Here is a 71,870-nt window from a genome sequence, read left to right on the forward strand (position 1 = left end):
TAGTCTGACATGATTTGCCTTCAGTAAAGCCATGCTGATTTGGGTCCAATAAGTTATTGTTTTTTAGGTGCTGATTTATCCTTTTTAAAACTAGTTTTAAAAAGTAATGTTAAAGCCAAAAAGCCAGAGCTCATAGTAGAACACATTTCTAAAAACTCTGGAGATTTAACAGGCCAAAGTTGATCTAGAGTGGCTAATGCATTTTACAACTTGATTTTTGCATCGTCTAATGCAGCGTTTCCCAACCAGTGTGCCACGGCACACTAGTGTGCCGCGAGACACGGTCAGGTGTGCCGCGAAGCTCCAGCTGTGCAGGGCGCTGCCGCCCGATGCCGCTGTTTTTGGCGCTCTCCTGCTGGGCCCCAAAGAAGGAAGGTGGGAAAAAGGAGAGCTTCATTCTTCACGCCTCCTTTTTCCTGCCTTCCTTCTTTGGGGCCCAGCGCGTTTTTTTAACCCTGCCCAGGAGCCAATCACCTACCTTTTGCAAAAGCCTACCTTTGGCAATTGGCTCCTGGGCAGGGTTCAAAAACTGAAAGACGCAGCTAAGTGCGCCATGGCTAAGTGCGCGTGGGGGGAATTTCCCTGGCGGTGGCAGCAGCGGCACCAGGAGTAGCCGCCTCACAGCTGACCACCTTGCCCCTGCTACCACCAGCAACCCTCCCTCCCTCCGGGCCCCAAATCTCACACCCTGCCGCCGCCAGAGAAGCTGCAGCCGGGCGGAGCGCACCGTATAAAACATGAAGAAAAAGTCCCGCGGAAAGGCGGGGTGGGGGGTGCCGCCTCACAGCTGACCTTTTCTTCTTGTTTTACGGTGCGCTCCGCCCGGCTGCAGCTTCCCTGGCGGCAGCAGGGTGTGAGAAAATGGCTCCGGCAGCAGGTAAAAGTTGGCCGGGCTACTGGGAGACGGAGCATGGCCAGGCGCCACCTGGGAGGGCGAGGGGGTTGATGGCTGCTGCCTCTTAGCTGCAGAGCTGGGCGGAGGCGAAGACAACGGCGCTCTCCGGCTCGAGCACTCTTTTTATCTCTGTTGCCGGCAAGTCATCTCCCACCTCGAAGGGGGAGGCGGCTGCAGTCCCACGATGCCCTCCCACAGGAGCAACAATAAATACCAGGGTGGACTATGTTTCAAGCCCCCCTTTCACCCCTTGTCAGCTCCTCTGCAATTCTGCCCCTTCTTGGCTGAATCCCCAGCATTTGCTCCGATGGTTTTAAACACTGAGTCTGTGCTTAGGGCTGGTTGGTTCCCCTCTGAAGAAGCCCCGGTTAGGTTGCAGATCTTCCTGCTGCGTTTCGTTCTTGGAGAGCCGCTGGAATGAAGTTGTGATGTGTTTCAACGGTGTGGTGAAAGAAAGAGAGAGAGAGAAAAAGGAGGGGAGAGAGAATGAGAGAGAAAGAAAGCAAGAGAAAAAGATAGGGAAAGAAAGCAAGAGTGAGAGAAAGAGGGGGGAAGGAGGGAGAGGGAAAGAGCAAAAAAGAGGAAGAAAGAAAGGGATGGAGAGAAAGAAGGGAAGGAAGGAAGAGAGAGAAAGAGGGAGGGAGAAATAGAGCGAAATGGAGGAATAGATTTGTTTTTGTCCAAACTTTTCTTTAGCCGCCCCCCCCCCCCCCCCCCGTTCAGTGTTCCCCAGGAATTTGAAAATATGAATAATGTGCTGCGGCTCAAAAAAGGTTGGGAAACACTGGTCTAATGCACATACTATTCTGTGGAGAAACACCAGCAAAACAAACAAAAGTACTGATGGAAGAGAATATTTGTAGCTCAGGGTTGAAATGTGATGTCCTTGGTGCTCTCTGAGCTTGGTTGTTTTCTTTCAGATGTTTCATTACCAAACATAGTAACATCATCAGTGAACTTGATGGAAAAAGTCAAGATGGTCTTAATCTCAGTATCCCTGCTTGAGAGATACTGGCTGCTCAGATAATGGGTATTTCTGATGAGCAGAAACAAAAGAAGTTTGATGGTCATCGAGTCAGAAGCAGGAAGACATCACCTGTCCGTCCCAAATCGCCAATTCGGACACCCCCCCCCCCCCCCCCCCGCTCTTCCGCCTGGCGAATTTGTTGTTTGATCCTAATTCCTCCGGGTGGAAATAGCTCCAACTTGAGAAACGGAGTTTCTTTTAAAAACTCGCTACGCCTTCTGGGCCAATGAACAGGCGGAGCATCGGCGTCTCCGCCCCCTCCAACACCGGCCCTTTTGGACAGAAAGGGGCCGAAGCTGGAGGGGGCGGAGACGCCGATGCTTCGCCTGTTCATTTTTTTCTTTTGAGACTCTCCCAGCTTGTGCCGCAAGGGGGCAGCACCTTACCGCGCAGCTCCAAATCTGCAAACTTCCTAAGAGTTTTTTCTTAGGAAGGGAAAGATGTAAAAGTCTTTGAAAAAGAGTTGCGAGCCGAGCGCGAGGTATCCATAGTGTCGTCGTCCCCCCACCACATGTTTAGCTGGAAAATGCCGATCTACAAAGATTGTCATCCAAACCATCCATATGACAGAAAGGTAGACAATAAGTTATAGAGATTTTCTATACTGTGAGAGAAACCTGAAGAAACATTGAAACCTGAAGAAGGAAAGGTAACGCACCTGCAATTTCTCATCATTATTAAACAATTAAAAAACAATGTAGAAAGTCAGCGCCCACCCTCCAAGGCTGAGAGGCCCCAAAATGGAACAGAGACTAAACTTGAGCTTAAACGAAATGGGAGTTTCTCTGACTCAGATCAACCAAACCTACATGGAGTTGGCGCTGAAAAGGGGGAGCATTTTCTTTGCTTGTGTAAGCAGCAAGGGTTCCTCTTAGGGGAAGAGCTTTGTTTTCCCTGTAGCCTTCTCTGCATTTCTTGCAAATGGGAGAAGAAGAATGTGCACATGTCTCCAAACTCTTTCCTGGTATTACAACTCTGTAGGAGGTTCAGAAAGAAGCAGGAAAGGCATGGAAGACCTAAGTGAAACAGCAAGTGGCTGTCTTCACTTATTTTATTTATTTTATTTTGTTTAAAGCTTTATGGAGACAAGGCATCTTCAAGGCAGCTGCACAGGAAATGTGACTCATCCAAGAAGAGCTAGAAGGAGGAAGGGAGGGTCATGTTTGAAAACTAAAGTTCTTTTTAAAAGGGGAACGGAGGCCAAGGCTTTATCTCTCTATGAATTTAGGATCAATGTAGCTTTCAACCTCCCTTACTTCACCACAGAACGGTAAGCCTCACATTGAAAACCTTAAACATGGGAAGGTTGGATTTTGAGGTACATACAGTATTTGCATGATAGACTTGTGTTGGAGGAACCAGTGCTTTGTCCAAACATGCAGACTTTAGAGCTATGGGTAATTTCTGCAGGGGGGGGGGATGTGTCCTGGAAAGGAAGAGGCCCTTCAGTCGAGTTTAAACTGGGGTTGGAGAAGGCAGGTCCTTGATCTCCACCATCGGCCTATAAACACATGAAGTTCTGCTTGGCTCAAGGCCTGGCTCCTCATACAGGAATTCTACTTGATGCTGGGATGAAAGAACTTTAGAGGCCCTTTCCGTTTCTGGCTTGTGACCTTCTAAGGCATTGTTTCTGGGAAGGGTTTTAATTCATTGATTCGGCCAGTTCCTGTGATTTCATATAGACAAACTCTCCTGGCTTTTCAGCTGTCTAAAGTCCTGGTGCAGTCTTTGCTGTAACTACAGTCCCTCCCCTCCCCTCCTCCCTTCCTCTTTTTTCCCTTTCTTTTCCTTTCTTCCCCCTCCCCACTCCTCCACCTTTCCTCTCCTCTCCTCTAACTTTCTAACTTACAACTTGGCTTAGCAAGTTAACTTATTCAAAGTTATGATGGACACCATCCCCCAAAATGTATTCACAACATCACAATTTTGATGTTCTGATGCTTCCTTTATATGGCTACATGACCGCATTTATGGGTGTTGCAGTGTCACAGTGTCATGTGACCACAATTTGCAAAGATAGTTGTAAAATTGGGTCTGTCACATGGTGATTTGGTTTACAACTATGACAGTGATGGCGAACTGGTGGCACATGGAGCCATATCTGCTGGCATGAGAGCTGTTGTCCTAGCTCAGTTCCAACACGAATTTGTGTGCCAGCCGGCTGATTTTTAGCTCGCACAAAGGCTCTGGGAAGCCAATTTTGGTTTCTAGAGAGCCTCCGGGGGGATGCGGGAGGGCATTTTTACCCTCCACTGGCTCCACGAAAGCCTTTGAAGCCTTGGGTGGGTGAAACATGAGCCTACTGGGCCCACCAGAAGATGGGAAAGAGGCATTTTCTGGCTTCCAGAAGGCCTCTGGGGGGCAGGGAAAGCTGTTTTTACCCTCCCCAGGCATTGAATTATCGGTGTAGGCATTTGCACATGTACAATAGTGCATCCCCACACTCTTTCGGCATCTGAGGGAAAAAAGGGTTGCCATCACTGAACTATGACAACTCATGATGGTAACGGGCAGGTTTTATTTAGTTGTAAGCAAAGAACTTACTTGTACTGAAGTGATGAAGAATATCTTCTGCCTTTTAGGATCAACCATCAACAGTAAAGAAACAGTAGTCAGGAAATACAAGCAAGAAGAGGGTTGGAATAACACGTAACAGGTGGAGAAAAAGAAAAAGTGAAGCCACTCTTTACAGCAGGTATAAAAGTAAACTTATCCCTTCACCTGCTTAGCAATGCAGCATCGGATTTAGCCTGTATGTTTTCACTACAGAGTGGTAAGTCTAAATACGATATTGTTTAATATAGATCAATTGTTTTTCAGGGTAGATGCTTGCATGAGATACTCGTGAACGGGCACATGCAGACACTTCTATTTATCAGAGGCATCCAGATTGTTCATGTAGCAAAGCCAGCAGTAGTGGGATGCTACCGGTCTGGTCCGGTGTGGGTGCACTGCTACCAGCCTGCTCGGAACATCACTGGCCTGGTGCCGGTCCCTGGGGGCCGCCATGTTTACCCGAATTTTTTTGAATTTTTTAATTTTATTTTGGGGTGATTATTTTTTCTTCTTCTGATGGTTTTGTGGCTCCCGGTGGTTTCTTTCTGTGGGAAACGGGTCCAAATGGCTCTTTGAGTGGTTACGTTTGCTGACCCCTGCCCTAGCCAAACCACTAAGCACAATCTATGACATATATTTTAGAACCAGCTCTTTGTGTGACCTATGGCCATTAGCCACAGTCATTCCTATCTTCAAAAAGGGAGATCTCAACCTAGTCCAGAATTACAGACCAATCTCAATTGTATCACCTGCAAAGTCAAGGAATCAATCATCAGCCAACCCATTACCTTCCACTTAGTAACAAACAGCCTACTCTCTAACAAACAGTTTGGTTTCAGGAAAAGATTGTCTTGTAATCTACAACTCTTACATGGCAGAAATATTTGGACTACACAACTCAAGCAGGGTAAAGCAATAGACACAATTTACATACCGTGTTTCCCCTATAATAAGACATGTCCTGATAATAAGCCCAACAGGGTTTTTCAGGACATCCATTGAAATAATAAGCCCCCTTCCCCAAATAAGCTCCCTTCCCCAATTATGTATAAGCATCCTCTGCCTGATCTGCCACTCCCCAGATTGTGCCCAAATATCTTAGCAGAGTCTGGCATCTTGCCGCTTCCGTTACTCACACGGTCTTTGCAGGGATACTCCTTGAAATGTAAAGAAAAACTTGTGAATGTGAGCAGTTAACAACTTCTTTGTTAATTAAGATATTTCAGCAACCGGTTCTGTTCCTGGTTGCTGGGTGGGAATGGCCATGGTGGGAGTGGCCTAGTCAGCCTCCTGTACTATGGCCGGGGGAAGGCATTTCTCCCCCTCCCCAGGCTCCAGAGGCCATTTGGAGGGTTCCCGGAGGCTCCTCTGGAGGCTTCTGGGGGACCATTTTTCAGCCTCCCCGAGTCCTGCACTTACCTGGGATCCAAGATGGGCTGCTTGGAGATTCCTAGGAGGGGCAGGGTAGGGTGGGTGAGCAGGATGGGATTTACTGGTTTGCCAAACCAGACATAAAATTAGTTACAGGTTCACCCAAATCAGTGCAAACTGGTAGCAGCCCACCCCTGAGTCTATCACTCCAGCTCCTCCTCTATAGATCCCATCTGTCACTTCAAGAAGCCTAACCCTAAATGGGATTATAAAATGAAAGAACACCTTCTACATTTCTATGACTTGCCTCTTGAAAATCTAGAAGAAACCATTTTCAGGGTTTTACACCTTCTGAATAGTGTGGCTCCAAACAGGACAGGAATATGTTACTTCAAGGAAAATGTTTCTGTTCATTATGTGCAAGCCAAGAGGAAAGCTCTGGGTTCATATCATTGGAAAACACAGAGGGAAACCTGAATGATAAGCTTCTTAGTTATATCTTGCTATCTCAAATCAGGATGAATGCTGTCTATGTTTTAGGCTATAACATTCCTAGAATGTATGAAATATATAACATATGGAAACCAGTATGAATGAAACCATAAATAAGCTGCTGTGCCTTTGTGAAGGGACAAGCTTGTTTAACTTTAATAGTGTTCCCTTCAGACCTCATTTTTCATATTAGTCTAATTCTCTAATTTTAATTTTAGATCACATATAATCCATCATGGATAACATTGTGAAAGAAGATCTTTACAGTGCATTGCAGGAACTAAATAAGAAACAATTTAAAGGGTTTAAATGGAGGCTCAATTTTATTGATTATAATGGAAAGCCAAACATTCCTAGATCTTCGCTGGACAAAGCTGATGAACAAGATGTTGTGGAGCTCCTGACTCAATATTATGCGGAAGATGCTCTAGAGGTATGCATTGAAGTCCTTAAAAAACGCAACATAAATGATGTTGCAAAAAAACTTGAAGAAACTCAACAGAAAGGTAAGAAAACCCAATTTATTACAGAAACATGATCTCCACTTAAAATCACGTGGCAATAAAGACCCATTGTGATTTGTTTTCCATTGACTCTTCTTCAACCAATTTGTTGTTGACTAGGATTGACCATCGCTCCTTGGGATTTCATAGTTTGGCTTTCTTTGAAGTTTGGGACTGGAAACAATGGAAGCATCTGCACTATCACTCAACTTAGCATTTTCCTATCACTGTTAAAATAAACTAATAAGATATATTCAAGCCAAAGAAATTAGTCCATTGATCTAAATTTAAGGCAGATCCTTAACAGTGGGATTTAATTCATCCTTTTTTTTCTAGCATGCTTCCTGACATGATACAGTATTAAGGTGTATTACAGGTGGGGATGCTATTGCTGCTACTAGGGAAGAGCAGAGCATGAAGTGCTGGGTGGAGCCAGAAAATAAAGAAAGGCCGCAACTGGAAAGAAATTGAGAACTGACTTTGGGGAAGGACTATTAAATTGTTTTGCAAAATCAAAACCAGAAGCACGCACAGGTGACTGATTCAGCTGGATTCATAAACTTCTTTATAAACATAATAATATATTTATAATACCAGAAGTTGAATTCTTCTTCAATCAGTTACAGGCAACAGAGAACAGTTAGTTTCATTTCAGCAGAGTTCAGAGTGGAAGAGTACAGTGTGTGGACTGTAGCCAAACCCAGCCTTAAGCTTAAGCTTTTAGTTTCAAGTCTCTGCACAGACTCAGAAGTGTTTAGCTCTCATTGGTTGACTTAGTTGCTATGCCTTTTCATTGGGTGACCTTATTAACACTGGCTCTCCCAGTCATGAATATTTTAACAAGGACAGCCTCCAAATATCTAAAATTTCTTTGCAAATTTCTACACCAGGAATCCTAAATTGGACAGCCAAGAAGTGTCCCAGAACCAGTCTTAATCCCAATAAGAAACCCCATTTTTGCCTTGTAGGGCAGCTTTAGTTTGCCTGACATTCCAATGGGTGGCATTAGACTAGTCTATGTAGAAATAACAGCATTCATGTAAGAGGGCACAATTCCCTCCTCCTTAAAGTGCTGCTGAAGATATAGGGAGCTGCAATTCCCTCAGATTTCTTAGGATAGAGAGGACTGAAAAGATTGAATTACTGACAAGGCATCATCAAAACCCAATTTACATTTATCTGAAATACAGTGAAAAGTTTGGTCAGCTTTAAAACTCTAATGCCTGGAAAAAAAACATACACACAACGGAAACCCCCCCCCCCCAATAACAACAAAATAATTATTATCCAGTTTGGGAGCTTGATGATGTGATGAAAATGGTATACAAATTTCCTCGAATTTAAGACTAAATGGTAGAGAATTGTAATGCAGGATACATATCACAAAGTCCTCACCATTGGGAGTACAAGGATTTCTACCTCCACCATCCACATATGGAAAAGAAACTAGAGTAGAAATATAGAAGGGTGAGTACTGCAGAAGAAATTAGGGAATCTTGTTGGCATAGCCATTGAGTACTTAGGACCTCATCATGCTTTCCTAGGAGATCAGGGAAAGCTCAAGTGTCAGCTCTACCTGTACATTAATAGGAGGCAGCAGAGGCAAACAAAAATTTCTCCTTCCTGACAAAGGAAGCTTTGCTGTATAAAAAGTACAAAATTCGTGACATTTCCTTATTGGTAACTTTATTTCTAACCCTATAATAGGGGTGGGGACTCCTGGGAAAGGCAGGTTAGGGTTAGGCCCATTTTTTGCCCTCCCCAGTGTTCTGTCTGGGTGCCCCCAGACTTCAACACCAACTGGAAAAAACAGCCAGACACGCTGGTAAAAGCAAAGGCACTTTATAGTTTGAAAAATAAACACAGAGAAAAAACTGTTCTTCCCAAAAGGCAGGCTATGAGGCTTCACAGCAGAGTCCTGACGGCCAGACAATACAGCAGACTTCTTGCTGGCACACACACCACTGTAGAGAATAAGACCCACGCCTTTCCCCCAAAGGTTTCAGCCTTCAAGGCCACAAGCCAGAATCAGAGACGCCAAAGATCACAGCCAGGTCCCAGGACTCCCAAAGATAATACTCCACAATACAGGAAGGGTGAGTCTGCCTTTTCAGCCTTTCTGGGGAGAACCACACCCAAACCCAGCTGTTGCCTATTTAGGGCTGGAAATACCTGGCTAATTGTCCCCTTCATTGTGCTGCTCTTCTCTGCCTGAGATCGATGATGGCTTGTGCATTTTCATCTAAGGACTCCAGGCTGCTTGCTGGGGAGAGCTCCACCCCGGGGGACTCAGGCTGTTCTCCCTCTCCCTCGGCCTGATATTCCTCCTCCCCGTCTGCCTGGGCCTCCTCCTCCTCCTCCTGCTCCTCATCCTCCCCCTCTGAGCATGGAGCCGGCAGAGGGTCAGCCGTTCCCTGAGGAGCCTCAGACGGAATCACAACACCCAGGGTCCAGAGACTTTCCTTCAGCCTATGGGAGGATGAAAATGGCCTTTCTGGGCTCCAGAGGCCCTCTGGAAACTGGAAACGGACCCTTATCTGGCCTTCTGGAACTTCCAGGATGCCTGGTTTTTGCCCTTCTGGGCTCTGGAGGCATTTGTTGAGCCTCCGGGAGGGTGAAAATTGCCTCCCTGAGTTCTAGAGGCACTCTGAAGGCCAGAATCAGGCCTGTATCCAGCCTTCCAGAACTTCAAAACAGGCCGCATGGGGATTCCTGTTGTGATGTCCTGTTGTGATGCATGCAGGGATGAGGGCATGCAGGGATGAGATCTGACAATTCGTTGAACCAGCCATAAAATTAACAACTGGTTCGCTCTGATAGCAACCCACCCCTGGCCTTAGATGCAGTAGTGGGTTGCAAATCCCGTTGCGACCATTTTGCTATTGGGTGCACGTGCAGAGACATCTGGGCAGGTGGGCACAGCCTCCCACCACCACAGCTACTGGTTTGCCCATTTTGGGGCAAACCAGTAACAACCCACCACTGTTTAGATGGTATTGATTACATTCCTGGATAGTTTCAGTTTGATCATAATATCCTTTTGGCTTAGTGTCCTAGAAGTGGCATGAGTGGAAAGTAGAATGATTAAATGACAGTTTTCCTTCTTCTAAGAAACCCAGAAGTAGGAGAGAGGGCAAGGGCACAATTAGCTCTCTTCCCTTTCCCAATTGTGAGCCACTTAAGACTGCCCTTAAAAGAAAAAAAATGGAAAGAGGAAAATAAATGTGTAAAAAGGCATAGGAATTATTAGATTTTTAAAAACCCAATATACATTATAAATTTAGACATTCATAGTAGTTATGAATCCATGTATTTACCTATTTTTTTTAATGCTCTATGACTTACCAATTTTTATAATGTGCATTTCACCAATTCTAGTCCATCTTCAATTGCAGATGTGGATGTTCACCCACTGCCAAATTCAACAGGTAAGGCAGGAATCATTCAACGGGTCACTGAATTATGTGTAAAATTAATTTAGCATGAGCAGTTTCCTCTCTTCTCCTTCCCCCAGCTATGCAAACTATTGTGAATCTTCCATATAGTACCATTTTATATATAAAAGAGCAATTTATCATATCATATAAAAGAGCAATTTTCTGCATATATGATATTGAGCTTGATGTAATAGTGATAGGAGTTATTTATTAATTACTATATTCTGAAGGCAGTGTCGATTTAAGTAACTAAAATACAATATATAAAAATATTCCAATAGGGCCTAAGAGAGAGAAATTATGCTGAATGAAATTGCTTCAAATTTAGTATTATCAGTACATGTACATATTTCTATAATCCAGAATTTGGGGGATACAAACCTTATATTTTAATAATAACTGCATCTTTTTCAAATATATTTTGAAAAGAATGTGTTGAAATAGATAGTCTGAATTGAAGAACCCCATAGAAATTTACAGAAGAATATATTTAAATTGTGACAAATCCATCATCTTGTGTGTGTGTGTGTGTGTGTGTAGTTGTGTGTGTGTGTTTCTCTCTCGGTGAATAAAAACAATCCACACTAAAAATGAAGTATGCTAGCAATTACACTAATTCTGAGAGGGTTTACCATATTGCAATAGGCTAATGTTTAAACATATCCATTTCTCAAAGTCCAAAGGAAGAACTTTATATAACCTGTTAGTATTTATCACAATCATTTGAGAAATATGTGGAATAAAAAGAGTTTACAAATGATAAATATTCAATACCATATTGATTAACAAGTGTTTGCCTATTTACATCAATTCTGACAAATCAACTAACAAAGAATCCTACAACTTCCCTCATCACATTAATCTGGAGGGTGAGTAAGTGGGTGGCTTCAAGGAGAAGATAAACATACAAAACACTTAATCTATGTGTCTTGTGTATGCCTTATTTTCCACACTTCTAATTTAATTCATTCTTCCTTTAGATTACAGAAACCACATTAAAAAGAAATTTGAAACAATGAAAGATCCTAATGCTGTTCCTGGTGAATATGTATCCCTCAACCAGAGATACTCAAAGTTAATCATCATAGATTATCATCCATCTAAAGAGGAGAGAGAACATGAAATTCTGGCGATGGGAAGGAAACATCTTGAAATCATCAGCAAAAGAGCTGAGCCTTCAACCAGCATTGAAACATTATTTAACCCTGATAAATATGGATTAATCCCACAAGTTGTTGTGTTACAGGGAGCTGCAGGAATTGGAAAAACCATAATGGCCCAAAAAATTATATTTGATTGGTCTTCTCAACTACTTTATCAGGACAAATTTAATTATGTTTTCTATATTTGCTGTAGAAAGATGAATGTCCATGCAGAGTCCCATAAGACTAGCATTGCAGAAATAATTTCAGAAGAATGGCTCAAGTGTCACGAAGTGAAAAATGTCATTCGAAACATACTGAAGAATGAAGAGAAGCTTCTGTTCATAATTGATGGGTTTGATGAATTCAGGTATTCCTTTAATCTGTCTGAAAACTACTTTTGCATTGATCCCTGGAAGAAGGAGCCAGTGAGAATTCTTTTGAGCAGTTTGTTTCAAAAAAAGATTCTTCCTAAATGCTCTCTTATAATCACAACAAGACCAATTGCTTTGGAGAAACTCCATCAATGTTTAGAGCGCCCACGTAATGTTGAAATATTGGGGTTTTCCACAAAGGAGAGAGAAGAATATTTCTACAAGTTTTTTGAAAATGAAGACCAAGCAACTCAAGCTCTCAAATTTGTTAAACAAAATGATACCCTTTTCACCATGTGTGTCATTCCCCTTGTGAGCTGGATCATTTGCACAGTGATGAAACAGGAGCTGGAGAGAGGCAAGGATCTTCAGAAGACACCATACACCCTCACTGCAATCTACATACTGTACTTCTCCAGTTTGTTAAAGTTTCACCATAAAGAATACAAACAGCATGTCGAATCAAATGTGAAAGGTTTATGCTCTTTAGCTGCAGAAGGAGTTTGGGAACAGAAAACATTGTTTATGGAAGAAGAAGTTAAGAAGCACACTTTAAATCAGGGAGACTCCCTCCCACTTTTTCTGAATCAGAGTATCTTCAAAAGAGACATTGATTGTATTCAAACCTTCAGCTTCATTCACTTGAGCTTCCAGGAGTTTTTTGCTGCATTGTTTTATGTCCTAGAAGAAGGAGATGAGCAGCATTCTGAAAATTGGAATAAAAACTTGCAGACACTGTTAGAAACACATAGGTCTTTTAGGCCTGACTTTGTAGTGGGATTTCACTTCCTCTTTGGTTTTTTAAATGAAGAAAAAAGAATGAGCGAGTTGAGAAAAGAATTTGGATGGAAAATTTCTCCTAAGAATAAAAAATTCTTGTTAAACTGGGTGAAAAATAATATTCCAAAAAGGAGACATAATTTTCAATTGCAAAAAGAAATGTTTAGTTATTTATATGAGACACGAGATGACAATTTTATAAAAAATGCAATATGTAGTATCATTGAAATAGATTATCAGAGCAACTCAGATATGGAATTGATGATCCTGGCCTATTGTATACAACACTGCCAGAATTTAAAATACCTCTTTGCCAACGGTTCTGCATTTGTAGATCATGCAGAGAGAGAATTATTTCTTCCAGAAGATAAGTAAGTATTTTTGAAAACCTGTTGTTTCCATTCCCGCTTTAATCCAGGCCATTTCAGGCTTTTCTGCCAGAGAAGCCTTTCGGTGGTGCTTAAGGAGGCATTGGCAGTCCAGAACGAACGAAGCATTTTCTTTTCCCTGGGTGCTTGAAGAGGGAATAAACCTCTTCTCACGCTGAGAGAAAAGAAACACTCCCTTCACTCTGGGCAGCCCAGAGTGAATGGAGCGTTTTCCTTTCTCTGGCACTTGGAGAGGGAATAAACCACTTCATTGTGGTGACTCCCTCGCCCTGCCTCCCATACACCCTGCGCGAGGTTGCATCCTGGAATGTCTGGGCGCAGAAAGGTAAAAGGAGGTGCTTCACCCCGGCTAGATCAACTTGGCTTCAGCCAAAGTAAGGAGTCACCACAGTGAAGGAAAGGCGCTGGCTACAAAGCGAGCGAGTGAGAGGAGAGGGGAGCTCTTCAGCATGGGAAGGAAGAAGAAGCAGGTAGCAGCCGCCGCTGCCGCCTTTCGGTCAAAGGAGCAGGAGGTTCCCCCCTCTCACCTACCTGGGTTTCTCTCTCTGGTGCAGTGTATGGGAGGTGTGTGCTCCTCCTTGCCGCTTCAGAATCCCTCTTTTTAAAAAAAGTTTTGGTTTTTTTTGATTCCCCTCACCTCACCTTCTTCCTTTGGCAGCGACTGTCCTCCTCATCTTCTTCTTCCTCTTCCTCCCACCCAAATTCTGAACTTTTATTTCTTTCCTAATTGTTTTGCACGCATTATCTGCTTTTACATTGGTTCATATGGGAAAATTGCTTCTACTTACAAACTTTTATACTTAAGAACCTGGTCATGGAATGAATTAAGTTCTTAAGTAGAGGTACCACTGTATTTGCAAGTAAGGTGCACATGAGGTGGACCCAGATCAAAGCATGCAACAGATTTTATACCCTTTTTCTTGTACTCAACACTGTCCGGGTTTCTCGCTGGCTGGATACTAACAAATTTACAACCTATTCAGGGTGCTTGTCAACAAAATCTCCCTAGCTATTGCTCAAAAAGCTCCACACTGTTTTCTTTCTAGACTTTTCTGAACTATATTGTTATCTGTGAGAACAATAAAAAGTTTGTTAACTATTTTATAATTAAACATTATTTTAGATGCAATACTTCATATTTCACATTTGTAAGTAAGGCAATCACATGGGAGCTTCACTTAATGGCTATCACAACTTTTGACTAATGGACAGGTTCAACATGACTGTTGGTCAAGGACTACTTGTAAACATTTCATTTACAAAATTGTCTTTTTTCTACTACTGCAATATGAATGCATTTATTTGTGATTACTTTTCAAATGAACTGGAATGCCAATTATATTTGCAAAATAGAGAAACTGGAAACACTGAAGTGAAAGACTGAAGAACAAAAATATATTTCTCATTTAGGGAAAAGAGTTTGGATGAAAGATATATGGAAGACTTCTTTAAAGAACTGACAAAACTGAGAAACCTAAGTATCCTCTGGTAAGAAACTACTGGAATTTCATTCTAGATGTTGTTAAAGAAACCACTACATAATAATAGCAGTTTGCATGTTAACCTAAATACTGTTACAGAAGTCTCTCATCAGTTTCTCATGGTCATCAATAGAAGAAGCTTTACTAGGGGTTCCTGAAGCCTAGGCTGGAATTGAGTTACAACGGACATTGAGGGACAAGGAAGCAGAGTTAGGAAACTTAAGGAAACGTGCATTATTTTATTTATTCATTTATTTGTTTGTTTTTTTGTTTTGTCCAATACACAATAATACACAATGAAGGTTATAGAGGATATAGTAGAGAAGAAGTGCAACATATAGGAGAGACTATAGGGCAGGGGACGGAAAGCACTCTAGTGCGCTTACTGACCTCTTAGGAATCTGGAGAGATCAACTGTGGATAGTCTAAGGGTAAAATGTTGGGGGTTAGGGGATGATACTACAGAGTCCGGTAATGAGTTCCACGCTTCGACAACCCGATTACTAAAGTCATATTTTTTTCAGTCAAGTTTGGAGCAGTTAATATTAAGATTGAATTTGTTGTGTGCTCTTGTGTTGTTGTGGTTGAAGCTGAAGTAGTCTTTTACAGCATACGATCTTGTGGGCAATACTTAGATCATGTTTAAGGCGTCGTAGTTCTAAGCTTTCAAGACTCAGGATTGTAAGTCTAGTTTCGTAGGTTATTCTGTTTCGAGTGGAGGAGTGAAGGGCTCTTCTTGTGAAGTATCTTTGAACATTTTCAAGAGTGTTAATGTCTGAGATGCGATATGAGTTCCAAACAGATGAGCTGTATTCTAGGATGGGTCTGGTGAAAGTTTTGTAAGTTCTGATAAGTAGTGTGAGATTTCCAGAGCAGAAGCTAAGTAGGATTAGATTAGCAACTCTTGAGGCCTTCTTAGCGATGTTGTTGCAGTGGGCTTTGGCACTTAGATCTTTAGTTATTAGTATTCTGAGGTCCTTGACCAAGTGGGGATTATCTGTGATAATTTGTTTATTAAGTTTGTATTTGAAGTTCTGATTCTTTTTCCTGATGTGTAGGACAGAGCATTTGCTGGTTGAGATTTGGAGTTGCCATGTGTTGGACCAGTCAGAAACTGAGTCTAGGTCTTTTTGTAGAGTAGTTGTGTTATCAGTGGTGTTGAAGAGTTTTACATTGTCTACAAAAAGAACACAGTTGTTTGTGATTTTAATGGGAATTCCTTGATTAGAGGGAGGGTATTATGTCAGGGCCTCATCTGAAGTGAGAAAAAGAGAGGGACAGGACATGCTCTCCCATCTGTTTTTGTGGTTTTATAACAGGAGGTCTTGTTATGTGTGGGGTATTGAAGGTTAACCAAGAGGTACTGTACCCTGTTGGGTGGGTTGAATTGATAGCTGAATCAACGGAAGTGATAAGTGGGCAATTGATAGTCCTCTTGTGTATGCTTTTGTGGTGTCCCATATGTTTTGGATGGTTGTTGACTCATTATGGCTATTTTGAAAAAAAATATTTCTAGTTCCTTTTTTCATCATACAGATGAAGTCTTTTTCCTTAATCATTAATCGTTTCATTGACCATCTTTTACATACGGGACTGTCTCGCTCCTTCCATTTTAACTGCAGTGGACTATGGTCGGCCCATGTATTACATAGAATTTCAGCTTCTAAGAGCTGGGATTGGAAGTCGGGATTGGCCCAAGCCATATCAATCCTTGAGTAGGGCTTTTGCGACTAGGAGAAAAAAGGATAAGATTTGTTGTTAGGGTGTTGGCAGCACAAAACATCCTTCAGTTGAAATTCATTCACCATTGCATTAAATGACTCTGGTAAGAGTTTTCTAGATTTTTTGGCCCTTATAGTCAAGCTTTCTATCTGCAATAGAATTAAAATCTCCAATAAATAGTAATTTTACCCTTTTTGTATCTAATAAAAGTGTATGCAGCCTTGCAAAAAATGGTAATCGGTTTGCATTTGGGACATAGCTGTTTACAATGATTGCAGGTTTGAGTCTTATGGTTATTTGAATTATAAGAAATCTACCTTCCTCATAACTGTATATTAGTTTGGGATTTACCCCCCACCCTTTTTAACTGAGGCTGTGCTGACAAAACATGAACCCAGGTCTGAACATTGTAAGAGATTGATCTGTTTTTTTAAAAAAAATAATTGATTTTTTTAAAAAAAGATATTTGTCATATATACATTGTTAAACAGGTCATAATCCATATCTATTACATTTTAAGTTTGCCATTTGTTACACTTTGTTTTACATTAGGCTATGTACATCCACATATATGAAACAAACATAAATGTTCCTGATTCTATAGAGGATAGTAATTAATCATAAATGGTTGTTTCATTTATCCCTATACTACCGTGTTTCCCCGATAGTAAGACACCCCTGATTGTAAGACGTATCGGCGGTTTCAGGGGGGTCGGCTAATATAAGCCGTACCCCGAAAGTAAGACATATGTCTTACTTTCGGGGAAACACGGGGGTACAGTAGAACCTCGACATACGTCCCCCCTGCCGTCGTCCCCCCCGCCGCCTGCAAGCGCTCTGCCAGGCGGCTCTCCCCGCTCCGCGCCTCCTTTATCTCTGGGTCTGCGGAGGGAGGGAGGGTTCCGGCCTTCCGAAGCGGCGCTGGGCGAAAGGGGGCGGGCGGGCAGCGGCGGAAGGTGAGAGGTGCCTCTTCGATATGCCGGAGAGCCGGAGAAGGGGGCATCCGGACCCCCACCCCACCCCCAGCAGAAGCCAAGGGGGGGGGGGTCCTTTCAAGCGGCGCTGGGCGAAAGAGGGCGGGCGGCCAGCAGCAGAAGGCGACAGGTGCCTCCTTCTCCGGCTCTCCGGCAGATCGAGCACGTGAAGAGGCACCTCTCACCTTCAACCGCTGCTGGCCGCCCTCTTTCGCCCAGCGTCACTTCGGAAGCCGCCGAACGCCATCAGGGGGGCGCTTGGTGACCGCCTCTCCACTCGCCAAGTGCCACTCGCCAATCGCCCCCCTGACAGCGTTCGGCGGCTTCCGAAGCGACGCTGGGCGAAAAAGGGCGGCCAGCAGCGGCGGAAGGTGAGAGGTGTCTCTTCGTGCGCTCGATCTGCCGGAGAGCCGGAGAAGGAGGCACCTCTCACCTTCTGCTGCTGGCCGCCCGCCCTCTTGCCCAGCGCCGCTTGAAAGGACCCCCCCCTTTCCACCCCTTGTCGCCCGAGACAAGGGGCAACGAGGCAGGGGAAGAGGCGGTGGCTTCCGAGAACATGTTGCTGTTATTTCGTTGACAGAAAGCCTGCAGCGAGGCACATCGGAGCAGTAAATGGAATTACTACTCGGGATACAATCTTGCGCCCGGAGCGCCTCTTTAGCCCCAAAGCTGTTTCCCTGCAAGTGAACGGATGTGCACCATCCCCGGAAGTGAGCCAGTTTATGCCCTGGAAACCAGCTACTCTTCCAGCCAAGGCACCTTTTGAACTGGGGGAGACCCCACCACCTGGCAATGCACAATGGCCCTCCTTGTTCTCCCTTCTCCCCCACCCCACCCCAAGGTTGGGCTTCTCCACGCACTTCTGTTCAGCCCCAACTGCGAGCGAACCACCTTCCCTCTTTCCCCAACGGAGCGGCGTTGCAAAAAAACCCCAAACACATCTTATCTCTCCCCTTCCCCCAACCCCGGCCTCTTTCACACAACCCGACCTCTTTCTTTCTCCTTCACGGCCGGTTGCAAAGAAAAGAAAAGCGCAAAAAAAAAAAGAGAGTCCCGAGCCGGAAGAGTCACATTACCTGTGTGGCAACCGAGGGTCTGGCAACCGAGCGCGGACGTCGGCCACCTGTCCCGCTCCCCCGAGTTCGCACCCTGTTCTCGGCTTGGCAGCCTGCACGACTTCCCCAACAAAGGAGAAACCTGCAAGTGAGCGGATGGTGCACATCCGCTCACTTGCAGGGAAACAGCTTTGGGGCTAAAGAGGCGCTCCGGGCGCAAGATTGTATCCCGAGTAGTAATTCCATTTACTGCTCCGATGTGCGTCGCTGCAGGCTTTCTGTCAACGAAATAACAGCAACATGTTCTCAGAAGCCACCGCCTTTTTCCCTGCCTCGCTGCCCCTTGTCTCGGGCGACAAGGGGTGGAAAGGAGGGGGGTCCTTTCAAGCGGCGCTGGGTGAAAGAGGGCGGGCGGCCAGCAGCAGCAGAAGGTGAGAGGTGCCTCCTTCTCCGGCTCTCCAGCAGATCGAGCGCGCGAAGAGGCACCTCTCACCTTCCGCCGCTGCTGGCCGCCCTCTTTCGCCCAGCGTCGCTTCGGAAGCCGCCGAACGCCATCAGGGGGGCGCTTGGCGAGCAGCACTTGGCGAGCAGAGAGGCGGTCGCCAAGCGCCCCCCTGACGGCGTTCGGTGGCTTCCGAAGCGAAGCTGGGCGAAAGAGGGCGGCCAGCAGCGGCGGAAGGTGAGAGGTGCCTCTTTGCATGCTCGATCTGCCGGAGAGCCGGAGAAGGAGGCACCTCTCGCCTTCTGCTGCTGGCCGCCTGCCCTCTTTCGCCCAGCGCCGCTTGAAAGGACCCCCCCCCTTGGCTTCTGCTGGGGGTGGGGGGTCCGGACGTCCCCTTCTCCGGCTCTCCGGCATATCGAAGATGCACCTCTCACCTTCCGCCGCTGCTGGCCACCCTCTTTCGCCCAGCGTCGCTTCGGAAGCCGCCGAATGCCATCAGGGGGGTGCTTGGCGAGCGGAGAGGAGGTCGCCAAGCGCCCCCCTGACGGCGTTCGGCAGCTTCTGAAGCGACGCTGGGCGAAAGAGGGCGGCCAGCAGGAGGCGGTGGCGCCGGTGGCTTGGCTGCAAGCGGCCAGCGAGGCCGACCGGCTCCGAGGTGAGCGGCCGGAGCTGCGCCCTCCTTCGCCCGCCTCCTTTCCAATGTAAGATATACCCCGAAAGTAAGACGTAGTGGGGGTTTTGGGGGTAAAAAGAAAGTAAGACACTGTCTTACTTTCGGGGAAACACGGTATTATGAAATGCTAGTTTTTACCTATATATACACTGATGCTCTGTATTGTTAAATTTTGTTTTTATTCCAGATCCATTCATGCCATTTGTGCCATGTGTCTTTGGTTTCTTTACTTTTTATTCCTTTGATTGCGTTCGTCATTTCGTCCATTTCTGCGCATCTATAGATTTTTTCCATTATTACATTTTCGGGTGGGGTCTGATCTTTTTTCCACATTTGTGCAATTGAAATTCTTCCCGCAGTGATTATATGTGTCATAAGAGGAAGCGTTTGTTTTGGGTATTGTCTTTTCCAGATTTCTAGAAGCAAAATGGAGCTCCACCTCAGAGCACCCAATTTGCACTGAAAGATGTTGAAAGAAAATGCAGGGTGTCCTGCATAAGCCACGCCCACAGGGTGGTAGTAAAATTTTTGGCAGCCCTTCACTGCATAGAAGCATACCTTCTGGTGTGAGTTCTATCTCCTCCTTTATAATTTTTGTAAGCCATCTAAGAGTATTTTTCCATAATTTTTGAATTTTGGGGCAGGACCACCACAAAAAAGTGCCTGTCTGTTTCTTACATTTCCAACAGGTATCATTTAATTTCATGTAAATCTTTGTAAGTCTTGATGGGGGCATGTGCCATCTGTAAAAAAGTTTATGATAGTTTTCTTTATATGCGGCTGACAGTGTGATTTTACAAATAATACTCCATGATTTCTCCCAGTCTGCTAAGTGTATGTTATGTTGGACGTTTTTAGCCCACGCGATCATAGGATCTTTGACTATATCTTCCAATCTGATTGATCTTTTTTGATGTGGGTTTCTTGTAGACAAATAATGACTGGATTACACTTAATGAGTATGTAAAATATTTTTTCCATTAATCCATTAATGTTCATTGATATTAACTTTATTTCTTCTGTTGACTTTATCTTAGAATGATTTCCTTTAGTTTTCTTTCTTTGCCCCTGTTTTAGATCTTGTTGTCGTGCCTTGTCCTCCATCATCCTGGAATTGTTTAATCTCTTGAATCTGACCTATCTCTGTTTGGGAGGGGAGTTCTTCTGAACCTAATTCATCATGACTTATTCCTTCTTTCTCCATTCCCTCCTTTGGATCTAGATCTTCTATCTTTGATGTGGAGATTGAAGAATTCTATGACCCCCCTGTACTGAGTTGATCCTATGTTCTTTTTCAAGAAACGTGATGAGGAGTCCCTCCGGTATTAACCATCGAAAGGTTATTCTGTGCTTATAAAAAGGAAGCCCTTTTCTCCCTTACCCATCTGGTTATTTGCTTCAGGACAATTATTTCTTTCTCTATATATGTTACTGTGTTCTCCCTTGCCAAATTATATACTTCGCCCCTCAATGCACATGTACCTCCCTCGCAAATTAATGATTATGGACATTTCCCTCAGTGCTCTCTGAGGGGTTGAGTTTGTTATGCCCACAATAATCTCTGCCATGATTTCAGAAAGGCTTTCTTCTTTGTTTTCTGGAATGTTTTGATTTCTCTACTTCTAGATTGATAACAGCTTCTTCGAGATCTCTATTAATATTTGTAGTTCTATTTTCTGAGGTATGAAGTCTCACTTCGATCTTATCGGTCTTCCCTTCTATTTCTTTAATTGTGCCTCTTTGTTGACACCTGGTTGTAAGTACCATTACATGAAATTTTAGGGACAGGCTGGGGATAGTTGCTGCCCAGCATGTGTGACTTGCATTTCATTCTTTGACTGTGGTGGAGCTCCCAATCTAAGAGTAGGCCAGGTCTTGGGATGAGATCTAGTGTTACTCCAGATTTCAGGACCTCTGTGACAACCATTATCTTATTATTGACCTCACTTGTATTGACAAACCATATGTTAGACAGGATTGCATAGGACAGTTATCCATCATCACTGAGGGATCATTGTATTTACTGTTTCTTTAAAACAGTGCTTCTCAAATATTGCGTTGGGCCAAAGGGGTCCGTGACCCGATGGAACATGAGGGGTTTTTTGCTATAAGAGGTACGGTTTTTTGCACTGAACAATAGCATACAGCACAGAGCAGGAAATATGAGGTGCAGATAACAACCCTTTAACAGGGATGAAAAGAAAGGAGAAGAGGGAGACAGAGACAATGAAACAAATGTAAGTCTTCCGATATAATCATCAATCTGTCTTTTATTTTCAATTTCCTATTCCTTTTTCTTTTTACTGTAAATCACAGTAAATCAATCTGTTTTTTCTCTTCAGTTCTCTTTTCATCTTTGTAATCTCCTTGTTCTTTTTCTTCATCTTCGTTTCCCACCAGTGTTAATTCTAAGTGTCCTTATGTTTCAGGTCCTTTTCTGTTTTCTTTTCACATCTAAATTCCAAAATACAATTTTTAAAATCTTCATAAATGTATTTTAACATCCTGGCTAGTTTTTTATAAACATACATCTCCATATTGTCAATTCACAAATTGACTATTCATAATTCACAAATTTTTATTTCATCACAAATCTATATAGTCCTTCAAGTCCATATAGTCTCTAGCAATGTTCCCTCTAATTTTTTTTCGGTGTGGGCGGAAAAGTATAGTGTCTGAGTGACAGTCCCTTTGGGATTGGGCGGCATAGAAGTATAAATAAATAAATAAATAGATAAATAGATAAATAAATAAATAAATCTTTTCTTTTTTATTAAAAGAAATTAATAATTTTAAAAAACCAAAATCCATTACTATTAAAACTAAAACAACCAGCAAAACTATTAATAAAAACAGGTGAGGGCTGGTTTTTTCTCTCTGTTATTATTTAAGTGCTTTTACCATATGCTTTAAATCAAGAGTCACTTCTCTCTCTGTTTCTCTCTCTTTCCTGTCATTCTCTGCCTCAATCATTTTCTCATTTCTCTTTTTTTGTCCTGTTTTTTCTATCATTTCTCTCTCTCTTGCTTCCACTCTTCTCTCTCTCTCTTTCTTCCTCTCTCACTCTCTTCCTTCCTCTCTCATTTCTTTCTTTCTTTCTTTCTTTCTCTCTCTTTCTTTATCTTGCTTTCTTCCTCTCTCCCACTCTCTTCCTTCCTTCCTCTCTCATCTCTTTCTTTCTTTCTTTCCTTCTCTCTTTATCTCTCCCCCTCTTGCTCTCTCTCTTTTTCTCACTTTCCCTCTCTTGTTTACTTTCTCTCACTCGTTCCCTCTCTCGTTCTCTCTTGCTATCTCTTTCTCTCCCCCCTCTTTCTCTCTCTTTCTCTTTCTCACTTTCTCTCTATCTTGGTCTGTCGCTCTCACTCTCGTTCTCCGGAGGCTGGCAAAAGTGATTTACAATGTCGGGCGAGTGGGCCGGTGCGCGCTCTGCCCATCTCCCTGCCAGCCGGCCTGGAACATTCAAAATAAGAAAACCCTTTGATCTTACTTTGAATGTTCCGGGCGAGCGGGCAGGCGGGCAGGGAGATGGGGAAAGCGCGCACCGGCCTGCGCGCCCGCCAGCCTCCGGAGAATGCCTGCCCCGCCTCTCTTGCAGCGGAGGAGAAAGAGAGGCAGATCGGGCAGGCGGGCGGCAGCCGGCGCGCGCTCTGTCCATCTCCCTGCCAGCCGGGCCCAGAACATTCAAAATAAGAAAACCCTTCGCTCTTAATTTGAATGTTTCGGGCGGGCGGGCGGGCGGGCAGGCAGGCAGGGAGATGGGGAGAGCGCGCACCAGCCCGCGTGCCCGCCAGCCTCCGGAGAACGCCTGCCCCGCCTCTCTTGCAGCGGAGGAGAAAGAGCGGCGGGGCGGGCGGGGGGCAGCCAGCCGCGGCTCCCTTCTACTGCCTGCGCCTCCCCGCCCATCCCCCCAAGCGCGCGACCGAGGAAAAGGGTGCGCGTGGGGGTATTTTGGAGCGCGCGCAGCTTACAGGGAATGGTGGTCTCTAGGTATTTCAATCCAGTCCAATTCAAAATCATCTTCTATCACCAAATATTACACCATCAAATACAATAACAGTTTACAAACTGCTTTTAAATTCTTTTAAACTCCTAGATATCTTCTTCTAGTCAAGGTCAGTCTCCAGTTGTTAGCATAAACATGCTTTCATAAACTGCTGTTGTATTTTCTTTTAACCAGCATTTGACATTGTCAATTCCCAATATAACAAAACAGCTCTATTTTTTTAAAAAAATATCTGTATTTTAAATCCACTTAACACTTATAAAATGTTTTCTTCACATTTTTATTTATCCCACTCACTTTAACTTCCACCAGGTCATTTATAAGAACATTCTCAAAGTTTAATCCTGCTCCTTTAAATCTCTCTATGATCTTTCTAATTGCTAGATAGCCACTTGCTCCATTTTGAAATCCTTTAAGTTTTAATTTTCTTCTTTTAATCATTAAATCTGCCAAACACTCACCAACTTTAGCACTTCTTTTATATATATATATATATATATAAAGTTTATTAAATATTTACAATAAAATCACACAATTACAATACATATAGTACAACACAACGTACACAAAATTTAAATAGAGAGAGGAAAAAGAGTAAGAGAAGAAAAAGGTGTGAAATTAAGAAAAATAAAAATAAAGCACTCTGCTTTATCAATTACATTTTGATATTGTTATTTACATTTAAACTACTCTAAGAGTAGTACATTTAGTGTGCAGCTTAAGTCTAGTCCTTTTATTACTTTGTTATACATCAATTGCATATATACATTTCCAATTCTTCATAACATTTTATCATTCATATATCTATCCTTCAATGGTATAATGGTGCTATAGTGTCTTAAAGTGTATAAATTGTAATTGAATTTGTTACTTTTGAATTTGGTATTGAGGTTCCTAATTTTAATTTAGATAAGTTATAATTTAGTTCTAATTTATTATTTTTTGGGGGGCAACCCAGATATACCACCTGTCCCAGCTTTTATGGAAGTCTTCCATGTCCCTATCTTGTAACTCATAGGTCAGCTTTGTCATTTCAACCACCTGGTAGATTTTATTCATCACACTGCAGATTGTGGGAGGGAGCTCCTCTTTCCATGATTGGGCATACATAATTCTAGCCGCTGTTGTGATATGTAATATTAGATGTCTGTCATGTTTTGAGAAGTGTTGTCTGAATATTCCTAATAAGAAGAGTTCTGGTCTTATTTTTATTTCCTTTTTTTACAATTTCTTCAATCATATTTTGGATTTCCCCCCAAAATTGTCTGACTACTGGGCATGTCCACCACATATGATAGTAAGTGCCTGGTTTTTCCCGGCACTTCCAACAGATGGGGGACAATTTTGGGTACATTTTAGATAGACGGGCTGGGGGAAGATGCCATCTGTAGAACATCTTGTATATATTCTCTTTGTATGGAATTGAAAGTGTTATTTTATAATTATTTGCCCAAATTTTTTCCCATTCTATCATGTTACCTTTAACTTCCTCCTTGGCAAGTTCTTGGTAAAGCAAATATTTATAGATTTTAGAAATTTGTTTATAATCTACGCCCAATAGTATTTTATCAAATGTGCCCATTTTCTGGAATCCTTGCCTTTCCCTGTCCTCTTTGTATTTGGATCTAATTTGGTAATATTGAATCCAGTCCAATTTGATCCCTTTGTCCTGGAGGTCCGATTTAGAAATTAGTGTATCATTTTCATTTAATAATTGATCATATGTTATCTTATTCTTTAGGATCATTGTCTTGGGATATGTAATGGCCTCATTCGGTGAGAGCCATCTTGGTGTTTGCAAGTATTGGGACTTTTGCACTGATTGCCACATTTCTATTAGACTTTTTCTCACAAAATGCTGTTCGAAGTGTGTAAGTAATTTACCCTTTTTCCCAATTAAATATGAGTGCCAACCAAATTCCAGGTTATAGCCTTCCAAGGCTAGTATTCTTTTATCCCTTAAGGTGATCCATTCTCTTATCCAATTTAATGATGCAGCTTTATAATATAGCTTCCAGTCCGGCACTCCCATCCCTCCTCTGCTCCTGTGGTCCTGTAGGTGTTTGTATTTTAGCCTGGCTTTCTTTTTGCTCCAAATAAATTGATGGGTGAACTTCTTTAGTGAATCGAAAAATTTCCTGGGTAATTTTATGGGTATTGTCTGATAGAGAAAAAGAATCTTAGTGATTATATTCATTTTTATCACTGCGATTTTTCCAAGAAATGAAAGTTGGAGATTGGCCCATTTATCCAAATTTGTTTTTGTCATTTGTAGAAATTTTTCATAATTGTCTTTGTATATGGTACTACATTTGGCTGTGAGAATTATTCCCAAATATCTTACCTTTGGAGCAATTTGGATTTCCAGTTCATTTTCTAGTTCTAGTCTTTGATTTAAAGTCATATTTTTAACTATTATCTTAGTTTTATTTTTTTTTATTTTTAACCCTGCCACTGCTCCAAAGTCATCTATTTCTTTTAATAAATATTTGCCTGATATCAGTGGGTCTTCCAGAATGAATACCATATCATCCGCATAAGCTTGTAACTTAAATTCCTCATTTTTGGTTTTTAATCCTTTTATTTTCGAGTTGTTTCGTATCTTAATCAGTAATGCTTCTAATGCTGTTATAAAAATCAATGGTGCCAGCGGGCATCCTTGCCTTACACCTTTTCTAATTTGTATTTCCTCAGTCATTTCTTTATTAATTATTATTTTAGCTTTTTGCTGCGAGTATAATGTATTAATTAAACCCACTAATTGATCTCCAAAATTCATTTTTTGTATCTGCAGTATGAAATATCTCCAGTTAATTTTATCGAACGCTTTTTCCGCATCCACAAAGACCAATGCAGCTTGTCTTCCAATCTGTACATCGTAATATTCAGTTACATTCAGTATCGTTCTAGTATTATTTTTGATTTGTCTGTACGGGAGAAAACCGCTTTGGTCAGTGTGGATAATTTGATTTAAGATTGGTTTTAATCTTTCAGAAATAATTGCCGCTAAAATTTTGTAGTCAGTGTGGAGGAGGGTAATTGGCCTGTAGTTTTGGATTAGGGATTTTTCAGATTCACTTTTAGGAATTAAAGTAATGTATGCGTGCTTCCAGGACTCTGGTATATTCCCGCCCGATAGGATATCATTAAATAGTTCTAACATATATGTCTCTAATATTCCTTGTAAAGTCTTGTATAACTCAAAAGGTATCCCATCCGGTCCGGGAGATTTATTGTTTTTTTTGTTTACCAAGAATTTGCCTAAGTTCAGTTATCGTAATTTTGTCATTTAATTTTGTTTTTTGATCTTCGGAAATTTTTGGTAATTCTATTTGTTCTAGGTAGTCATTAATTTTACTTTCCTCCACCTGTTCTTGGTTGTATAGATTGGAATAGAATTGTTCAGCTATAATTTTTTTTTTTATTCCTGTGTTTGTCTTTCCCCCTGCGAGTCAATTAAACCTTCAATATATCTATCTGATTGTTGAGAGGCTAGTTTCCACGCTAGCCATCTCCCAGGCTTGTTGGCATTTTCGAAAAAGTTTTGTTTTTGGCTTCTAATTTTTTGTGCCAGTTCCTCCTGATTATATAAGTTCACCTTGTGTTTTGTCAAATTCAGTTCTTTTAGTGTTTTTGGGTCAGATGGATTTTTATGAAGTTCTTCTTCTAAAGTGGTAATTTTTTGAGTCAGTTTTTGCATTTCACTTTTCTTTTGCTTATTCTTACCCGCTACGTATACTATCGATAAGCCTCTGATATAGGCCTTCGTAGTGTCCCATAAGTTGGCTTTATTTGTTTCGCCATTATCGTTTATTTCTAGGAAATATTTTAATTCCTTTTCCATTTTTAGTGTATATTCCTTTTCCTTAATAATGGATTGGTTTAATGACCACCTTTTCCTAATAGATCTTTCTTGCTCCGTCCATTTTAGCCAAATTGGATTGTGGTCCGCCCAAGTGTTAGGGAGGATCTCTGATTCTGTAATATTTTGAGTGAATTCTTGGTTGGCCCACGCCATGTCTATTCTTGACCACGACTTATGTGGGTATGAAAAATATGTATAGTATCTATTATTTGGGTGTAAAGATCTCCACGTGTCTTTCAATAAGAATTCTTCTACCATATGTTTGAAGGTATGTGGAAGAGTTTTTCTAGCTTTTTTCTTGTTACTGCTTTTGTAATCTTTTTTTCTATCCGCTATCGAGTTGTAATCTCCAACTATTACAAATTTTTTTGAGTCAATGTCTAATAGAATTTTGTGTATTTTAGCATAGAATTCAGCCTGTTTTTTATTTGGAGCGTATATTGAGATTATTACTGTGGGGGTGTTTCCTTTGTTTATTTGTATTGCCAAGATCCTTCCTTCTTCATCAGAGTATAGTAATTTGGGATTTAATCATGGTTTGACATAAATTACAGTTCCGCATTTCTTAACTGGGGCTAGGGAAGCAAAAAGTTTACCTAGTTTTGGACATTCTAAGACTGAGTGCTGATCTTTCTTGATGTGTACTTCCTGGAGACAGGTTATATCTGGGTTGCTTTTAGCCAATTTGTGCCATATTTTATTCCTTTTCTGTAAAGCATTTATACCATTGATGTTTATGGATATTAGTGATAGTTCTTCATCTGTAGTTATTTTCTTAGTTCCACTCTCTACCTCCTGCTCTAGACCTTGTAGTTGCCCCTTCTTTGCCATTGTTTGGTCGTTTATATCTGATCTCCGGTTCTTGTATATTTTCATCCGATATTGATTCCTCTCTATTCTCCGCCTCCTTTCTCCCTCTCCCCCCTAGTTCTTGTAATTCAATTGTCTTAATATTTTGCACTTCTTCACCCCTCTCCAGCACACCTTAGATTTGTCACCCAGATAATCCACAATCTTGTCAATCAATCAGTTCGATTGTGGCCATCCCAGCTAATGATGAAAGGGTTGTCTTTCTCAGCTGCTGGCTGAGAAGTTGATGCCAGCTCCCTGGGGGGGAGGTAGGTTTCCAAGCCCTTCTGGACCACTGACTGGTGCCTCTCTTTGGATCTGGCCTGGTTCTAGTCAGTTCCAGGTCTCCAAACAGCTGGGATTTGGGGCTTCCCATGGAGTGGAGGGAACTCCATACCACTGCAATGTTGGCCATAGCCCTTTTCCTTTGTGAGAATATATGTTAAGGTTTAAATTAACTTCTTATTTTAAAAGGAAATTAGATTTAGAATTTCATTCTAATTGGAATACATTTTAGATTACAACTGCACACATGAAATGTGCCAAATCCAAGATTTGCATTCTACAACTTATTTTTTTACTTTAACATGATCTATATATTATTTATAGGGTAATTTTAATGTAGTGTACATACCTAACCATATGATACTTTAGATTTGTGGATTAAATGCCATAATTATTGCTTTTGTTTTAATTGCTTTTAATAATTATTATCTATACCATCTATTTTTATATCTGCTATTACTAATGAGACGGCATAATTCGAATTCTTCTGCATTTGCAGCTTAAGTAGATGGTCCTTCACAGAGTCCTGCAGCAGGCATCTTACTGAAGTCTTCAGGAAAAATCAGAGATTGAAACATTTACAGTTGTTTCTCAAGGAATCAGATGAGAGAGCAATGGAACTGCTGTGTAATGGGCTCCAACATCAAGACTGTAAAGTGGAAATACTAGGGTGAGTGATCAGTATTATTTTTACAGTTTGGTATGTGTTACTTTCTCTTGAATTCTGGAAAAGTATTCATAGAAAAAAAATTACAGTTGTGACGTTTAACCATATTCTCTTCTCTTCTGTTTTCTAAGATACAATTCTATCTGTGATTATAAGCAGAATGGTATAAAGACAGTTTTCTGGGGGGATGTGAGATACTTTCTCATCTGTTAACTGCCGAGAATCTAGCAAGTGGTGTAATTTTTGAGGGAGAAAGTCAGTTCCTAGGAATGAGTTCAGAAGTTTATAAATGTTCATTCAGCAACGTGCAGATATGACAGTAATTACACTGATTTAAAAATTTGCAGCTGTATGTAGATTTATAGGTCTATAATGTTTGGTCATTCTTTGAGAATTCTCATATACTTTAATTTTGTTTACACATTTTGATAAGATTTTGTCTGAAATTTATTGCAAACTTTTTGTTATTTAGGTGGCTTATGTCATATTGTCATCACTTCTTGAACGTTCAATTTTTCACTAACTTCCTTTAATACAGTAAAGATCCCTGAAAATTTCTTCTCCTTGGGATTTTGGGAATTTGCTTTAATATAAATATTGATTTGCAAGGTAATTGCTAATCTACATTAAAGATTTTAATTTCCATCTAGGAAGACTTGCCTTCCTATATGTAACATTTTGATTATTGTTATCATTGAATACTTTGCATTTACTAAACTTCCAGTGAAGCACTGGCAACTTCTCTCTGAACAAAAAGAGGACTCAGAATCATCTCCAAGCACTCCAAAGAATAGCTCCCCATGAGGAGATTTAGAGCCCTGGGTGATAAAAGTTTGCCTACCTGTGCAAAAGTTATTGTCAGTCCTGTTTGGGCAAATTTCCTTTCTTAATCATTTATGTAAATTGCTTGTTAACTTATTTCTGCATGTTAGGATCCTTCAGAATTCAGAACTTTGATTACACTGGGTGATTCTCCTTCATTCCTCACCAAAAGAAATTTTGTTATTTAGAATATATGAAGATTTTGAAATTAAATACAAGAAATCTTCCTGTGGAAAATGTTGTTGATTGGGGAAAATGGTAAAATGGAACTTTGAAGGTTGGACACCAGAGGTAACTAAAAAAAATTTTAAATTATAATTAAAGGAGAAGGGACAGAGTAGAGGAAAATAGTCTGGAAAAAATCAAGGATATTTGGGAATAATGTACTCAATTACTCTTAAGATTGTCCACTATCATAAATCTGGATTTAAAAGAGTTTATGTAAGAGGAAGAAGAAGCTTTACTGGATAAAACTGTAATTGTGGTTTATTTTATTTTATTTATTTTGTCCAATACACACTGAAGAGAATAAACATGTAGTCTGCGGAGAGGGGCGGCATACAAATCCAAATAATAATAGTAATAATAATAATAATAATAATAATAATAATAATAATAATAATAATATATCAAGGAAAGGATAGAAGAAAAGATATAAAAATAAAAGACGTCAATGAAGAATAGAGGAAAAGATATATGGATGGAAGAAAAGATATATGAGATATAGGAGAGACAATTGGACAACAATGATATGGAAAAATATGTTACCCTAGATACACAAATGAAATCAGCTCTTTATTAACTAATACACAAATAGCAAAACAAAAGAATAACAGATGGGTTTTTATTTTTATTTTTGGTTTAAAGAAGTTAAAGTTTTGAAGGGTTTTCTGAAAGAAATAAAGAGCAAATGAAACAAAATCAAGCTCTATAAGACTATTTAAAAATATTAAAGGTCAAAGGAAAGGGAAGAAGTGTAAAGTTGTTTTCTTTGGTGAAGTTGAAAACATTTATGTTGGTGTTCCTTAACACGTAATGCATTTTTGCTGAACAGAGACATGAAAAAATTTATTATAGATAAGAGAATGGGGAAGAAGAGATCTTTTGTTGTACATTCAGAGAAAGTGAAAAAATATTGTGTAAAAATTAAAGAAAAAGGAGCTCTGGTGGCAAAGTGGTTAGAATGCAATACTTGAGGCAAACTCTGCCCACAGCCTGGAGCTAATTATACAAATTATAAGTCTGCAGAGAGGGGTGGCATACGAATCTAATAAATAATAATTATCATATTATCAAGAAAAGTATCTTCCATTGAAAATTCCCAAAAATAGTAGCATTTTTCCCTAATCTGTATATCTTCCACTGTCGTTCTTAGTTAATTAACTACATTACCGGTATAATTTGATACAAATTTGGACTTGTTATATTGACCGCAAGCACAGTGCTATAAACTTGATTGCTGCACATGCTGAAAAGAATTTTTTTTAAAAAATCAGAAAAAAAATTTAAAAGAGAGACGAAGAAGCCAATAAACAGGTGGTGACAGCATGCACAGTGCTGGAAACATGGCTTATGCACATACTCAGAAGAAAAAAATAAATTAAAAAAAACCAACCGAACCATTCCGTGATGTCATCATGACTTCCCCAGTGGGTCACTACCCGTTTGTGTGAACTGATCCGAACCAGGAGGAACCCACCCCTGATGGGAGGGACAGTTCAGTTGCAAACACATACTGTATTTTTCGGAATATAAAATGCACCAGAGTATAAGATGCACCTTAGTTTTTTTGGGGGGGGGAATAGGGGGGGAAATCTGCCTACCAGATATTCATCTGGCTACATCCTTAGTCTTGTCAGCTTCAGCACAATATTTTATCCCCTGTTTAGGGCTTAAAAAACCATTCAGAGAAAGTAACAAAAAGAACATAAGAACAGCCATGCTGAATCAGGCCAAAGCTCACCGAGTCCAGCATTCTGTGTCACACAGTGGCCCACAAATTGTACATGGGGAATTTCAGCAGAAAGAGAAGGCAAAACCCTCCCTTTCCCTTGACCCCCCAACAAATGATACCCAAGGGAATCCTGCCTGCCTCAACCAACATAGGGGCGGCACTTGGACATCTGTTTCAATAACAATGAAAAAGCTGGTAAGAGCTGGGGACATTGTCAGCACTTCATTAGGGCTGAAAAAAAAACTTAGAAAAAAGCTACATTCAGAGTATAACACACACCAAAATTTTCGGCCTCTTTTAGGGAGGAAAAAGAAGCATCTTATATCTGAAAAATACAGTAATCATATTTCCTTCAAATTCCTATGAAATGCTTTCGATGTTTGCTTTGAAAAACAATATAAATATTTTGGACTCTCCTCTGCAGGCTTGGTGGAGAGATCACCAAAGAATCCACCATGAGGCATCTAACAGAAGTATTCAGGGAAAACCAAACATTGAGGGAGTTATTCTTGTCCTTCAAGAACCAAGATGAGAGAGCAATGAAAGTTCTGTGTGAGGGGCTAAAACATCCACAATGTACAATAGAGATGCTAGAGTAAGTTATTCTTTTTCATTTCAGTTGACTGGCATAATGGTCCTTTGATGGGCAATATTCTGGAAAAGTATCATGGCAGAGAAAGTGCATTTGGTAACACATAACCACATTTCCTGTAAAATGTTCTCCATGCTTGTTTTTCAAGAAATATTTCTATTTTGTTGGACTCTTCTCTGCAGGCTTGGTGGAGAGACCACAGAGGAATCCACCATGAGGCCTCTTACAGAGGTGTTCAGGGAAAACCAGAGTCTGAGAAACTTATACTTTTCTTTCAAAAACTGAGATGACAGAGTAATGGAAGTTCTCAGTGATGGCCTCAAACATCCACAATGTTCAATAGAGATGCTAGAGCAGTGATGGTGAACCTATGGCATGGGTGCCATAGGTACCACATGGAGCCATATCTGCTGGCACGTGAGCCATTGCCCTAGCTCAGCTCCAAAATGCATGTTTGTGATGGCCACTTGATTTTTGGCCAGAGGCTCTGGGAGGGCATTTTTGGCTTCCAGAGAGCCTCCAGGGGGGTGGTAGAGGGTGTTTTTACCCTCCCCCAGCATCATGGAAGGCTTTGGAGCTTGGGGAGGATGGAACACGAGACTACTGGGGCCATCAGAAGTTGAGAAACAGGCTGTTTCTGGCCTCCAGAGGGCCTCCAGGAGGTGGGGGAAGTGATTTCACCCTCCCCAGGCATTGAATTATGGGTGTGGGCACTTGTGCACGCATGATAGGGCACACACATACACTTTCGGCACCTGAGGAAAAAAAGGTTGCCCATCACTGTGCTAGAGGAAGTGATACTTTTTCATTTTTGCTTCGTTGCTATAATGGTCCTATTTGACTGTTAAAATTTGAGAAAAGTATCATGGGAGGAAGGGTTGGGTCATAACTTACCTTACTGCTGGTTCACTTCCTCCAGCACCGCATGGGCACTCATGCGTGGTGCCAAAAACAATCAAAATTAAACATTAAAAAAGCCAAAAACAAGATAGCAACCACATGCACAGTGTCAGAAACTCGAATTCTGCACATCCTCAGAAGAAGAAAAAAATTAAAAATAAAAGTTTTTTAAAAATCCAAAAAAAAGAGAGAGAAGACAACAAGATGGCTAATTCCAAAAAATATTTTTTTTTAAAAGATGGTGGCGTCCAAGGATGGGCATTGACCAAACTGGTTCATTGATGTCATTCTGACATCACCAGCAGGTCAATACTGGTTCAGGCGAATCAGTCCAAACCGGGACAGTTCAGTTGCAAACACATAATCATATTTTCTTCAAATTCCTATGAGTGGCCTCACACATCCACAATGTACAATAGAGATGCTATAGTAAGTGATGCTTTTTCATTTCTGTTTCAATGCCATAATGGTCCTTTTTAACTGTTTAAATTTTGGAAAAGTACCATGGGAAGGAAAATTCAGTTGCAAACACATACCATATTTTAGGTGTATAAGACACACTTTTTTACCTCAAAAAACTGTGTCAAAAACTGTGTGTGTCTTATCCACCAAATGTTGCCTGGGGGAGAGTTGGGTGAAGGTCAGCAGCAGCAGCAGCAGCAGCCTTCCCGTAGTCCTGCGGCAGCAACTTTTCATGTAGTTTGGCAGCTGGCTGCCACTGTGGACGCCAAAACATGAGAAAGCTGCGGAGAAAGAGCTGCTGCTGGTGCCGCTGCCAAACTGTGCGAGAAGCCACCACTGCTGGACTATGGAAAGGCTGCTGCCACTGACTGCCACCACCGAAGCATGTGAGAAGCCACCACTGCCGCTCTAGGGAAGGCTGCTGCCACTGCCGCTGACTTCTGAGAGAGGCCGGCTTCTCTCAGCGGTCAGCAATGGCTGTAGTGGCTTTCCTGTAGTTCAACGGCAGTGGATGATCTTAAAAGAGAGTTGAGAAACATCCACAAACTGGAGGACGAGAAAAGATAATCCTTCCTCATTTTCACCAGAAGGGATTCTGATTCTCTTTTAACTGCCCTTTCCCACCCAGCAGAGCTTTGAGGGACTGCTAGGTTAAGAGTCAATTCACCAAACTGAGTGAATCAAGCCGCACTCCCATACTCCAGAAAATACATGCTTGGATGGGGCGAGAGGGGAAGGGGAAAGGAATTGCCTTTCCATTCATTCTGCGCTGAAGGGACCGGAGCGATGTCTCCACTTTCCCCCCCTTCTACATGCTGCTGCTGGCTGGTCCCCAGAGAGATAGAGGCAGAGAGACAAGAGATAAAGAGAGAGGGGAGAAGTGAGAGGGGGAGGGAATGTGAGAGAGAGAAAAGGAGAAAGAGAAAAATGAGAAAATGATGGAGGGAAAGAACAAGGGAGAGGAAGAACAAACAAATGAGAGAGAGAAGGGGAGAGAAGGAAAAAGAGGGAGAGGGAAGAGAAAAACAGAAATGAAAGTGAGAAAGTGAGAGAAAAATGAGAGAAAAAAGGGGAGAAAAAGAGAGAAATGAGAAAATAATGGAGGCAGAGAATGAGAGGAAAGAGAGAGAAACAAAAGAGAGAGAAAATGTAATGTCAGAATGTAAATCATAATGTAAAAAACACCCAAAGAAGAAGAGAGAGAGAAAAACCATCCCTCACCTGTTTTTTGAAACAGTTCAAGAATGAACACACACACACACACACACACACACACAAAGGGGGGGAGGAGACAGGGATGGAAAAAAAGAGGGGGGAAGTGAGAGGGGGAGGGAATGAGAGAGAGAAAGGGAGAAAGAAATGAGAAAATGATGAAGGGAAAGAATGAGGTAGAGGAAATAAAGGCAAAAGAGAGAAAGGAGAGAGACATGAGAGAAAGATTGAGAGAGGGAGAAGAGAGACAAATGAGAGGGAGAAGGGGAGAGAAAGAAAAAGGGAGAGGGAGAGGAAAGAAAGAGAAAAACAGAAATGAAAGTGAGAGAAATGAGAGGAAAAGGGGGAGAGAGAAATAAATGAGAGAGAAAAGGGAGAGACAGAGGGAGAGCTATACAGAAATGAGAGAGGCCTGGAGGGAGAGAATGAGAGAGAGAGAAAAGAGAGAGAGAGAAGTGGAGAAAAAGAAAGAAAAGGGAAAGAGAGGGAGCAAAAGAGAGAAGTGGAGAGGAAGGAGGGGGGATGGAAAGAAGGAAGGGAGGGAGGGAGACATTCCCCACAGAAAACACTGGGTGTCAAAAACCCACCCACTCGTGGCTGGAGAGGTTACTATTACTATCACTATTTAATACTACACCATTTGGTTCAGAAAACTTTTTCCCTTGTTTTCCTCCTCTAAAATCTAGGTGTGTCTTACACACTGGTGTGTCTTGTACTGCAAAAAATACAGTAATCATATTTCCTTCAAATTTCTACAAAATGCCTTCCATATTTCCTTTGAAAAACAATTTAAATATTTTGGACTCTCCTCTGCAGGCTTGGTGGAGAGATCGACAATGAATATACCATGAGGCCTCTTACAGAAGTATTCAGGGAAAACCAGAGATTGAGAAACTTATGCTTGTCCTTTGAGAACCCAGATGAAAGAGCAATGGAAATTCTGTGTGAGGGCCTGAAACATCCACAAAGTACAATAGAGTTGCTAGAGTAAGTGATACTTTTTCATTTTTGTTTCATTGGCATAACGGTCCCTTTTGACTGTTAAAGTATTATGGGAGGGGCAGTTCAGTTGCAAACATATAATCACATTTCCTTCAGTTCCTATAAAACAAACTGTCCCTCCCATCAGAGGTGGGTTCCTCCCATTTGCTTCCATGCTTGCTTTGAAAAACAATTTAAATTTTTTGGTCTGTTTTCTGCAGGCTTGATGGAGAGATCGCATCAGGGGTGGGTTCTAACTTATCTTGCTGCTGGTTTGTTTCGTCTCGGGGGAAAAGTTGAAAACAAGATGGTGACCACATGTGTGGTGCTGGAAAACCAGCTTCCGAACATGCTCAGAAGAAAAAATAAATAAAATAAAATTTAAAAATAAAAACATAAAAAACCATGACGGCGCCCACAGACTGGCACTGACCTAACCGGTTCCATGATGTCATTATTACATCACCAGCAGGTCACTACTGGTTCTGGTGAACCAATCCAAATGGGAAAAACCCACCTCTGATGGGAGGGACAGTTCAATTGCAAACATATAATCATATTTCCTTTAATTCCTATGAAATGCCTTCCATGTTTGCTTTGAAAAATAGTATAATTTTTCAACTGTTTCCTGCAGTCTTGATGGAGAGATCACCAAGGAATCCACCATGAGGCATCTAACAGAAGTATTCAGGGAAAACCAAACATTGAGAGTGTTAGGCTTGTCCTTCAAGAACCAAGATGAGAGAACAATGGAAATTCTGTGGGAGGGACTGAAACATCCACAATGTACGATAGAGATGCTACAGTAAGTGATGCTTTTTCATTTTTGCTTCATTGGCATAACGGTCCATTCTGACTGTTAAACTATCATGGGAGGAACAGTTCAATTGCAAACAAATAATTATATTTCCTTCAATTCCTATGAAATCCTTTCCATATTTCCTTTGAAAAACAATTTATTTTTTAAAAAAATTCTCTGCAGGCTTTATAGAGAGAATGCCAAAGAATCCACCATGAAGCATCTAACAGAAGTCTTAACGGAAAACCAGAGATTGACAGATTTATTCTTGTACCCCGATCACCCAGATGAGAGAGCAATGGAAGTTCTGTGTGAGGGGCTTAAACATCCACAATGTATAATAGAAACGTTAGTGTAAGTGATTCTTTTTCATTTCAGTTCGACTGGCGTCATAGTCCTTTGATGGGCAATATTCTGGAAAAGTATCATGGGAGGAGCTGTTCAGTTGCAAACACATAATCATATTTCCTTCAGTTGCAGTAACATGCTCTCCGTGCTTGTTTTTCAAGAAATATTTCCACTTTGTTGGACTCTTCTCTGCAGGCTTGGTGGAGACATGGCCAAGGAATCCAACATGAGGCCTCTTACAGAGGTGTTAAGAGAAAACCAGAGATTGCAATACTTATGCTTGTCCTTCTATTGCCCAGATGAAAGAGCAATGGAAATTCTTTGTGAGGGCCTGAAACATCCACAATGTACCATAGAGACGCTAGAGTAAGTGATGCTTTTTCATTTTTGTTTCATTGCCCTAACAGTCCTTTTTTGACTGTTAAAGTATCATAGGAGGGACAGTTCAGTTGCAAACATATAATCATATTTCCTTCAATTCCTATGAAATGCTTTCTATGCTTGCTTTGAAAAAAAAATTCATTTTTTTTTTACTGTTCTCTGCAGGCTTGATGGAGAGATCGCATTGAGGGTGGGTTCTAATTTATCTTGCTCCTCCCATGCCATATGGGCACATAGGTTCAGTGACAAAAAAGCCGGGGGGGGGGTTGCAGCCAAAAACAAGATGGTGACCACATGCACAGTGCTGGAAACCCAACTTCCACTCATACTCAGAAGAAGAAAATAAAAAAAATTAAAAAATATAATGCCCACAGACTGGCATTGACCTAACCAGTTATATGATGTGTGACATCACCACCAGGTCACTACCGGTTCCGGTGAACTGGTCCAAATGGGAGGAACCCACCTCTGATGAGAGGGACAGCTCAATTGCAAACGAATAATCATATTTCCTTCAATTCCTATGAAATGCCTTCCATGTTTGCTTTGAAAAAGAGTTTAATTTTTTTCAACTGTTTTCTGCAGTCTTGAAGGAGAGATCACTAAGGAATCCACCATGAGGCATCTAACAGAAGTATTCAGGGAAAACCAGAGATTGAGAGAGTTCGTCTTGACCGACAAGAACCCAGATGAGAGAGCCATGGAAATTCTGTGTGAAGGGTTGAAACATTCACAATGTACAATAGAAATGCTAGAGTAAGTGATTCTTTTTCATTTTTGTTTCATTGGCATAATGATCCCTTCTGACTGTTAAAGTATCATGGGAGGGACAGTTCAGTTGCAAACAAATAATAATACTTCCTTCAATTCCTATGAAATCCCTTTCACGTTCGTTTTAAAAAACAATTTAAATTTTTTCAACTGTTCTCTGCAGGCTTAATGGAGAGATCGCCAAGGAATCCATCATGAGGTCTCTTACAGAGGTATTCAGGGAAAACCAGAAATTGAGAAACATATGCTTGTGTGTCAAGAACCCAGATGAGGGAGCATTGGAAATTCTGTACGAGGGGCTGAAACATCCACAATGTTCAATAGAGATGCTAAAGTAAGTGGTGCTTTTTCACTTGTTTTTCATTGCCATAATGGTCCTTTTTGATTGTTAAAATTCCGGAAAAGTATCATGGGAGGCACAGTTCAGTGACAAACACATAACAATATTTCCTTCAATTCCTATGAAATGCCTTCCATGTTTGCTTTGAAAAACAATTTAAATTTTTTCGACCATTCTCTACAAGCTTGGTGGAGAGATCGAGATGGAATCCACCATGAAGCCTCTTCCAGGGAAAACCAGAGATTAGGAAACTTATGTTTGTTCTTCAAGAACCCACATCAGGGGTGGGTTCCTCCCGGTTTGCACTGGTTCACCTGAACCTGTAGCGACCAGCTGGTGACGTCATGATGATGTTAGTGAAACAGACCAGTCGTTGCTGGTCTATTGGCACCATCATATTTTTTGGGTGGTTTTTTTTGCATTTTTGTAGTTTTTTCTTTTGTGCATGCGCAGAAGCAGGTTTTCGGCACTGTGCACCTGTCTCCATTTTGTGTTCAACTTTTTTCCCATGAGGCACGGTCACACATCATGGGAAGACATGAAGTGACAATGAGGTAAGTTAGAAACGAATTCTGCATTTATTGCCATCCTGCACAGTCCGAACAGTGAGAGAGGAAAGAGGGCGAGTGTCTTCCACCCCTCTCCATTGACTCTCAAATGTTTCAGATCTAAATTGACCATCCCAGATAAAGCATCCTGCAGTCTCATCTACAAGACAGAATAGAGAGAGAAAGAAAGTAAATGAAAGGGAGGGGAGAGAGAGAATGAAAGAGAGAAAGAGAGAAAAAGAAAGAATAAAAGAGAGGTGGAAAGAGTGATCGGCTTCTGCAGGGCTTTTGGGTGACTGCTGCCCACAGCTGCCTCTGGTCCCCTGGATGCACCACTTTCTTCCTTTTCTTGCCACTGCTGCTCTACTGCTTACTGGATCAGTACATTTCAGACTCTATGTGTGTGTGTGTGAGAGAGAGAGAGAGAGAGAACAGATGCTGCACTGGGACTGATTTATTTATTTATTAGATTTGTATGCCTTATGGGAGCAACAGCCCTCTCCTGTCCTTCAGTGGGAAAAAAGGAGGGGGACTTCACAAACAAAAGGGAATTTTCTCTTTTTGGTAACAGAACCAAAGCTAAAAAAAACCTGGTGGGGAGAAAAAAGGGGAGGTTAGGAATGAGGGAAGGAAATTTTTTTCACTGTTTTAACTCTGTAACAACACCTTTCCCAGCTACTGCTTTCTCAGCTCAGCAGCAAAACTTTTCATTTTTTCAAGGTTAGTCCCTTTCTTCCGGGAGAGGGAAGATTTGGGGGGGGGGAGAGAAAGAAGGTGGCATGGGATGGTGGGGGGTGGTAGGATCATCTTCATCTCAGCCGGTTGCTGCTTCCTTGAGTCCCCTCAACTTTTCAGTCCTAGAAAGCGGCTGAGAAATGCCCTTCTGTTTTGGAGCCATGCACCATTTTTTTGTCCTTGCCTCCTTCCCATTTTAATTTGTTTTTTCCCCTCCCACCTTGAAATGAACTTCAAGAAAAAGGAAGCGAGGGGGTGGAAGGGGGTAAGAAGGATGCAGGAGTGGAAAGGGAATGGATTGGGAATGAAGAAGGCTTCCTGGCTCAGGGAAGGTTTGGAGAATCCAGAGCGTGCCTTTTCCCTTCACTCTTGGGGTGCTTTTATTTCCAAAGTCCCCACCCCTATTCTCTTTTCCTAAAAATGGAGCTCTTGATCCGAAGCAAGTGGTGTGAAATGAAAGTGAGATTTAAAGAAAACAAAGTTGAGCTTGTTTGTATGGAAAACAGTTTTTCCCAGATTCTCAACATGACACTCCTCACATAGAGATTTTTAAGTGATAGTTTTATTAAAATTTACTATAGCATAAAATATAATTTTTAAAAGATTTTTTGAAGGGAAGGGAGAAATACAAGATGAAGAAAACAGAGAGAAAGAAAGAGAGAAAAAGTGTTGACTTCTGATTTTTGCCAACCTAGTAGAATACTAATGCAATGAAAACCTCTCTCTAATTAAAACCTCTCTCCATGGAACCAGACCCTGGTGCCCCAAAGTTTGGGTTCAGTTGGTCACATCTGGCAACAGCTAGCACACGGAGCCATATCGGAGGGCACATGAGACTTTGCCCTGTATCAGCTCCAGCACGCATGCGCACTGGCCAGATAATTTTTGGCCTTCAGAAAGGCTGTTTCGCCTTCCGGTCTCTTCAGGGAAGTGAAGCCCCAGAGGCAAAAAAAAATCCCCTAATGGACAAACCGGAAGTTTGGAAAATGTACTTCCGGTTTGCTGTTGTGCTGTTTTTTTCCACTCCGGAGGGGACAGGGAAGCTTCCCTGGAGTGCAAAAAACTTGTTCTGATCCTCATATAAAAAGATTACAACTTTTTCCTAACTCGCTGCCTACCCAGCCTACAAGCTGGCCAGATGGACAGCCAGCATCCCTCCCTCTCGAGCTCAACGCGGTCTCTGGGATCCAGGACCATAACCTCCCTGGTCCCAAGAAAGAGGGGTGGCAGTCTTGGCAGCTAAGACCCTTTTCTGCATTCACATCAGACATGTAAACAAAGCCTAACACGGAAATCCCCATCGGTACATTGTGCCGATCAAAGGGGCTTCTCCAAATCAACTTTCTCTTGAATGAAAAACACAGCTGGGGAAGAGGTTCCCAGGTGGGGGGGTAGCACAAAGGAAGTGAAGACCCTCTCCCCCCTCTCTTTCTGATTTTCTCTTCCCCCCTCTCTCTTCCTCCCTCCCTCCACTTCTCTCTCCTTCTCTTCCTTGTTAAGCTCGCCTCCACCTAGCCTACAAACTAGCCTCCCTCTCAAGCTCGGCACACTCCAAGTAATCAGCGCAGGGCTGTCCAGCCAAGGAGAAAAGCAACTACTTAGTCTGCAGAATGGGAGATGGGGGGAGAAGAGAGGCAGGGAGTGCATGGAAGAGGTTCTGAGGTGTAGGGGGCACGAAGGAAGAGAAGATCCTCTTCCCCCTTTTCTGATTTTCTTTTAATCATATTGACCTGTTCATTATGTTGACCTGTTGTCTTTTGCCAACGTATCCACTACTCCCATCAGCTTCCGGGCAAATACTGAACAAGGATGACCTTGAAAATCTCTACATCTCTATATCCCTCATGTAACATCCCCTCCCAAGTTCCCACAGCAAGAATACATTCTAAAGCATAAAGTGTGGCAGGCCAAAGTCTCCAAGTTAACAATGGCTTTAGCCTGACATAGTGTATGGTACCTCTACCATACAAATCCAGATAAAACTTTTTGCCATTGTTTAAATCTTAACTTCATTTTATACTTTAACATAATTGTTCTGAAATACCATTAGCATACAATTCATGTTAGTCATGGTAGTACTCATACTCAATTTGAAAACCAGTCTTTCCCATGTCCATTTTGATTCTCCATTCTCATATTTTTTTTGTTATTTCAATTTATGTATTAATTTTCCATCCAACAAATTCACAAAATGTTTCAGTTTTTCCATTAATACATTTATTCCCTCCAAGGGAGTTTCAGCTGTTAAAACCAAATTGTTTATAAATTCCCTTAATTTATTAAGTAATATAATTAGTTTCACCCCAGTTATTCTCTCACCTTGTTTTATATCTTTAGTAGAACCTCTAAAGCCAAAATAAACAAAAGTGATAAAATGGACAACCTTGTTTTGTCCCATTTTGAATTTTACAAGATTAAGTCATTTCATCATTATTTATGTTGTTGGTAATGTATATATTTAGGAATTTAGGAATTTCTAGAAGGTGCTTTAAAGAATCCTATGGAAGGTAAATTGCAAGTGTTCTCAGGATAAACAAGCCTTTAAGTGGGTTATATTTATATTGTGGCTCCATTAGTGAGATCGGGGAGAAGCTGCAATGTGAAAACTAAAACGTTCAGAGTATAAATTAAATAAGCTATGGTAAACATCAGTTTATACATTTATATTTGTTTTGAATATTATTCCTCTGATTGTTTAGGTTTTCCTTTTTTGCTATGGGGGTTTTAAATAAAGTTTTAATATTTGATTCCTGCTCTTTTGAACCTACAGTTCTTAATGAGAATCTATTTACTTACTTTGTGGTTTTTATTTTCTTGTTTAACAAAAGCCTGTTACGGGCTTTTTTCTTGTTCTTATTTTAAAAAGTAGCATTGAGATGATTAAAACTTTGTTAGATGTAGCAATAGAAGTGATAATACCAAAATTACCGTGATAATAATTAAAATCTTAGATCCAGCAAAAAAAATTGTGATATTCTGTCTCTGAGTTCTTCTGACCTCTTACTCAGCGTTTTTTGAATATTTTTCTTGTAGTCTTTTGGAATGACAGTAAACCTATATCTTAAATAACCCAAATGACAAATAAGAATGGCAAAAAAAGAGGCAGCAAAAGGGAAATGACTCTCATTCAGTAACTTTCCATCACACTGACTGCTAGCAAGATTATTTTTAGAGGCTGGTATTCTGTTCTTATAGAAATCTTTAAGATCCATATTTCAGAGACAGCACAATGAGTACTCACACGTACACTATAGCAAGGTGAAAGAATTATAGGAAGCATCTAAGACGCTTTGCCACTGCATTGGATCACTCTGCTGTGGCTTTGACCTTTTATTTCTGGTAAAAGGAAAACCCAACAAATTCTTGTCAATTTTGCTCCAATATAGTTCAAATTGATAAGTGATCATTATTTCCATTAATACAAAAGAGATTATTAGATGGATCTCACCACAGCCCTGATTGGGACATTATTAGGGACTTTTGTTCAGATATTCACATACAATTATTTTTCATTATAGGTTGAATGAAAAATACATTATACAGAATGGAAAATGGAATGAAATGGACCCTACAGCTGCGGTAGAATCTCCAGCTAGTGTGGAAGGAGGAGTGAAGAGACTGGCAAGCTTTGAATCCTTGCAGAACAGGAACAGACATAGACTTAACCACTTTTAGAATTCCTGAAACCTAAACTGTTCCCAAGATAATGCAGCCGGTCCAGTGAAATTTTCTTATCAGCTTATGGTGTCATTCTGATTTCTTGGACCTGACAATGGCTAAGCCTCAGCTATATATGTGGTTCTTGTTTGATTGATGTATGTTATTTGTATTCAGAATATGGTAAAGAAGAGTTGGAACTTAATATATTCAAGTAAAAACCTGAAAAACTTTCTTTCGGGCACCATGCAGTTAGTCCTCTACCAGTTTTCACACTATAAGAGATCACATGATAAAAATTTGAACGCTTCGCAATTAGCATGCATTTATGAATTTGCATTGTCCTGGGATCATTGATCACCTTTTGCAACCTTCTGACAAGGAAAGTCAATGGGGAAGCCAGATTCACTTTATAATCATGTTACTAACTTAAGAACTTCATTGATCCCCTTAACAACTGTGACAAGAAAGATAATAAAATGAGGCAAAACTCTGTTAATTTAACTGTTTTAGTAATGCAAAATTTGGGCTCAGTTGTGGTTGTAAGTTGAAGACTATCTAATTTTAACTGAGAACGTTCCTCTCTTTTTGTAAGATTTTTTTTAAAAAAATGTACGAACATATAAAATCAATGAATGAACAGTGTGGCACTTGGGTATTATACATTCTAATATAAATAAAATTAGTAAAATTAATCATAGTTATTACATTTAATAAACTTATATATTTCTAATAAAGATACACAATTATATTAAGTTGTAATCTGTCATTATTCAATTATTCAATTTTCTCTTAATATTATTTTTATTTTATTATACAGTATTACCTCTAGATACGAGCTGCTCCACATGTGAGTATTCCAAGTTACAAGCCACGACGCGAGCGAAATTTCTGTTCGACACCCGAGCTCAAATTCAGGATACGAACTGAGCTTCCACTAGGTGGCGCAAGAATCCTTGCTTCTGGTTCTCTTGGCGTGAAAAACAAAGTCTAAAGGCATTCGTTCGAGATGCAAGTTGATCGACTTACGAGCTCGGGTCTGGAACGAATTAAACTCGTATGTCGAGGTACCACTGTATAAAAGTACATACACTACTACTATATTCTCCCATCTCTGATTTCTGTCACTTATTCTAACTTTTAATCATGTCACCTTTTACTAAAAACATTTTCTTTCTATTCTACCTAATTTTTAGTCTCCTATCTTAAAAAAAAAAGCAAGAGAGAGAAAAGGAAAGACAAATCATAACAACCACAAAAAAGAAAAATTATGTATCCATCATCTTTTGTTTGCTTCAATACTTTAATCGGTATCCTTTTTTTGACTTGCCTTCCAAATTCCTCTCTTGAATCTTTGACTGCCTCTGTTTCTTGGCTATTCGATCTAGGTATTCCTCCCACCTCTGCCCTCTTCTACTGCCTAGTTTCCAATATTTCTGCCCAGGCCCTTATCTCCCTATCAAATGTATCTTCCAACTGTCTTAACATATTTTCCTTCTGATTTAATTCATCAATCACTGTTATTTTCAGTGTTATCTCCTCTTTGTCTTCTTCCTTCATTTCTTCTGTTGACTCCTCCCTTTCCTGGGCATCTTGGTCTTTACTCATCATCCTTTGTATAATATTTTCCAGTTTTTCCATAATCTCCTTAAATCCTTTCTCTATGATGTCTTTTGTGTTTTGAAAAATAATAAATTTCCTTCAAAATTTCATTTCTTCCTTATAAAGCATCTTATTTTGTTTTAGAGGAATCAGTTTTTGTCCAGCAATCAAAGAACTATGAAGGTTATCCAGAAAGTAAGGTTATAAGGCATGTAGCTCTCGTGGAAAATGTTTGAGGCGGGGAAGTGGTATTACTATCGTGTAGCGGGAAGCCAGCGCAAGCGAACGAGCAGTGCCAGTGGTCAGTAGACAGGGGTGGGTTACTGCCCAGATGGGGGGAACTCAGTGGGGTAGCAAAAATAGAGCTCCATCCCAGAGCACCCAATTTGCACTGAAAGATGTTGAAAGAAAATGTTACAAGTTAAATGGAGAATTTATTGTAAATGAGAAATAGAAATCAGATGGAACCTCTATTATATCTGTAGAATTCTGCTTGCTCACTTTGTAATGATTAGATTAAATGGGACTATAAGAAAGTCTACAGAGGTTTATTTTAATAATCATAATCTCAACCAAGATCTATGCAAAAGAATCCATATTGGACATTCCTCTCATTGCCAAAAATGCTAAGTGTCTGTAAACGCCAGTAGTAAAAGTTAAAGAGCACAGTGAAAAATAATGGAATTTAGGTTAAATATAAAGAAAATGAAAATGATGACAATTGTCAGTCCTAAGGCTAAGGAATAGCCTTGGGAATGACAATAAAGATATATATACGTAGTTCTCAATTTAGGATTGGTCACCTAGCAGCCGTTAGAAGTTATTGTTATGTTCCAAGTTATATTAAGAACCTATCTCTAGGTAAAATTCTGGTACCTGTTGATAAGCAGAAAAACCTCCCAAGTAATGTTAAATGTTTACCTGTTTCCTATTGGTTGTTGCGTTTGGCGCCAAGATCAGTTCGCTGTCAGCCGCCGCTTGTTGCTGGGCTAAATGTTATAAATAGGACGGCTTCTGGTATTACGCGTCTTCTGTAGAGAGCGCGCCTAAGCGAAAGTGTTACAGCCGCTTGTTAACCTCCTGCTGTGAATAAAAGAAGAAATACTTAGAAATTGTGTATCGCCTTTATTACAGTGGCGACGAGGGTCTAAGGGTGATTTTTTTTTTAACAAAAAATCATAATGTCGACCCCATCTATAATTCAGCCTCCTGAGCTATTTGACCCCGAGAGGTCAACATGGATTGCCTATATGGCAAAATTTGAGATATTCCTTGAGGCAGCAGGAATGAAGGATGCAGAAGACGGAAGGAAACGAGCCTTGTTCCTCAATTACTGCGGAACCCAAATTTTTGATTTAGCGGGCACACTGACTGATCCGGAGCCCGCCAACGCTGTGCCATGGGACACCTTGCGGGACAAATTGGCATCCCATTTTAAACCCACAAAACCTGCTCGGGTGTACCGGCATATATTCTCGCGCACAGCCCAAGCTGAAGGCGAGTCTATAAACCAATTTGCTACTCGCCTTAGAACAATTTTAGCTAAATGCCAGTTCGAGAACCCTGAGGCACGCTTAACGGATGCCATTATTTTTGGCATGCGAAATGTCACTATTCGGAACAAGCTCCTGGCTACGGAGGAATTTCCCCTACAAGATGTTATCAAAGCGGCACAAACAGCTGAGGTAGCCGAAGCCGCTGCAGCTGATCTAAAATCCAACGACAAGCTGCCAACTGTGCAAAATTTCTGACGCTCCTCGCAATTCTGGATCGCGTCCCCACGACTACCATCCTCAAGACCTCGACTCCTATGAAGAATACTGCTGTCAAATTCGGGGACCACCTGTGAGACAACCCCGTCAACCCTTCCAGCCCTGTGTCGGATGCCGCGGCCAGCACCCAAGATCCCGATGCCCCTTCAAGGACGCCTTCTGCCGCCGATGCGACAAGCGGGGCCACATCGCCGCCGTCTGCCGGGCCGTTCTCTCTGATGACATCTCGCCCAACCAAGATGGGCTTCCAGCCTTTCCTGCCCAGCGCTACTTTCGCCCATTCAGACAGCAAGGCAGAGGAAACAGACGTCCCTGGAGCTCCCGAGGTAACAAATATTACACTGACTGTGGCACTTATTTCCCCCCCCCCAATAAAATTGTTGTCCCACTCCTCCTCAATCACCAGCCGTGCCACATGGAACTTGACACTGGCTCAAAGTTCACCTTAATGCCGTGGCATAAGTTGCGGCTCTATGTGCCAGCATTGTCTCGGGACTCTTTACAACCTCTGGACATTGTCATTAATGACTTTCAGGGACACCCAATTCAAATCTTGGGGAGAACCAACGTACCGGTCACTTTTAAAAATGTCCCTCATGTATTGCCAATTTTAGTCATTGAAGGGGCAAATCACTCTTTGTTGGGTTTAGATTGGATGGCTCCCTTGGGGTTGGCTGTCACTGGCCTCCATAAATTGGCCACCTGGGGCATGCCTAATTTCATCCATGAGTTTCCTGAGGTATTTCAAGAGGGTTTGGGTACATACAAGGGTCCTCCTATCTCCTTTTCCTTGGACCCTGCTGTTCCTCCCCTTCGCTTAAAGCCACGAAGGGTACCTCTCTCCTTATTAGAGAAGCTGGATGCCCAACTTCAAAAGCTTCAACTCCAAGGGATCCTAGTCCCGGTTGAACATGCCCCGTGGGAGACCCCTATCGTGACCCCCTTAAAGCCCGACGGCACACTTAGAGTATGTGCTGATTATAAATCAACTCTGAACAAAGCATTGCAGCACAACTCTTACCCCATTCCGGTGGTACAGCAGTTGCTGCATACACTAGGGGCTGGCAAATTGTTCGCAAGGCTGGACCTTGCCCAAGCTTACCAACAATTAACCGTCGATGATGCCACAGCCTTGGCTCAGACTATTGTTACGCACCGAGGTGCCTTTAAGTGTACAAGGCTCCAATTCGGAGTCAGTGTGGCCCCTGGTATTTTTCAACGATTGATGGAGAGACTGTTATCTGGCCTTAAAGGGGTAGTCCCCTATTTTGACGACATCCTGATTTGTGGTGACAACCCAGGGCACTTACATCGTAGAATTAGACAAGTACTGTCTCGCCTGTGGGATAAGGGGTTACGACTGAAGCCAGAAAAATGTGTGTGGGAGACCCCTTCCATTGAATTTTTGGGATTTCGTATAGATGCACAGGGCATTCACCCCACCGATGATAAAATTAGGGCTATCAAGGAGGCCCCTGCCCCCACATGCAAAGCTGAGCTGCAAGCTTTTTTAGGGCTCTTAAATTTTTATTCCGTCTTTTTAAGACAAAAGGCATCCGCGGCTGAACCGCTACATAGGCTACTCCACAAAGGGGCAGTGTGGGAATGGGGTGAAAGAGAAACGCTGGCTTTCAAAGCTGTCAAAAATCTTTTGACATCAGATAGTGTTGTTATCCAATACAGCTCGACCCTACCCCTTAGGCTCACATGCGATGCTTCGCCCTATGGCGTGGGCGGAGTGCTCGCCCATGTTTTCCCTAACGGACAGGAAGCCCCTGTGGCTTATTTCTCCAGGACACTATCCATGGCCGAGCGGAACTATGCCCAAATCGACAGAGAAGCCTTAGCACTGGTGGCGGGAGTGAAGAAATTTCACCATTACTTATTAGGTCGACCCTTCCAATTGGTCACTGACCACAAACCTCTATTAGGTCTGCTCGCCACTGGTCGTCCTACTCCTCCATTTATGTCCCCCCGTATGTCCAGGTGGGCAATATTCTTAGCTGGGTATGATTATGTGCTCAGCCATAAAGGGGGCTCGCTCATAAACCATGCAGATGGACTGAGCCGCTGTCCCTTAGGTCAGAGGGTAGAAGACCCAGCCCCTGCAGCTGATGTTCTCTTATTGGAATTAAATAATGACCCCTTAGTTACGGCCAAAGAAGTGGCTATTGAAACGGAAAAGGATCCGACCTTACACAAAGTATTACAATACATTTTAAAAGGGTGGCCACCCAATGTAGAAGACCCTGGGGTGGGGGACTACAAAGCTAAACGTTTGGAGCTGTCAGTCATGCATGACTGCATATTATGGGGAGATAGAGTGATTATTCCCCCCACCTTAAGATGACAAGTAATCAAAATGTTACACCTGGGGCACCCGGGGGTGGTCAGGATGAAAGCCCTGGCCAGAGGCTATGTATGGTGGCCTGGATTGGATAAGACTATTGAGGATTGGGTTGCCACATGCGCACAATGTCAAGCAACGAGGCCAAATCCACCGAAAACCACCCCTGCACAGTGGGACTTGCCACAAAGTCCATGGTCAAGAGTACACATAGACCTTGCAGGACCATTAGGCAATCAAATGTTTTTAATCATAGTGGATGCATATTCCAAGTGGTTAGAAATTCTTTTGCTGGGGTCTACTACCTCCTCTGCTGTGATAACTGTTTTAAGGAGGTTATTTTCCATACAGATGTTATTGTGTCCGACAATGGCCCACAATTCACTTCACGGCAATTTGAAATGTTTTTGGCACATCTGGGGGTCCGACATGCTCTGACATCGCCCCACGCAGCATGGGCTAATGGGATGGCGGAGCGTTATGTCTGTGTGGCCAAAGAGGCCATTAAAAGGTCATCACCAGGGGAGATGCAAGAGAGGCTGGACACCTTCCTCCTTACTCAACATATTACACCCAGTTTAACCACTAACAAAAGTCCAGCCGAACTGCTCATGGGGAGAAAGTTGAGGTCTCCCCTGGACAGATTACACCCCTCTTTTGTACAAAGAAAAAATGTAACTATGTTTATGCCAGAAAGGGAAATGAGCATTGGTCAACCAGTATTTGTTAAAAATTTTGACAGGGGCCAACAATGGGAACGTGGCACGGTAACCGAGCAAACTGGCCCAAAGACTTATATTGTCAAATTAACTGACGGACGACTATGGAAACGACATATAGATCATATAAGGGGAAGACAGGAAACGGCCATTATAAGACACAATGAGGGAAACAATAATAATGGGGTCTCTACTCCTTCACCACCCGCAGGGGGTTATAACAGACCGGTAAGGAATCAAGAACAGATAGATTGGGACTTACCTGGATACCCTGACCTCTCCAGCACTGCCCCTTCACCGCAGCTGGCCAGCCGTGGAGGATCGTACTCATCAGGTCAGGAAGAACCCTCCTCTTCCGTAGACACCCAAGTATCCCATGATCCTCGCCGATCCGAAAGGACACCCAGAAGACCTGCCCGGTTGGATGACTACATTACTTACTTGTCAGAATAAAAGGGTGTAAATAAAACTAACTAGAAGGGGGAGGGGTGTTATGTTCCAAGTTATATTAAGAACCTATCTCTAGGTAAAATTCTGGTACCTGTTGATAAGCAGAAAAACCTCCCAAGTAATGTTAAATGTTTACCTGTTTCCTATTGGTTGTTGCGTTTGGCGCCAAGATCAGTTCGCTGTCAGCCGCCGCTTGTTGCTGGGCTAAATGTTATAAATAGGACGGCTTCTGGTATTACGCGTCTTCTGTAGAGAGCACGCCTAAGCGAAAGTGTTACAGCCGCTTGTTAACCTCCTGCTGTGAATAAAAGAAGAAATACTTAGAAATTGTGTATCGCCTTTATTACAGTTATGACAGATTCCCCCCCCCCAAAAAAAGATATTTACAAACCCAACCCTGAAATTCCAACAGATGTCCCGTCATGGTCACATGACTCTATTTTGGGCACTCAAGAACTGGCCTAAATTTATGGCCATTTTCAATGTCACATATACCATATCTTTCAGACTATAAAATTTACCTTCCACCCCAAAAAAGAAGGTGGAAATATTGGTGCATCTTATATACCAAACACACCCATTTTTGGCCTTCCAAAGCCCAGCCTCGGCATCCCATTTTTGTGAAACATTTGTCCATTTTTACAAAAATTGGAGTGTGTTTGCTTTTCCCCAGCCCCCAGGAGCACTGTGCAGACTTCCCAGGCTCTCTGGATGCCCTGTTTTTTTCAAAAACAGGTAGAAATGGGTCAATTTTTGCAAAAACTGGAGTCATGGAGATTTGGAAGCCCTGCAGAGTGCTTCTGGGGGCTGGGGAAGGCAAAAATGCCTGTTTTGTGAAATATGGGCGCACAGAGGGTTGGGAGGTTTGCCAAGTGATTTTGGGGTCCAGGGAGGACAAAAACTTTTTTCTCCTTATTTACCTCTTTGAAATCTTGGTGCATCTTATACACCAGTGCCTCTTATAGTCCGAAAAATGTGGTAAATCACATGACATGTGATTTACATTTTTGCGGAAAAATTGTGACTTTCTGTTTTTAAGTAAAAAAAACCCACTCCATGGAAATAATGACCCTGACATTTGCTTAATGGCTGCCAACAAAGCAGTTGTAAAAATTGGATGCAGTCACATAATGACCTCTTTTATACAAACATCACAACTTACAGCCATGATGGGCAGGATCGATTATTGCTGTAAACCAAGAACTGAAGGGGTGGATATCTTTTCCTTTGAGGATCAACCATCAATAGTAGAGAAATAATCAGTCAGGTAATGCAAGTAGGAGGAGAGTTGGAGTAACAGGTATGTCTTTATAAGTGAAAGTGATCTTTACAGCAGGTATAAAAGTGAGTGAACATACTCTGCTTAGCAATTCAGGATCAGATTGTCTCTATAACTTTTCATCGCAAAGTGGGTAAGTCTAAACACCATATTATTCAACATGGATCAGCTGATACTTGTACGATATTTTGGTGAATGAGCACAAACTTTCAGACAGGAATGTAGGAAATGGCAGTATTTCCTTGTACTTTAAGCAATGAAGGGTTAGCAAGCAGCAATTTCATATCACTCACCCTGGAGTGTAACTTGATTCGAGAAAAGCTGTTCCCTTGTACAGCAAGCATCAACCAGAAGTTAAACTCAGGTAGCGGGCTAAGGATGTGGGTACCTGTATTGTTTCAGATATTATTACACAGACAATTTGCAGATCACTTTGGTTTCAGTGTTTTGATAGTTGGGATGGGGACTGATTCAATGTGAATTTGATTCTGTCCTTGGGAAAGACCCAGGTCAAAGATCTACTTTCTCCCACTCTACTTCTCCCACTTAATACCACAATATGAATATTAAGGGAGTGGGAGAAAGTAGAGCTTTCTCTCATTCCCCTTTGCTTCACTGTCGGAAACTATCTTGATGTCAGGAGGGGTGAAATCAGCAGTGAGAACTTTGTCCCTTCCACCTGTGCTAAAAAGTACACTCTGTCCTTTTTCATAAACAGAGATTGTAACTGGGCTATTTGTCTATGGGCAGGTCATAGTCCATGGAAAGTAGGCACCTGGGTTGGGCTGATACGAAAGAAATTCGGTCCAGGATTTTTTTTTTTTTTAAAAGCACAACTTGGTTTTCCCTGGGACTGAGCTGTTAAAAGACAGGAATCCTTCCCCGGGATATTAGGATACCCTCTACATGGACTTGCACACACACAGAGAGAAAGAAACTGGGGTCAGTTCTGCGTTCCAACCTACTGCAAGCCATAGTGTGGACTTCGTTTATTCTCTGCTTTGTTATGAGCACTGTATCTTTGCCCTTGGGTTTTTGCCCATCCGCTGCATAACAACTCCTAGGTCTTGCAGACACTGAGCCCCTTCTCTATTGGCTTCCTTGATGCTGTCAGCCTGTAATTCAACACAGCTACTCTATACCATGCAGGGACTCAATCTCTTTGTAAAATAATAGAAAGGTAAAGTTGGTTTACATTACATATTTGTTGGAGAGATTGAATCACAATCACAAAAAAGAAAAAGAAACTTGCAAACACTCAGATGCAGACTCAGTGGAACTGTGAACTCATCAACTGAGGGGAGAAGATATTTCCCCCCTTTTGGGATCCAATCTTTTAATACACTATTCAACCCCTATTGCTAATGCTCTATGCCAGTGATGGCAAACTTATGGCACGGGTGCCACAGGTGGCTTGCAGAGCCATATCTGCTGACACGCGAGCCATTGACCTAGCTCAGCTCCAACATGCATATGTGTGCTGACCAGCTGATTTATGGCTTGCACAGAGGCTCTGGGAGATTGTTTTTGGCTTCCAGAGATCCTCCAGGGGGGAGGGTGTTTTTACCCTCCCCCGGCTCTAGGGAGGCCTTTGGAGCCTGGGGAGAGCGAAACACGAGCCTCTAGGCCCACCAGAAGTTGGGAAACAGGCCGTTTCTAGCCTCCAGAGGGCCTTCAGGGGGTGGGGGAAGCTGTTGCTCTTTCGGCACCTGAGGAAAAAAGGTTTGCCATCACTGCTCTATGCATTTGTGAAAGTTCTGCATTTTGTTTTGGGAAATCACCCTCTACATTCTCTCACTGGCTTTGCAGGGTCAGAGATACTAGGCATCAATAATTATTGACTATTATCCGTATACATAATTGTTGTGGTTCCGTCTGAGGCCCCTCAGGGAACGGCTGATCTTCTGTCGGTTTCCGGCTCAGAGGGGGAGGATGAGGAACAGGAGGTGCAGGCAGACGAGGAGGAGGAATCTCAGGCTGAAGAAGAGGGGGGACAGCCAGAGTCCCCCCAGAGGGAGCTCTCCCCAGCAAGCAGCCTGGATTCCTTAGAGGAAAATGCCCAAGCAATAATCGACCTGCGACAGAGAAGAGCAACCCAGCGAAGGGACCAATTAGCTAGGTACTTTCAGCACTAAAGAGGCAACAGCTGGGTTTGGGTGTGGTGCTCTCTGGAAAGGCTAAAAGGCAGACCCACCCTTCCTGGCTTGTGGAGTATTATCTTTGGGAGTCCTGGGACCTGGCTGTGATCTTTGGTGTCTTGGAATTCTGGTTTGTGACTTTGAATACTGAAACCTTGGGAGAAAAAGGTGGGGGTCTTATTCTCTACAGTGGTGGGTGTGCCAGCAAGAAGGCTGCTGTATTGTCTGGACATCAGGACTCTGCTGTAAAGTCTTATAGCCTGTCTGTTGGGAAGAACAGGTTGTTCTCTGTGTTTATTTTTCAAGCTATAAAGTACTTTTGCTTTTACCAGTGTGTCTGGCTGTTTTTTCCAGTTGGTGTTGAGGTCTGGGGGAACCCAGACAGAACACATAATATATACATATTTATAGTTTTCTATAGTATTTAGTTTTATAGCAATTTCAATTACCTATATTCTGTATATTTTTATATTTTAGATATATTTTATTTAATGTTTTAATTATTATTAGTTTAATCTATATTTTAATTAAATTATTGGGTTTATTTAATTGATAGATAATTGGGGTGGGTGTAGTAATATGTATGGCAGGGAGGTGACACGGAGCTGCATTCAGGAGATTGTCAATGCTTCTTTGGGGAGGGGGTTCTTCCCGGCTCCTTACAAGGAGGCACTTGTGCGCCCCCTCCTCAAGAAGCCTTCCCTGGACCCAGTCATTCTCAACAACTATCGTCCAGTCTCCAACCTTCCCTCTATGGGGAAGGTTGTTGAGAAGGTGGTGGCACTCCAGCTCCAGTGGTCCTTGGACAAAGCTGATTATCTAGGCCCTCAACAGTCAGGTTTCAGGTCCAGCTATAGCATGGAAACTGCTTTGGTCACATTGATGGATGATCTCTGGCAGGCCCGGGACAGAGGTTTATCCTCTGTTCTGGTGCTTCTTGACCTCTCAGCGGCTTTCGATATCATTGACCATGGTATCCTTCTGCACTGGCTGGAGGGGTTGGGAGTGGGAGGCACTGTCCTTCAATGATTCTCCTGCTACCTCTCCGGTCGGTTGCAGTGGGTGTTAGTGGGGGATCAGAGGTCGACCTCTAGGTCTCTCCCTTGTGTGGTGCCTCAGGGGTCGGTCCTCTCCCCCCTGCTATTTAATATCTACATGAAACTGCTGGGTGAGATCATCCAGGGGCATGGGGTGAAGTATCATCAGTATGTTGATGATACCCAGCAGTACATCTCCACCCCATGTCCAGTCAACAAAGCGGTGGAAGTGATGTGCCGGTACATGGAGGCTGTTAGGGTCTGGATGGGTATGAACAGACTTAAACTCAACCCTGATAAGATGGAGTGGCTGTGGGTTTTGCCTCCCAAGGACAATTCCATCTGTCCATCCATTACCCTGAAGGGGGGAAATTACTGACCCCCTCAGAGAGGGTCCGCAACTTGGGTGTCCTCCTCGATCCACAGCTAACGTTAGAGAACCATCCTTCGGCTGCGGCAAGGGGGGCGTTTGCCCAGGTTCGCCTGGTGCACCAGTTGCAGCCCTACCTGGACCGGGGGTCATTGCTCACAGTCACTCATGCTCTCATCACCTCGAGGTTTGACTACTGTAATGCTTTCTACATGGGGCTACCTTTGAAGAGTGTTCGGAAACTTCAGATTGTGCAGAATGCAGCTGCGAGATCAATCATGGGCTTTGCCAGATATGCCTATGTCACACCAACACTCCGCAGTCTGCATCGGTTGCCGATCAGTTTCCGGTCACAATTCAAAGTTTTGGTTATGTCCTATAAAGTCCTTCATGGCATCCGACCAGAATATTTCCAGGACTGCCTTCTGCCACACGAATCCCATCTACCGATTAGGTCCCACAGAGTTGGCCTTCTCCAGGTCCTGTCGATGAAACAATGTCGTCTGGTGGGCCCCAGGGGAAGAGCCTTCTCTGTGGTGGCCCCGACTCTCTGGAATCAACTCCCCCTGGAGATCAGGACTGCCTCCACCCTCCTCGACTTTCGCAAACTTCTTAAAACCCAGCTCTGCCATCAGGCATGGGGAAATTGATTCCCCCAGGCCGTTCCATTTTATTTATGGTTTGTTTGAGATGTATGACTGTTTTTTATATTAATGGGTTTTATACTGTTTTTTAATAATTAGATTTGTACTGTATTTTGTTGTTGTGAGCCGCTCCGAGTCTCCAGAGAGGGGCGGCATACAAATCTAATAAATAATAATAATAATAATAATAATAATAATAATAATAATAATAATATTACTGTTTTTGTATGTTTGTTCAGTATCCTTTACAATATTAGAGTTTCTTCATTTGGATTTTGGAATACAGTAGTCCCTCACCTATTGCTGGTGTTACGTTCCAGACCTGGCCGCGATAGGTGAAATCCGCGATGGGGAATTTATTGACTGATAGTGAAGTAGACCCAGAGACAGGGTTAGGTGAACAAACGGTTCCTTTATTCAGCTCTTAAAGGTAAGTGACAATCAGCGGAAACCGTCTGCTCTACCTGGGAGAAACCGCTCCTTTTATACATTTGCGGTTCCCGCCAGAGAGAGAGCAGCCGCGTCTGAGCCAATCAGGAGTGACTTCCTGATTCTCGCTCAGACAGCATTTCCACACGGAACAAACTATTTAAAAGGATACAACACCCCTCCCTCCTTAGTCAGGATACATCAATCACGAAAGCCACATGACGAAGTCCTCCAATCTGCTGGGTCTTCGCGAGGCTCGCTCCGACCTGCGCAGTTCAATTGAGTCCTCGCTGCCGACGGTGGAGGTCGGTTCGCTTGTGCTTTCCCGGCGCGGCTGGGGCCTGGTTTGGGCTCCGGCCTGCTGAGTTGATCTGGCAGGCACAACACCGACCTCGGAGGATGAAGATGGTTCAGCGTCGCTGGAGGATCCTTCCTGACCCGATAAGTCCATTTGCGTGTCCATTAAATCGGGTTGTGCGTTACAGTCTGTTAAAGTGGGAGAGTCTGTTTCAGCGGTTTGCTCCGATGAGTTTCCCATGCGCTTTCGTACATGGTCAATGTGCCGCTTCCACATTCGACCATCTTCCAATTTTACAATGTATGTTTTTGGAGCAGTCTGTTGTACAATTGTCCCTTTCATCCAATTTACACCCCCATCAAAATTCTTTAGAAAAACACTTTGACCCAAATACATTTGTCTCTCAGGGTTCACGTACATAGGATTATGGGTACAAAACCTTGGGTGTAGCCTATCCAGTGGGGACCTCAGTTTCCTTCCCATTAGTATCTCAGCAGGGCTTATATGCATGTGAGAGTTTGGGGTAATATGCTGGGTTAACCAAAATTGGTCCAAATTCTGTTGTACATCTCCAGGGCCTGATCTGCGCAATGCTTCCTTTGCCACCCGAACGTAGCGTTCTGCCAAACCATTAGCCCAGGGTGAGTAAGGTGAGATGAGTGCATGTCTGATTCCTAAGTTATCTAAGAACAATTCAAATTGCCTGGCTGTCAATTGGGGTCCATTGTCAGACACTAAGATATCCGGGCAACCATGGGTGGCAAACAAACGGCGCAGAACCTTAATGGTGGCACTTGTAGTTATATTGTTCATTGCTATGATTTCCACCCACTTGGAAAATGCATCCACTACTATTAAGAAATATTGTGACCCCACTGGCCCTGCAAAATCAATATGGACCCTGGACCACGGCCCTGCAGGTTGTTCCCACTCTGCTGGAGTTGTTTTGGGGGGGCTAGGCCGCGATTCTTGGCATTGGTCACATTTGGCTACCCAGTTTTCAATATTAGTATCCAAACCTGGCCACCATAAGTGCCCCCTAGCTAGGCCCTTCATCCTGACAATCCCAGGATGGCCCACATGTAACATTTTGAGTACTTTGGTCCTTAGACTTTCAGGAATGATTACTCTATCACCCCACAACAGGCAACCTCTCACATATGACAATTCCAGTCTTTTGGTTTTGAAATCACACAATTCCGGTTCCACAGAGTCATTCTGCCACCCCTTAAGTACACAGTTTACCACCTTTTTTAGGATTGGGTCTTGCTGCGTGTGTGCAGCCACCTCCCTTGCAGTAGTTAGTGGGTTGTCTTCGAGTTCTATCATTAGGACATCAGCAGACGGGGCAGGATCCTCTACTAACTCTGCCATGGGGCATCTACTGAGACCATCTGCGTGGTTGATGGTTTTACCCCCTTTATGAATGAGTTCGTACTGATATCCTGAGAGGAAAAGGGCCCATCTGATTAACCTTGGAGACATAAATGGGGGAGTAGGTTTGTTGGGGGCTAAGAGGCCTAGTAAAGGCTTGTGGTCGGTAACCAATTCAAAACTCCTGCCAAAAAGGTAATTATGAAATTTCTTCACCCCAGCCACTAATGCTAGAGCCTCCTTATCAAGTTGGCTGTAATTTCTCTCAGTATTAGTCATTGTTCTGGAAAAGAAGGCAATTGGGGCCTCTGTATTATTAGGCAAAACGTGTGCCAAGACCTCTCCCACGCCATATGGGGAAGCATCGCACGTAAGCCTGATGGGTAGTGAAGTACTATACTGGACTACTACACTTTTAGAAGTTAGCAACTGTTTTATTTGTACAAAGGCTTTGTGTTCAGTTCTCCCCCATGTCCAAGGGGTTTCTTTCTGGAGCAAACGGTGTAGAGGCTCTGCTGCTGTTGCCTTCTGTTTTAAAAAGACGGAGTAAAAGTTAAGAAGGCCTAAAAAAGCTTGCAATTCTGTCTTATTTTGTGGTTCTGGGGCTTCCCTAATGGCTCTCAATTTTTCAGTAGTGGGGTGGATACCTTCCCCATCGATTTTATATCCTAGAAATTCTACACTGTTGGTTCCCCACACACATTTGTCCGGTTTGATTCTTAGCCCTTTGTCTTGCAGCCTCTGAAGCACTTCCCTTATTCTTTTGTTGAGCTGCTCTTGGTTTTCCCCTGCAATTAAGATGTCATCAAAGTAGGGAATGGCCCCTTTAATCCCTGATAACAACCGTTCCATTATGCTTTGAAAAATCCCTGGGGCTATGCTTACTCCAAATTGTAATCTGGTACATTTAAAGGCACCCCTGTGGGGGACAATTGTCTGTGCTCGTGCTGTCAGTTCATCGACAGGGAGCTGCTGGTAAGCTTGCGCTAAATCGATTTTTGCGAACACTTTCCCTTCCCCCAGGGAGTGAAGGAGCTGTTGTACCACAGGAATGGGGTAAGGGTGATGTTGGAGGGCTTTGTTGAGCGTAGATTTATAGTCAGCGCAAACCCTTAAGGAGCCATCTGGTTTCAGAGGCGTAACTATGGGTGTTTCCCATGGCCCCTGCTCTACAGGAACTAAAATGCCTTGGCTTATGAGCTTATCCAGCTGTAGGTCAAGTTTGGGGAGGAGCGGAAGGGGTACCCTGCGAGGTTTGAGCCGGACAGGAGGGACCTTGGGGTCAATAGAAAACGAGATAGGGGGCCCTTTATATGATCCCAAGGTGGGGCTAAACACTTCTGGGAATTCTTGTAAAAAGTTAGGCATGCCATCAGAGTTAACAGTACAAATACCAGAAATTTCAATTCTCAAAGGTTCCATCCAAGCCAACCCCAGGAGAGAGTGTCTAGCCCCTGTAACAACAATCATAGGCAGGGTACATTTAACATTCTTAAACATGATAGGTACATTCACTTGGCCTAGAACAGGAATTATTCTCCCTTGAAAATCTCTAATTACCAATGAGGTTTGTAACAGCTCAGATTTAGAGAGGCTAGGCATGTACATTATAAGCTTTTCCCACGGCATAATGGTGTATTTAGACCCCGTATCAAGTTCCATAGAGCATGGCTTGTTGTTCAAAAGCAGCGAAATTACAATCTTGCCCTCATTTTTTGTTGCCGTGCTATTCACGGAAAATTGATTGTTACCTCTTAAGTAGTCGCGGTTAGCGGTTGAGTAGTTCTTGCGGCCGGAAAACCGAAAGGACCGGTTTTCGCGCGGTTGAGGTGTTTGATTCTGGAAACGCTGAGGACGAGGAGTGGAGAAGGCTTCCTCAGGCAAAGGTGCTCTGCAGGCTTCGGCGATATGGCCGCGTCGGTTGCAGCGGCGGCAAATGGCGTCCCGGAAGGGGCATCGTTGGCGCGGATGGTTTCCTTGGCAGCTGGCGCGGGGGCGATGGGGCGAGGGTACCTGGGTTGTCTCGGCTGGTCCTGTTGCAGCAGGAAACAGCTGTCCTCGTTGAGAGCTGGTGGGCTGAGGTCGTTGGGGCCTCGGCGCGGGGAAACGTGGAGTCGATCTGGGCGATGACTTCTCATTTGTCGTGCTCCTTCAGCTCTTTGGTAGCGGCGTCGGCGACCTCTGCGGTTTGTGCCAGCTTGATTACTGCCTGGAGAGACGGTTCGTCTTCGGTGAGGAGTTTGTTCCGGACCGTGGCATTTCTCATGCCGAAAATTAAGGCATCGGTGAGGCGAGCTTTCGGGTTATCAAACTTGCATTTTGCAAGCACCGTTCGAAGTCGCGTTGCGAATTGATTGATGGATTCTGATTCGAGCTGAGCCATTCTGGAAAATTGGTGCCGGAAAACGACGGCTGGTTTCGTTGGCTTGAAATGGCCCGCGGGCTTGGTTTGCAGGACGTCCCAAGCGACGGATTTGGCTGGAAGCGGATCGGTGAGCGTCTGGGCGAGATCGAATATTTCTGGACCGCAGTAGTTCAGGAAGATGGCCCGTTTTCGTTCGGCGTCGGCGTCCCTTATTCCTGCGGCCTCGAGGAAGATCTCGAACTTGGCTATGTAGGCGTCCCAGGAAGATTTCTCCGGATCGAAGAACTCAGGAGCCCGGCCGATATGGAGGTTGTTCATCTTGCACGCGTGGTTCTTCCGTCCGTCGTCGCCAGTGAAGTAGATCCAGAGACAGGGTTAGGTGAACAAACGGTTCCTTTATTCAGCTCTTAAAGGTAAGTGACAATCAGCGGAAACCGTCTGCTCTACCTGGGAGAAACCGCTCCTTTTATACATTTGCGGTTCCCGCCAGAGAGAGAGCAGCCGCGTCTGAGCCAATCAGGAGTGACTTCCTGCTTCTCGCTCAGACAGCGTTTCCACACGGAACAAACTATTTACAAGGATACAACAGATAGTACTTATTTAAGTATTTATATTGTAATTGTTTGGTAAGTTTTAAGTGTTTTAAGTGTTTATAAACCCTTCCCACACAGTATTTATTTTAGATACAGTATTTAAATACAGTATTTACAATTTTAGATATTCTTTTTTTGAAAAACCTGCCGATCGAGTTCGGCAGGCTGTTTAAATCTGCCGATCAACTTCCTCAGAAACCCACGATGAAGTGAAGCCGCAGTAGGTGAAGCGCGGTATAGCGAGGGACTACTGTACTACTGAATACTTTTAAATACATGGAATGCCCTTCTCTCCATTCTATTTTTGACCAAATTGTATCTTTAATGTGACATTCCCACTTGTGGGATCTATCCCACCAATTCTTCTGTATATTTATTCATCCTATACATAAAATATATTATTAACCGTATTTCAAATATTAGTGTATATATAATGAAGACCATGAACTTTGGTTCATAATGTTTCACAGCAGGGGTGGATTCCAACTTACCTCGCTGCTGGTTTGTTTTTTCCCACGCTACGTGGGAAGGAAAAAAAATCTGGAAAAAACCCAAAGCCAAAAAAACCCGATGGTGACCACATGCACAGTGACAGAACTCAGCTTCTGAGCATGCCCAGAAGGGGAGGGGGATTATTTTTAAAAAATTCAAAAAAATTCAAAACAAAGTTGGTGGCGCCCATGAACTAGCATCGAGCAATTCTGTTCGGTGATGTCATCATGTTATCACCAGCAGATTACTACCAGTTTGGACGAATAGGGAGGAATCCACCCAGTTCATGGAGCAGTTTGATAAGCAAAGTTAGACTAACATTAGTACATCCTTCTGCAGTGCTGAAGCCTTTTCTCAGTTTATTTGTATAAGATAACTAAATATTCCAAGAAGGGCCTCCTCAGGTAATACTAGAAAAACTTAGAAGACTCAGGAAATTTCTTTAAAGCAGAAGAATAATCGGTAGATAGGATTTTCTTTAAAGTAGAAAAATAAGCAGTCAGGAAATGCAAGTAGGAAGAGATTTGGAGTAACAGGTATGTGTTTAAAAGTGAAAGTGATCCTTACAGCAGGTATAAAAGTGAGTGAACATAGTCTGCTCAGCAATTCAGGATCGGATTGTCTCTAACTTTTCATCGCAAAGTGGGTAAGTCTAAACACCATATTATTTAACATGGATCAGTTGATACTTGTACGATATTTTGGTGAATGAGCACAAACTTTTAGATAGTACATGTAGGAAATGGCAGTATTTCCTTGTACTTTACACAATGAAGAGTTAGCAAGCAGCAATTTAATATCACCCACCCTGGAGTGTAACTTGATTTGAGAAAAGCTGTTCCCTTGTACAGCAATCATCAACCAGAAGTTAAACTCAGGTAGCTGGATAAGGGTGTGGGTACCTGGAATGTTTCAGATATTATTACGCAGACAATTTGCAGATCACTTTGGCTTCAGTGTTTTGATAGTTGGGATGGAGACTGATTAAATCAGTGATGGCGAACCTATGACACGCGTGTCAGCACTGACATGCGTAGCCATTTTCAGTGACACGCGGCCGCCGGAGAAACTTTCAGAGAGAATGTGCCGGCGCACGCGTGTGGGCCATCTTCGCCGTCCGCGCGCGCCACCAAACGCACGCGACGAAAGCCAAAAAAAAGCCTCCTCACTCTCACCACCCCCTCCTGTTTCACCTTCGTTGCTGCTCAGAGAAGCCCGCGCCTTCTTCGCCTCCCCCCCCCCAGCCTGGGAAGGAAAAAAAAAAAGCCGGCAGAGCGCAAGCACAGGTTCTTAAAGGGTCCGTGCTGTTGACTTTCTGAGCACCAAAAAAAAAGCGACGCGAAGTACAGTGTGGACTCACTCGCAGGGGTAGCACCCCCTCTTCTTTTAGTCATCAATCCATAGTGACTAAACCAGCCCAGCGTTTCCCAACCAGTGTGCCGCGAAATTCCTAGGGAAGCTCCAGCTGGGCGGGGCGCTGCCGGTGCCGGTGCCTCCGCGGCTACTGCCCGATGCTGCTGTTGCTGGCGCTCTCCTGCTGGGCCCCAAAGAAGGAAGGCAGGAAAAAAGGAGAGCTTCATTCTTCGCACCGGCAGCAAGAGGAGGAGGGCGCCATCAGCAGCGGCACCAGGTAGTAGCCGGGGGATGGCGGTGGCAAGAGCTCCAGGGCGGAGGCACCAGCAGCGCCCCGCCCAGCTGGAGCTTCCCTGGTGGGGAGGCAATCAATGTCCTTTGGGGTGGTGGAAGCAGGAGGGTGCCGGGCTGCGCACGCCTGCGCCACCGCATCCCAAAACGCCCCCCACACCGCGCACCCTTTTCCAAGGGTGCACCCAAAGCCGCGGCTGCCCCCCTGCGCCTCTAGCCCCCTCGCGCCCCTGGCTACTTGCCGCTGCCTTCGCTGAAAGCGCTTTTGTCCCGGGCTCTCAGCGAGGGGGCTGCAGGAGAGGCGGCAAAGGCAATCTCTCTCGTTCTCCGGAGGCTGGCGAAAGTGATTTTCAATGTCGGGGGCACGGGCCGGCATGCGCTCTCCCCCTCCCCCTGCCACATTCAAAGTAAGCCAGCAGGGGGATGGGGAGGGAGAGCGCGCCAGCCCGCACCCCCGACAGGAGGGAGAGAGAGAGCACAAAATTATGTTTTTTTCTCAAGGTGACACACCACTGGAGTTATGCTTGGTTTTTTGGCGAATTTTGACACACCAAGCTCAAAAGGTTGCCCATCACTGGATTAAATGTTAATTTGATTCTGTCCTTGGGAAAGACCCAGGTCAAAGATCTACTTTCTCCCACTCTACTTTCTCCCACTTAATACCACAATATAAATATTAAGGGAGTGGGAGAAAGTAGAGCTTTCTCTCATTCCCCTTTGCTTCAGAGTCGGAAACTATCTTGATGGCAGGAGGGGTGAAATCAGCAGTGAGAACTTTGTCCCTTCCACCTGTGCTAAAGAGTACACTCTGTCCTTTTTCATAAACAGAGATTGTAACTGGGCTATTTGTCTATGGGCAGGTCATAGTCCATGGAAAGTAGGCACCTGGGTTGGGCTGATACGAAAGAAATTCGGTCCAGGATTTATTTATTTTTTTAAAAAGCACAACTTGGTTTTCCCTGGGACTGAGCTGTTAAAAGACAGGAATCCTTCCCTGGGATATTAGGATACCCTCTACATGGACTTGCACACACACAGAGAGAAAGAAACTGGGGTCAGATCTGCGTTCCAACATACTGCAAGCCATAGTGTGGACTTCGTTTATTCTCTGCTTTGTTATGAGCACTGCATCTTCTCCATGATGTCTTTTGTGTTTTGAAAAAGTAATACCATTTCCTTTGAAAATTCAGTCATTTCTTCCTTATAAAGCATCTTATTTTGTTTAAGAGAATCAGTTTTCATCCAGCAGTCCAAGAACTATGAGGGTTATCTGGAAAGTAAGGTTACAAGGCACATAGCTCATGCGGGGTATGTTTGCGGGGGAAGTGGTATTACTATCGTGTAGCGGGAAGCCAGCAGAAGTGAACGAGCAGTGCCAATGGTCAGTAGACATGGGTGGGTTACTGCCCAGATGGGGGGAACTCATTGGGGTAGCAAAAATAGAGCTTATTCCCAGAGCACCCAATTTGCACTGAAAGATGTTGAAAGAAAATATTACAAGTTAAATGAAGAATTTATTGTAAATGGGAAATAGAAAACAGATGGAACCTCTATTATATCTGTAGAATTCTGCTTGCTCACTTTGTAATGATTAGATTAAATGGGACTATAAGAAAGTCTACAGAGGTTTATTTTAATAATCATAATCTCAACCAAGATCTATGCAAAAGAATCCATATTGGACATTCCTCTCATTGCCAAAAATGCTAAGTGTCTGTAAATGCCAGTAATAAAAGTTAAAGAGCACTGTGAAAAATAATGGAATTTAGGTTAAATATAAAGAAAATGAAACTAATGACAATTGTCAGTCCTAAGGCTAAGGAATAGCCTTGGGACTGACAATAAAGATATATATACGTAGTTCTCAATTTAGGATTGGTCACCTAGCAGCAGTTAGAAGTTATGACAGATCCCCCCCCCCCCCCAAAAAAAAAAGATATTTACAACCCAAACTTGAAATTCCAACAGATGCCCCATCGTGGGCATTCAGGAACAGGCCTACATTTTGTTCTGTCGGGGTCTCTGGTAGAATCCTCCCAAAAATTCACAGGTACAAATTCCAGACACACACACGTTTGAAAATTCAAAACAATGTTCTTTATAATGAAAATTCACTTAAACTAAGCCCTCTTTTGGTATAGCAAAGAGCACTGGTCTCCAAACAAACTGGTAATTTATACAAGTCCCTTATCAGTTCTGTGATACTTAGCTTGCAGCTGTGAAGCAATTCACAGTCCTTCTTTAACAAAGTGAAACACACTTTGGTTTAGTTTCAAAGCGGGGAAAAATCAGCACACACAAAAAGTCAAAGTCAGTAAAGCAGTCACGAAACACAATGATCAGATAATCCTCCACAATGGCCAAACCCACAGCCTGCTATTTATAGCAGCCTCACTAATTACCACAGCCCCACCCAACCACAGGTGGCCTCATTTTCTTTGATAATAATCTCTCAGTTGTTGTTGCCTATGCATCGCTCTCTGCATACGTGGCTGTATCATTAACTCTTGTTCTGAATCCAAGGAGGAGCTAGATAATTGATCTCCTTCTGAGCTGTCTGCCGCACTCTCCTCCTCCCTGTCACTCATGTCTTCTTGGTCAGAGGAGCCTTCATCAACAGATTCCACCAGGGGCAAAACAGGCCTGCAGCATGCGGATGTCACCCCCACATCCACAGTCCTTGGGGCAGGAGCTGGGCCAGAGCTAACCACAACACATTTGTGGCCATTTTCAATGTCACATATACCATATCTGTTCTGCTGGCGTGTTTCAACCGCCCATAACTCCAGGGTAATTAGTCCAGGAAGACACACACCACACGATAAAAGGAAAACCCAAAAGTTTTTATAAACACAAAAACAGAAACAGCTCCCTTTTTAAATGTCAAAGGGATTTCCTGGTACACACAAGTCAGAGGTTAAATGCAATCCAATTGCTCACCCAATAACTGGGGAATTGAGTTCAATTCTAAAGTCCAGAGATCCCACAAAATCTTGAACAGCACAAAAACCACGATCTTGACGAAAGAATGAATCAGATAAACTGCCATGAGGCTAAAACACCAAGCTTCACTTTTATCTGTAGCACTAATTAAAGCAGCCCCACCCAACCACAGGTGGCCTCATTTTCTCTTTTAATAATCCTTCAATTGTTGTCTCCTATGCATCACTCTACGCATGCATGGATGTGTCATTAATTCTTGTTCAGAATCCAGGGATGATACAGATGATTGATCTCCTCCTGGGCTGTCTGCCAAACTCCCCTCTTACCTGTCACTCATGCTTCCTTGGTCAGAGGAGGCTTCGTCGGCAGATTCCATTGGGAGCAAAACAGGCCTGCGGCATGTGGATGTTTCCCCCACATACACCTGCACATTCCTTGGGGCAGGAGCTGGGCCAGAGCTAACCACAACAATATTTTTCAGAGTATAAAATGCACCTTTCCCCCAAAAAAGAAGGTGGAAATATTGATGCGTCTTATACACCAATCACACCCATTTTTGGCCTTCCAAAGCCCTGCCTCTGCATCCCATTTTTGTGAAATTGTGATTTACATTTTTGCTGAAAAATTGTGACTTTCTGTTTTTAAGTAAAAAAAGCCCTTCCATGAAATAATGACTCTGACATTTGCTTAATGTCTGCCAACAAAACAGTTTTAAAAATTGGGTGCAGTCACATAATGACCTGATTTATACAACCATCACAACTTACAGCCGTGATGGGCAGGATCGATTATTGCTGTAAACCAAGAACTGAAGGGGTGGATATCTTTTCCTTTGAGGATCAACCATCAATAGTAAAGAAATAATCAGTCAGGTAATGCAAGTAGGAGGAGAGTTGGAGTAACAGGTATGTCTTTAAAAGTGAAAGTGATCTTTACAACAGGTATAAAAGTGAGTGAACATAGTCTGCTCAGCAATTCAAGATCAGATTGTCTCTGTAACTTTTCATCGCAAATTGGGTAAGTCTAAACACCATATTATTTAATATGGATCAGCTGATACTTGTACGATATTTTGGTGAATGAGCACAAACTTTCAGATACTACATGTAGGAAATGGCAGTATTTCCTTGTATTTTAAGCAATGAAGGGTTAGCAAGCAGCAATTTCATATCAATCACCCTGTAGTGTAACTTGATTCAAGAAAAGCTGTTCCCTTGTACAGCAAGCATCAACCAGAAGTTAAACTCAGGTAGCTGGCTTAGGGTGTGAGTACCTGGAATGTTTCAGATATTATTACGCAGACAATTTGCAGATCACTTTGACTTCAGTGTTTTGATAGTTGGGATGGGGACTGATTAAATGTGAATTTGATTCTCCCACTTAATACCACAATATGAATATTAAGGGAGTGGGAGAAAGTAGAGCTTTCTCTCATTCCCCTTTGCTTCAGAGTCGGAAACTGTCTTGATGGCAGGAGGGGTGAAATCAGCAGTGAGAACTTTGTCCCTTCCACCTGTGCTAAAAAGTACACTCTGTCCTTTTTCATAAACAGAGATTGTAACTGGGCTATTTGTCTATGGGCAGGTCATAGTCCATGGAAAGTAGGCACCTGGGTTGGGCTGATACGAAAGAAATTCGGTCCAGGATTTTATTTTATTTTTAAAAAGCACAACTTACTTTTCCCTGGGACTGTACTGTTAAAAGACAGGAATCCATCCCTGGGATATGAGGATACCCTCTACATGGACTTGCACACACACAGAGAGAAAGAAACTGGGGTCAGTTCTGCGTTCCAACCTACTGCAAGCCATAGTGTGGACTTTGTTTATTCTCTGCTTTTTTATGCGCACTGTATCTTTGTGCTTGGGTTTTTGCCCATCCACTGCATGACAACTCCTAGGTCTTGCAAACACTGAGCCCCTTCTCTAAAGGCTTCCTTGATGCTGTCAGCCTGTAATTCAACACAGCTGCTCTATACCATGCAGGGTCCCAATCTCTTTGTAAGATAATAGAAAGGCAAAGTTGGTTTACATTACATATTTGTTGGAGAGATTGAATCACAATCACAAAAAAGAAAAAGAAACTTGTAAACACTCAGATGCAGACTTGGTGGAACTGTGAACTCATCAGCTGAAGGGAGCAGATATTTTCCCCCCTTTTGGGATCCAATCTTTTAATGCACTATTCAATCCCTATTGCTAATGTACTATGCCAGTGATGGCAAACCTATGGCACGGGTGCCACAGGTGACATGTGAAGCCGTATCTGCTGGCATGCAAGCCATTGACCTAGCTCAGCTCCAACATGCATATGTGTGCTGACCAGCTGATTTTTGGCTTGCACAGAGGCTCTGGGAGGGTGTTTTTGGCTTCCAGAGAGCCTCTAGGGGCGAGGGTGCTTTTACCCTCCCCCGGCTCCAGGGAGGCCTTGGGAGCCTGGGTAGAGCGAAACACGAGCCTCTAGACCCACCAGAAGTTGGGAAACAGGTCATTTCTAGCCTCCAGAGGGCCTTTAGGGGGTGGGGGGAGCTGTTGCTCTTTCAGCATCTGAGGAATAAAAGGTTTGCCATCACTGCTCTATGCATTTGTGAAAGTTCTGCATTTTGTTGGGTGTAGTAATATGTATGGAATGAATGATTGGTATGGGTGGGATGGGTGGGGTGGGGTGGGTGGGATGGGTGGGGTGGGGTGGGTGGGATTATGGTATGGAGGAGGTAAATGGTAATGGTATGAAGGACATATTTGGATCACCTGGCGTTGGAGAGGCAGGAGGGGAGGGGGCACCGATCTCTGGGGTGGCAGAGGGTCAGAATATCCTGGTGCTGCTGGGGAGAGGCAGATATGGTGGGAGCCATGGAGCTAGCCATTCCAGGGGAAGGAGAGATTGCTGCTTAATAGTGATCCCTTGTTCTGACTCCGTGAGCTCAAGCCAGGGCACTGGTGACGAGTGTAATCCTGGCCCTGGGCTCAGGCTGCTGCTACTCAATGCCAGGTCAGTGGTAAATAAAGCTCTCTTCATGTGGGATTTGATCCTGGAGGAGGACGCCGACCTGGCATGTGTGATTGAAACCTGGCTGGGCCCTGAGGGAGGAGTTCCTCTCTCTGAAATTTGTCCAGCCGTGTTTCAGGTATGGCATCAGCCTCGACCTCAGGGAAGGGGGGGGAGGAGTGGCTATTATAGTCAGAGAGAGCCTTTGCCTGCGTAGACTCGTTGCTCCCGAGATTGAGGGTTTTGAGTCCCTTCTGGTGAAGTTGGACGTAAGGGCCCAGGTGGGCTTGTTGCTCATGTACCTGCCTCCCAGCTGCATGTCAACAGCCCTGCCTGTGCTGCTCGAGTAGGTAGCCGGGGTGGCGGTGGGGTTCCCCAGACTTACTGTCTTGGGGGACTTTAACCTACCATCGCTCGGTGAAACCTGTGGGCTAGCGCAGGAGTTCATGGCCACCATGACAGCCATGGACCTGGCTCAAGTAGTACAGGGTCCGACTCATGAGGGGGGACACGCACCCAACATGGTATTTCTCTCAGAGCAATTGAGTAATGCACACGTCCACAGTTTGGCAGAGTCTCCTGCCGTGACCTGGAGTAAGGCTGCGATGGAGGGTCTTAACCGGATTGCGCCATTGCAACCTCTCTGTGGCACTGGACCCTGGATAGCCCTTTGGTTTATCGAGGAGCTCCGGAAGTTGAAATGCCAGAAGTGACGTCTAGAGAAGCGATGGAGGAAGAGTAAGACTGAATCCCACCAAACACTTGTAAGAGCTCATATTAAGACTTACAAAGTGGTGCTCAAGGTGGCAATCTGCGCGTATCATGCCACCTTGATTGCATCAGCAGAATCTCGCCTGGCCACTCTGTTTAGGGTGACCCATTCCCTTCTTAACCAGGGGGGAGTTGGGAAGCCCTTGCAGAGTAGTGCCGAGGATTTTAACACATTTTTCGCTGATAAAGTCACTCAGATCCGGGCAGACCTCGACTCCGATTGAATAACAGAGTCAGTCAAGGTGACTGGGGCCCATCCTTGTCCATCTGTCTGGGAAGAGTTTGATCTGGTGACACCTGATGAAGTGGACAAGGCCATTGGACCTGTGAGTTCCGCCATCTGTTTGCTGGATCTGTGTCCCTCCTGGCTGGTTTCGGCCAGCAGGGAGGTGACACGGAGCTGGGTTCAGGAAATTGTCAATGCTTCTTTGGGGAGGGGGTTGTTTCCGGCTCCTTACAAGGAGGCACTTTTGCGCCCCCTCCTCAAGAAGCCTTCCCTGGACCCAGCCATTCTCAACAACTATCGTCCAACCTCTCAATGCAGTTCCCTGGGCTGCTTCAAAAATCAGGCTCCAATTGAGGTAGCTAAGTTGCAGGGGCTTGTTGAAAAGGTAGCATGTTTACAAAATGGCAGATTCAGGAGGACTGATATGCTGCTTCTCTATCGGGACTTTCCGAGAGGAAGCGTGGCTTTCAATGCATTTTCCCAGGATGCTTTAGAAATCAGGCTCCATGTAGAACTGAGGATCCCTGCTGCCTGGAACCATGAGAAAATGCAATGCGGGGAGAGGGCATGGTCAGTTCGGCAAAAGTTCGGGGTTCGGGAGGTTGCTGGGAAGTCCCCCAGCCCGGCTGTGACCTTTTAAAACAGCCAGGCGGCTTTCCAGCAGCTTCCCGAAGCCGAACGCCAAACCCAAACTTCCGCGTTCGGAGTTCGGAGGCTGCTGGAAAGCCGCGCGGCTGTTTTAAAAAGTGACAGCTGGGCTGGGAGGCTTCCCAGCAACCTCCCGAACCCCGAACCCAGAAGTTCGGCAAAAGTTCGGGGTTCGGGAGGTTGCTGAGAAGTCCCCCAGCTCGGCTGTCACCTTTTAAAACAGCCGGGCGGCTTCCCAGCAGCTTCCCGAAGCCGAACGCCAAACCCGAACTTCCGCGTTCGGAGTTCGGAGGCTGCTGGAAAGCCGTGCGGCTGTTTTAAAAGGTGACAGCCGGGCTGGGAGGCTTCCCAGCAACCTCCCGAACCCCGAACCCGGACGTTCGGCAAAAGTTCGGGGTTCGGGAGGTTGCTGGGAAGCCCCCTAGCCCGGCTGTGACCTTTTAAAACAGCGAGGCGGCTTCCCAGCTGTCTCCCGAAGCCGAACGCCAAACCCGAACTTCCGCGTTTGGTGTTTGGAGGCTGATGGGAAGCCCCCCAGCCCGGCTGTCACCTTTTAAAACAGCCGCGCGGCTTCCCAGCAGCCTCCGAACGGTTTAGAAAAAATTTGCCTCTTCTGACGAACTTTTTTCGTGGTACGAACGCCAAACCCGAACTTCCGGGTTCGGCGTTCGGAGGCTGCTAGGAAGCCCCGCCGCCCGGCTGTCACCTTTTAAAACAGCCAGGGGCTTCCCAGCAGCCTCCCGAACGCCGAACCCGGAAGTTCGGGTTTGGCGTTCGTAACACGAAAAAAGTTCGTAAAAAGAGGCAATTTTTTTCTGAACCCCGGGTTCGTATCTCAAGTTGTTCGTAAGATGAGGGGTTCGTATCTTGAGGTACCACTGTATAGGGGGGGGGTGAACTGGGAAAGGGGCACGGTTGTACATAAGACTGGACTCAAATCATATATATACATATATATATTTGTTTTTGTAGATTTTCACTGGTACAGGTATGGCGGTCTTGGCATATTCGGGTTTCTAAATCCTGCACGGGAAGAAACCCGAATATGCCAAGACCGTCATACACACACACACACACACACACACACACATATTTATTTGCCGAGAGGCAAATAAGGAGCTGTGATGTTCCTTCAATACACCAGGGTGATTCGACACAAAAATATATAACCCTTCCCTGGTGTAGAGCTGAAGGGATTGGATACTGTAGCCTAGAGGATAATTCTCTGCCTTACAAGGCAAAGGTTGCAGGTTCAAG

General features: G+C 43.2%; 1 protein-coding gene and 1 long non-coding RNA gene across 3 annotated transcripts; both read left to right on the top strand.

The window, feature by feature from the left end:
• Window positions 1–3,061: 3,061 nt before the first annotated feature.
• Window positions 3,062–44,235, top strand: LOC139155496 (NACHT, LRR and PYD domains-containing protein 12-like). 2 transcript variants are annotated; one of them, XM_070730644.1, is made up of 15 exons: window positions 3,062–3,192; window positions 4,505–4,695; window positions 6,560–6,847; window positions 10,240–10,272; window positions 11,262–12,948; window positions 14,377–14,454; window positions 28,815–28,985; window positions 32,183–32,353; window positions 35,741–35,911; window positions 36,540–36,710; window positions 36,888–37,058; window positions 37,179–37,418; window positions 38,019–38,189; window positions 38,368–38,538; window positions 43,346–44,235. In XM_070730644.1, exons 3-15 carry the CDS (start codon window positions 6,577–6,579, stop codon window positions 43,500–43,502), a joined length of 3,663 nt encoding a protein of 1,220 aa, XP_070586745.1. In that variant the 5' UTR covers window positions 3,062–3,192; window positions 4,505–4,695; window positions 6,560–6,576; the 3' UTR covers window positions 43,503–44,235. The 2 variants fall into 2 exon arrangements, with proteins under 2 accessions (XP_070586745.1, XP_070586747.1); XM_070730646.1 differs by having other exon boundaries at window positions 37,248–37,418.
• Window positions 44,236–44,462: 227 nt separating this feature from the next.
• LOC139155498 (uncharacterized) lies at window positions 44,463–50,691 on the top strand. The gene is made up of 3 exons (XR_011557081.1): window positions 44,463–44,551; window positions 46,221–47,184; window positions 50,136–50,691. It is a non-coding gene; the product is annotated as an uncharacterized lncRNA (long non-coding RNA).
• The last annotated feature ends 21,179 nt before the right edge of the window (window positions 50,692–71,870 follow it).

This window comes from Erythrolamprus reginae, unplaced genomic scaffold (assembly GCF_031021105.1).
Source record: "Erythrolamprus reginae isolate rEryReg1 unplaced genomic scaffold, rEryReg1.hap1 H_23, whole genome shotgun sequence".
NCBI lineage: Eukaryota > Metazoa > Chordata > Lepidosauria > Squamata > Dipsadidae > Erythrolamprus > Erythrolamprus reginae.

Coding starts and splice junctions, on each gene's coding strand:
- LOC139155496 (XM_070730644.1), top strand. CDS start 6,577: ATGGATAACATTGTGAAAGAAGATCTTTACAGTGCATTGCAGGAACTA. Junction 28,986..32,182: donor TGTAAAGTGGAAATACTAGG/GTGAGTGATCAG, acceptor TCTCCTCTGCAG/GCTTGGTGGAGAGATCACCA. Junction 37,059..37,178: donor TGTATAATAGAAACGTTAGT/GTAAGTGATTCT, acceptor TATTTCCTTCAG/TTGCAGTAACATGCTCTCCG.